At 39.1% G+C, this 72,089-nt stretch overlaps 1 protein-coding gene across 2 annotated transcripts; it reads left to right on the top strand.

Moving 5' to 3' along the window:
- The first annotated feature begins 28,836 nt into the window (after positions 1 to 28,836).
- On the top strand, positions 28,837 to 71,697 carry CAMSAP1 (calmodulin regulated spectrin associated protein 1). Of its 2 annotated transcripts, XM_065418790.1 has the most exons (18): positions 28,837 to 28,999; positions 42,859 to 43,121; positions 43,328 to 43,489; positions 45,366 to 45,446; positions 46,451 to 46,483; positions 51,511 to 51,652; positions 53,398 to 53,537; positions 53,624 to 53,720; positions 56,877 to 57,054; positions 59,419 to 59,510; positions 60,933 to 61,017; positions 61,422 to 63,858; positions 66,888 to 67,024; positions 67,135 to 67,343; positions 67,423 to 67,525; positions 67,862 to 67,977; positions 68,822 to 68,940; positions 71,395 to 71,697. In XM_065418790.1, exons 1-18 carry the CDS (start codon positions 28,837 to 28,839, stop codon positions 71,695 to 71,697), a joined length of 4,860 nt encoding a protein of 1,619 aa, XP_065274862.1. The 2 variants fall into 2 exon arrangements, with proteins under 2 accessions (XP_065274862.1, XP_065274863.1); XM_065418791.1 differs by lacking the exon at positions 46,451 to 46,483.
- The last annotated feature ends 392 nt before the right edge of the window (positions 71,698 to 72,089 follow it).

Below are 72,089 nucleotides of genomic sequence, written 5' to 3'. Positions count from 1 at the left end.
ATTTCAGTGCAACTACTCATGTGAGTAAGGGTTATAGATATGATATTAAGAATAATATTTAAACAAGTTTCCTGATGCTAAAGAATTTCAGTTGTTGATTCAATCAGTCTTTCTGTTTTGCAATGGTTTCCTTGAAATACTACCTGAGGATGTTATTACTTGAAGTTCTAAGCATTTGAGGCACTGAAATGTATGGTATTCCCTCTTCCATCCAAGTTCTTGTAAATAATCAGTGCTTGTTTCTACAGGACAATATTAGGTAGAACCACCATCATGTGATTATGCTGATTTCCTTACTAAACAAGAATTGTTCCAGACTGTGGTTCTGAATGTATTGGACACAAGTTCTTACAGGACATGCTGCTGTCACAACTTATGGTCTGATCATGTTCCCATTAAGTCGTGTCCAAGCTCCCATTAACTTCCCATGCTGTAAGATCAGACACTTTAAAGTAATTTATAAACAGAGATTCCACAAAGAACTCATGTACTGTTTTTATCTACATATCCTTCACACTTCAGCCTTCTCTTTCAAGGAGCTGAATGGTTCACTTTTAGACTGTGTAAGTTCTGCCGCTTGTGTACCTCTGCATTATCCCCACGGCAATGGACTTGAGTTAGATTGTATGGTTTCATCACTGTCTGTTACTGAACAGGGTGTATTTGTTTCTATGTCAGGCTTATCTAGGTGACACAAGTAAATCAAAACTGCACCCCTTGGCATGTCAGAACAGGTTCAACACATCTTTTAAAATAGTTTTCAATAGAATTGCAGTAGAGAAACTGAAATAAATGCAGACAGGAATGCCCTGTGTATCTGCTTTCCTAATAAAACTAATATGGCAACTAGAAACCTTATGATTAAAGGAATACTGCATCTTTAAAAAACCTAAAAAGTTTGAGGATATGCATTTTTAGAACCTATTATTTCAGAGCTTTACACCTGTACAGTATAAATGTAGAAGGAGAGAGGCTGGTTATCATTATAAAGTGTCCTCCAGCCTTGGTTTTTTCATATGGCTTTTTTATTTTTAAATGCTGCTTGTCTTTTGAGAACACAAGTTTCCAGTGGCCAATATCTGGGATTAGTGGAAGGTTATATGGATTTAATCTTTTTCAGCAAGATTTAGGAGTGAATAAAGCTGTACTTAACTGTCAATTCAACTGTAACATATAATGCCACTTATTGAATCAGTTGATTCAGCTCATTAATATGAATGTCTGACACTAATACATGCTGTGTGCTGCCAGTGACTCTGGAGCTAGAAGTCCAGTGGCACGTCCTGTGAGCTGGATGGGTTGCTACTCCAACCAGGTTACTATTGCTTTTTAAGTCCCTTGTGGTTGCAGTTGTGGTAATTCTCCTGTGCTTTCTAGAATTCTGAAAGCCTAAAGATCCCTACATTGACTGTTAGGCTGGGATTCAGCATTTGCAGGGGCTGGTCTCCAGGTAGTGTAACGATGAAAGGATTGTGGGTTCAAACCTGAAAAACCACAAGAGTCATGGGAGTAGACACTTTTTAAAAAATCAATGGGATTACTTGTGTGAATAAGGATTTGCAGGTTTGAGCTGTGTGCTTGCATGTCTAAAGTCCCGATTAAAGCTAGCAAAGAGATTAGCAGTGGTGCTGGCTTCATTGCAAAGTGTCTCATTGCACCATCAGAACTAGGTCAAGGGAAAAAGTGGAAGATAGACAAAACCAAGGAAAAATGAGGAAATGGGCCAGGTAGGTGGATTACCTGCTGCAGTATTGACTGCTTATAATTATTCTTCTGCTAGGTCTATACCTGCCCCATCAGTTGACAGAGACAATCTCTTACCTTTTGATATGTGTGACTCTTGAAAGCTAGCTAGCTATTTATTTAAATAAATATATATGTAACTTATAATTTTGTCATCACAAAGCTTTTTGATATTTTTAATAGAAATGTTCTATATAGAAGTTTGTTCTCAGGGCTTCATATTTATACTATCTTCACAGGGCGATGCATTTAAAGGGATGTATTTGGGATGGGGGGGGGGGAAGCCAGTTGCCACTTTGCAACTTAAACGTTGGTTAGTCTTGACCTGTGAGACCGATTAGCATGAGACTCCTCTGAGCCACCGTAATAGGCAAGTCCAAAGAATCCACCATTGTTTCTTCTTCAGTCTCTTGAGGGTGGTGGAAATGGTCACACAAGAATACACAGCCGCTTTGCACATCGTTGCCCTTTACACAGTTCCAAGGACACTTCTGCTTTGTGTGTATCGATGGAAGTGGAAAGCTGATTCACGCAGATGTCAATACACCTGCACTCTGCTAGGAGTGCAAGAACACATGGCTGCAAGAGTTCTGAAGTTTCCAGACAATCGCCCCACATTTGGCCACTTGCAGCCTGTCACAGTTGTTCCCCAGGACCTTTGACCCCATTTTGCCTGGAGCCAAACTTGACTTCTCGGGGTGGCTCTTGGTATCTGAGAAATGGATGTGTTTATTCAAATGCTTTTTAGTTGGAGCAAGTTGCAGTCTTCTAGCATCATGATCCATGAGCTGAGAATGATGATTGTATTCTATCACTGTGTCAGCATATCTTGCCTATTGAGCAGGCACATAAATTGTTCCCAGTAATCTGAGGTTCAAAAGTAGTATGTACAGGATAGTGAGAGTGTTATCCAAAAATACCTCATTTTTCTGCTAAACAGAGTGGCATTTTTTATCAGTTGTTAATATTTACTCCTAGGACTTTATAAAGAGCTGATGGAATAACTGCATCCACAGCTGGACATTCCAATCCACAGGTATATTGGATAAGATCATTTAAAAGGGATATAAATCCTCATGCTTCGGGGCGTAACCCAACCACTAACTGCATCTTCATTGATGGGCAGATTAGTCCTCTGAAGCATTTGGTGCTGGCCATTGTTAGACTAGCTAGCAGACTAGCTCAGCCACTAGTCTGAGCCAGGATGGCAGATCCTATGGAAGAAAAGCAAGCAGTGCATAAGTTTACATGTACATGGTTTAAAAAGTCATGTTCACTTGTATCCCAACCTTTTGTCATAACAGAAGGCATGTGTTTAACATGTGGTGTACCTTTTGCTCTAGGCTTAAAGAACTTACATGCAGATCCCTGTTTGAAGCATACAAACTTTAATAAATGTAAAAGCATTAAATTGTTATTGAATTTGGTTAGGTTTTATATATATATATATATATATATATATATATATCATGTTCTGGACAGGGGGAAAATTGTGCTAACATTTTAAACTAAAAACCTACCAAATGAAATGTGTGTTGTCTTGTTGCAGCAGGTAAGAAAGGCGTGTAGACCTTTTTTTAATTTGCAAGTTTATTTTTATTATAGTTTAATGAACTGTACAAGAATGTGATTTGCCATACAGCACTGACCACAAAGTAGCACTAGTGAAGTTATACTGTAAGGTACTATGACTTAACACTTTTCATTTCATCTGTGTATAGAATGGGTACAGTACATAGTTTTTATATGGAATTGACACTGATGTGTGGCATGCACAGTTGTTTTTAAGATGTAATGTTACTTTTATGAAGTTTAACTTGGGTCAATATCAACAAACCTATAGAATTCAGGGTTCATTCTAAAACTTAGTAGCATGGGTCAGTAATCTGCTACACATCTGCAGAAAGATTCAGCAACAACTAGTGCTAATACTAAACGTTTATCACCCATTTTTGCTTTAATACGATCGTCTGACCAAAAGAAAATCAATTCTGCATTGTTACTAATCTGATCCCTTTTAAACAGTCAGGCTGTTATCTGCGGAAATGTATTTTGAGAGGCTATCACGAGTGTTCATTTGATGTGGCTTTGCTGGTAACTATTACCCACGTTAGTATGGCTAAGTTGGACCCATGAACGTGATTAGAATGAACGCTGAGTCTTTAAACCTACACACGCGCACTCTGAGAATGATCTGGTAATGTGTGTTGTACATTTATAACATCTTCAAATAAAGTTTTTTGATTTATTACGAGCTGTTTCTAAACCTTTTGAAAAGTTTCATTGGGCTGACAAATCCAGGTTACTGACCAGTCTGTATCGGAAGGATTCTAGAACTGTGTGCCTACTGGTAAGCGGTTCATTAACACACGATCTTTTACTGACCAGTTCTGCTGGTAAGCAAACCTGGAACAAAGAGTGAGCAGCACAGTCTGATTCCAATAACCATTTCTGCATCTGAGAAATATTCCTCCTCCTCCTTCCTATCAACTTGGCTCCTTCAGGGTGAAATTCACCCTAAGGGCTTAAATGGAGCATAGACCTTGTGCTGGCCTTCTGCATAGTGGTGAATGTTTGCTTACCAGGGATTATCCTGAATCTTAGTTGATTTGTTGAGCTGAAAAAAAGTCTTATCCAGCATGCTCTGCACTCTCGCAACAGACTGACTGGAAAATTGTGGGCTAGAAAGAAATGGAGCTAAAGTAAATAGGGGTAGTGCAGAAGCAAAGTGGGATGCATCAGTACTACCACTTGCATATGAGTTACCTAAAATGCTTCTTACTCATGGGGTACCAGTGCTACTGCAGCTTATTTGGGAACATACTGGAAGACTTTCTCCCTAAGTTTGCCTGTGTGCGCGTCCCTGGGAGGCTGCTGAGCAAGAAACGTAGCTGTGTCAGATGGTTACTCTGGAGAGCATCTGGGATGTATTAAAACTTTTACGAAATGTACAGAGGAGAGGAGTGAAGAGCATCTGCAAAGAAGAATTGAACACTGTGCAGCATGTAATAAGGAGCCTGCCATTACCCTCAATACATCCTTTGCAGAAAGGAGATGACTTGGCTCCCAATTCCTATCAGGTATTCCTTCAAAATTCTTCCTCTCCCCTGCCTGTGCCATGTGGAACAGTACAGGTTAGAGAGTTTGAGGTGGCTCCAGTGAGCAACTGATTAGGATTTTGGAAAGATTTCCATTAGGAAGTTTACAAATATCCTAGATCAGCTGGACTCAAGAGAGTAACCATGAGTAACTGTCTTGAGTTTGCAGATGACAAAAAAAAAATGGGGTGGAGGTAAATAAGGAAGAGGACTGGTCTCTGGTTCAGAACAATCTGGATCACTTGGTAAACGGCACAGAGTAAATGTATACTTCTAGGAACAAAGAATGTAGCGCATACTTACAGAATGGGGAACTCTATCCTGGGAAGCAGTGACTCTGAAAAAGATTTGGTGCGGGGCATGGTGGATAATCAGCTGAACATGAGCTCTGTGTGATTCTGTGGCCAAAAGAGCTAATGCGATCTTGGGATGCATAAACAGGAGACTCTCGAGTAGGAGTTAGGGAGGTTCTTACCTCAGTCTTTGGCACTGGTGTGACAATGGCTGGAGTACTGTGTCTGGTTCTAGTGCCAACAATTCAAGAAGTATGTTGATTTAAATTGGAGAGAGTTCAGGGAAGAACCATGAGAATGATTAGTGGATTAGAAAAGATGCCTTCTAGTGATAAACTCACAGAGCTCTATCAATCTAACTAACAAAGAGAAGGTTAAGGGATGACTTGATTAGTCTGTAAGTACCTACATGGGGAACAAATATTTTATAATGGGCTCTTCAATCTAACAGAGAGAGGTAGAGCATGATCCAATGGCTGGAAGTTGAACCTAGACAAATTCAGACTGGAAATAAGGTGTACAGTACACTTCTAAAAGTGAGGGTAATTAACCATTGGAAAATTTACCAAGGGTCATGGTAGAGTCTGCATCGCTGACTATTTTAAAAACAAGATAGGATGTTTTTCTAAGTGATATGCTCTAGGAATTATTTTGGAGACGTTCTCTGGCCTCTGTTAGACAGGCGGTCAGACCAGGTGATCACAATGCTCCCTTTTGGCCTTGGAATCTATGAACCTCCAGTTCTTCAATAGTCAGTTATTTAAAAGTCTTCAGTAATGTTTTGACTGCTGTACATGATTAGGTAGTAGCACTTCAAACTGAATCTAAACAGGCACAGCAGGTTTTCTCTCACATAGCAGCTGGTATCTCAGTAACCAACGTTTAGACATATACTGAGTCAATGTTCATAAAGCACTTAAGTGCTGAAAATGGTTATGTGCGATTATTACTAATGTTGTTCTTCAGCAGTGCTGACCAGAAAAGTGATCCTCTGTTCTGGCCCCAAAGTCGCAGTGCACTTCCTTGACTGAGACCTTGTGGTCAGAACCTGTGTTCTGCCCTGAAAAAGGATGGAAAAGATAAGTGCATGCCATGCTTTGTTGAGCAATCTGAGCCTAGTCCTTATCTCAGGCCTTATCGACAGCAGCAAAATTCAGACGCTAACAAGCCTTCACCCTAGGTTGGCTCATCCTAGGGTTATTCCCTGCCCCCCCTCTCTCTAGCGGGAAGAGAACCCTCCCCCCACCTTCTTTACCCTGAATTGGAGCTAATGAGTAGAGATGCTCTAAAAATAAGGAATAGAATCCAGTGTAAAATTGTTTGACCAGCTCAACTAATGTACACCATCTGGACTGGGTTCAAGGATAGAGCAGAATGAGTCAGCAGATGCTGTCCCTGTGAGGTCCTAAAATCTGAAAGTCAATCATAGACAGGTCATGGATACAGTCCCCTCAAGAGAGCATGTATCCATCTAATATCTCATACTACGTTTGATCTTACAGTTAAATACAGCGAACTTGCGATAAAGAACATCCAGAGGACCAGAAAGAGTCAGCCAGTAGAAAACTGCTCTGAGATGAGGGTACTTCAGTAGTTGTTTAAGACGGGATTGCAATATCTGGGGTGGGGAAGGAGGATGGGTTGTCTTGGGGCGGAATAAATGGTATTAACTCCTCCTCCCCAACCCCACCCAGCCCACCCCCCGGCCAAAAATTCCTAACTCCAAATAAAACTTTGATATGTGATTGAACCTGGCCATAGCTCAAAGGTCTTTGGCCTGGAAGGTGACTTTCAGCTGGAAAATATTTCCAGAGTGAATGCGGGCGCACTGGCGGAAGACCTGCCACGTAAGTACAGTGAGACCTGAGAAGAGTCTCCAGTTGACCAAACCCTTGTGTATCTAGTATCCCTAACAATTCTGTGCCGTTTTCTATAAGCAGGCCAGAAGCAATGTGTCCTTTGAGATGTAAAGGACTAGACCGTACTCTACCAGAATACAAGTGGATGGTGTGGCTAATGTTTTCAAACCGGTGTCTAAACTTTGATGCCTAAACAGGGACATGGGTACCTAAATAAGTGGCCTAATTTTCAAAGATGCTGTGAACCCTTCGCTCCCCTGGAGATCACTGAGCGCTGTGGGTGCTCAGCTCTGGAAAATCTGGCTGCTTATTTTGATGCCTCATTATGGAACAGGGTCCTTAACTTCAGGCAGTTGAGTTTTGCAATCGTTGGCCTGTGATTCTGTGCAGTCTTGATTAGGCCCTGGTCATGTGCATTGTTACAAAGGTACAGAATTAACCAGATCAGTTATTCAATTGTCTTAATAGCATTGTTGTGATTAGACAGTTCTAACCTGTTTTATTAGACCTAGCTGAATATTCTGAAGATAACACCAGTGATTGCACAAAGAACTCTCTCATTTAGTCTGGAAAAGGCATGTACATCAAGCTGGGAGCTTGCTTAACTGGTTGAGCTTCTGATCACTTGCCAGCATGTGTGCACTGATGAAACCAACTTATGCCCAGACCATACTTAAGATTTATTCTTAGCAAATGCTATTTAAATTGCATTAAATGTATGTATGTAGCTGTAAATGTCTGCTGTAAATATCCAAGTGCGGCTGCTGGTGTACTCCTAAAGAAAGTGGTTTCATCAAAGATTTCCTTCTGTTATGCAAGAGCTGATTGACAAAATCCATGGAGCTACGGCTGAACTACTGATTTTAAAAATGCACAGTAAGAGTGAAGCACTTATCCCTTCCCTCTGAGAGTGTTTTGGGTTTAAGCCTTATATACTCTTCAACAACTTCCCTGCCCCCCCCCCCCACACACACACACAGCTTTTTATAGTGAATTATTTATTCTGGTGCTTTTTGACATCCATCCATACTGTTGCCAGAAGAATAGCACCATTTCTGAAAAGGCTATTTGAAGTAGTTGAATTACCTGAATAATACCAGTGTGGAACTTTCTAGATCTCCAATTTTTGCTCTGTCAAGGGCTGTGTGTATGGAGGGGATGGGGTGGAGATTAAGACAATTTTTGGATTCTTTGGTAACGGGATGTTTTCTGTACAGAAAGGGGCAGCAGTAACATTGCGGTAACCAGAAAATGCTCACTGACAATTCACAACCATGTGACTGAACTCCATGCAGCCAGTGTGTGGAAACATGGTATTTAGCTCAGCTGTCCGACGGAAGACAAGAGAAATACTTTTAGTTCAGCCCTTCTGAATTCTCCTAAAAGGACACTGCCATGGTACTTCATATTCTGCCGACTCTTAACAACAATACTGTTACAGCTGTGTTTCTCTACACACAAACTTGGTGCTTGTTGCAACTGCTGGGCTTTAACGAGGTTCTCTTCTCTCTTTAATAATCGACAAGCATATTTACCTCTGTAAATCACAAAACTGTATGGATTTTGAACTTGGTTGCTCATGTGTGTTTCCTTCCTCCCCAAAATAAGCCCCCAAGAAGCGCAAAATGCTCCATGAAGTCTATCGGTACAGTCCTGTACCTGTTCAGAGCTCTGAAACTTCAGTAGAAAACTGTAAGTGATGGAAAACATTGTAGCATCTTGGTCCTTGAGGTTGCTTCTCTTCCCAGCTGTGTCCTGGCTGACACGGGCTATCACTGCCAGAAGAGGGAGGAGGAGGTCTCACTAGTTGAAATCCCGGAACAAAAAAGTTGGGAATTATCTTAGATCATCTTCCAACTTAGATGGAAGTAAAGTGTGATTGATTGATTGATTTTTAATTACTGGCCACCCATATATTTGGGAACAGAGGAAGAGGTAGATAGAAAGGCCTGGTGAAGTACACAATGGAGGATCAATTTAGGCCCTGTTTTACAATGGTCTCCATACTGTTGGACCCATGTGCCCCTGCTCAGCTCACTGCAGGATCAAGTGTAAATTACACTCCCCAGGGCCCCCTTGCTTGGGTGAAATGGCCCAAGAGTGAGATCCTTTATAACTCTCTGGCATTCATCAATGTTAAATTTCCTGAGCAAATAAGTCTATCAGGTTTCCATCAGTTACTACTATGTCTATATATAGTTTCCCTTTCTAAAAATAAAAGCTCATGGTACTTGAGCAGTGTTCTATTCCATGACCCCTGGCTTCATATGAAAAGGTACATAGGAAAAACGGCCAGAGGCATGGGGAGCCATGCATGTAGGCCATGCAAACTTGAACAACCTGTGAACCCCTTTCACTAAAATGTCAAGTCTCGCAAACCCCCTCCTAAAAATGAATATTTCCAGGGATTTTCTTCTTTACCTGAGTATAAATTATAAAAGCAGTGATCTTGGAAATATAAAATTTGTTTTTAATGACATGCTTATTGCACACTATTTACTATTAATTCTTATTTATCATTATAGTATTTTTATTACATTATGAAAACAGCAACATTCTTCCAAGATCTCACTTTTGTAGCTTGTATCACTTTGAATAAGCCTGTTATAAGACAAGGCTCCTATGTTTCATCAAGGAGTATCAGATGTGAAACAGCATGAAGGTATTTAAGAAGCCAATTCAAAGAGTTCCTCCTACATAAGCATTCAGGTCTTGAGCAGTCCAGGCAAACAACTTGTTCTTCATAATAATTTTAAAAACAATACTAGCTGCCTATTTAATTTTAAAAACAGCAAAAAAAATCCACCTCCCTTTCCATTTCTTATAAGGAGTCTTGAAGTTTAAATCTCCTCAGTGTGACACACATGCTTGCTTTGATCTGCTTAGCTCTTGGAAGTCCAAGGGCTCCGGGCTTCTGGCCTCGTGCTGCCCAGGGTCCCTAGGAACAGCTCTGTCCGCCATTAGGGATTTTTTTCCTGAGAACCCCCTGTAACATTTCATGAACCCCCAGGGGTTCATGAACCCCAGTTTGGGAACCACTGACGTAGGCACTAGGGACAAGTCATTCTTGTGTGTAACTCCTCATGCAAATGGCTCTCTAAGAAATAAAAGCAGTTGAAATTACAATATTTCTTAATTTTTAGATTAGGTGGGAAGTCATTTTCACTGCAATTTCCTACCATCACTTTATGCTAAATGTGGAGCCTTGCACAGAATTTTTACTCACTAAAAATATTTCTTGCGGTCATCTCTGGCTAGGAGATCAAATAAACAAAGCCTGTGACTGAGAGATAATGAAGCTTCAGTATTTCTGGTTTTGTTTATCTGATCTTCTAGAAGAAAGGTACTCGCGGCATTGCTATGAGCAACAACTATATGAAATGCATCAAATAATTATGAAAATATTTGTTTCTGAATGTAAAGTTAGCACGACATTTGCTTTAGAGTAGCATCTATGTGTGTATGTTAATATTTCTCTAGCATCTTTAGCCAAGGATCTCAAAGTGTTTTCAGACGTAGGAACTGATCTTACCAGCTTGTCCACGCAGGCATGAGCAAAATTCCCGCCTGTGCAGAGCAGACCTCAGGACTGGGGCTCCAGCACCTTAGGCAGTCTCACAATGCCCCTGGGAGGCAGGTCAAGTAGCTCAGTGGTTAGAGAGAGGCACAGATTCGGTCGCTTGCCAAAGGTCAGACAAGGAGACAGTGGTGGAACTGAAGAAAGCGCTTGAGAGGCCTGCTCCCGATGCTGCGCTTTAATCAAACGGCTCTGGAGATATAGTCACCCTAAGGCTGTGGGAGGCTCTCAAGGGCTGGAACGTTCTCTAGCCACGTCTGCATTTCTAAGCTCTGACCAAAAGGTGCAACTATCTGATGACTAGTGCGTAATCCTGTATGTAACTAGTGAGTGGTCTGACTACAGGTCCTAACAGACAGGGCATCACAAATAGCCTCACCATCCTAATGGGCAGAGATGTCACTTTCCCCTCATCTCTCCAGCACACAGAGCAGACTGGGGCACGTGAGGAAGCTTGTTCTGCTGGTCTTGCTAGTGAATGTATTTCAGGGCTAAACAGAAGGCTTCAGGTTCCACTCCCCTGCATGTGGCACCTTTCCAAAGCAATCCGTAGATCTTATTTTTTAAAGATGGCGTGCCCAGGAGTTTTAAAAATAGAGCTTGGGCCTTTTTATTCTGCGGTGTCTGAAAAAGGCTTGATAGGGTTTTGTTTAGGGCCGGACTTTGTTTTGTTTTTACTTTCAGGCGCTGTCTGATCTATGCGCTGGGGGTACGATCCCCTGCTCATGTACGCATGTGCTAGCTCTCCTTGAACTAGCGTGAGTATAAATAATAGTGAAGCCGTGGCAGTGTGGGTAGCAGCAGGGGAACCATGGCACATACCCATACAGCTCAGCCTCCCACAGCTACGCTGCTTTTATCCTTGTGCTGGCTCCAGGAGAGCTGGCGTCAGTGTGAGTACATGAGCAGGGGCATCACACCCCTATCTCCTAATGTAGACGTAGCCTTAGAAATATCGGGACTCTCAAAGCTGCTCTTCCCTTGTTTTGCTGGAGGACCTCTTGGGGAGGGGTGTGGGTGTGAGAGTGAGTGAGTGCATCTGTACAGTGAGTTCTTGCACTCGAGAGGGGTGCGGCTGCTCAATCTGTGACAGATATTTCCTCCAGAATGTATGTTAGTCATTGAAGTAAAGCAGGCATGAACAAAAACTAGCAAACCAGAGTGTTAAGCAATCTGACTAACAATCCCTTGCCCTCTCAGCTGTTGTGATGTGCTCATTTCACTGTCATTCATGACATTCAGGACCGATGAAACCTGAATTTCTAACACAAAAAAACCCATTGGGCCTGAGGGGAGACAACTGCCTGTCTTTAGCCCCCAGAAGGAAGCATAAGTAATGGATGTAAGCCCAATTTCCCACCCTTCTTGCAGGTCCCCTTTAGAGCAGGCTGTCTTGATAGTAAATGTAAATGCTGGGTGTGTCTTGCTAGCATTTGCCCAGCAGGGGGAGATGTACTAGAAGAGAGCAAAGCACAGCAAGGGTGAAATAACACATGCTGCTGCTAAATGCTAGCAGAGAAAAGAGATCGCTGGGGCCAAAGAGGAGGCCAGGCAATGAATGGAACAAAGGTGAGCAGTGAGGTTAGGAAGTGATGTGTAGTTAGTCTGGGGAATAATCCAAAATGCACGAGGACAGAGCAGTTTCTCTTTCCCGTTGGACTAGAATAGAGGACAAATGGCCCTAGACTGTATAAATGTCTAATGAGCTGAATTAAATGTTAAATTTAACTTCTCTAGCCTAGCTCATAACAAATGCATCCCTTTATATGTGTGTTTCTCGCTGTACACAGGCTGAAAAACTAGCAGTGCTATGAAGAGGGTTCTATTAGATATTTTAAAACAAAGCCCTTAAAAATTCAGTCTTTAAACTAGCCCAGGTGAAACAAAGGATTGAATGACGTGTCTGGGGAAGTAGTCTTGTAACAATGTCACTTAATACAAGGTACTTAAACTAACAGGACAATATAAGGGATTGGATGCTGATTAAGCTGCATAGGGAAAATGGAAATATAGTAAATGATACTGGCATGATACTGGCCCACGAAAGCTTATGCTCAAATAAATGTGTTAGTCTCTAAGGTGCCACAAGTACTCCTGTTCTTTTTGCGGATACAGACTAACACGCCTGCTCCTGTGGATACTGGCATGGTTACAGAGCTAACTGCCCCCTCAGCCCGGCTCCCCACATGCACTTGTCACCCAGTATTTCTCATCAATTGGGGCAGCCATGAGAGGCTTGTCCCCCTGCAGAACAGGCCTTAGCCAAGCAATGCCTTTTGTAAATGAGGGGTCCCCAGGAGCGCCGCCAGCTTTTCTGCCGCCCTAGGCGGCGGAAGGTCCCGCCCCGAAATGCCGCCCCCCACAGAGTCGGCCGAAGGTCCTGCCGCCGAAATACCGCCACGGTCGCCGCCCCCCAAATTGTAGCACCCTAGGCGACCGCCTAGGTCGCCTAATGGGTTGCACCGGCCCGGGGGGTCCCCCGGCCCTGGGGGTCCCCAACTGTTGCTAAGTGTGAACCCTCAAACCTTCCCCTGAGCTGAGTTCCATTCTCTGCCCATCCCCTGAGTGGGGTCAGGGTCCCCTCTGGCAACACCCCAGCTCCCCCAGTGATGCCTGGCAGTGGACTAGCCCTTTGACCGCCTAGGTTTTCACCCCACGTGGAGGCTGTGGGGCCCCTTTGTTCCATATCTGCTGAGTAGAGGTGAGCTGTGCTTCCTCCCCATCTGACTCAGGGACATTTCTATTGGGGATCTGGCTGTATTTTACTCTCGGGGTGCAGCAGGATAGGTGCACAGATAGCTGGAGTGTGAATTCAGTCGCATGTACATTTTACGTCCCCTTTGGGGCTATAGCCTCCTGATTAGCCTGCTGCATTGGAGGGCCAGCATCCCAGCCCTCCTCTGGCCTGAATATCAATATGCTCACCTGCCATGGCTCCATGCCAGTGGCTGAGCCTATTGGTGTCCTGACCCCTGGCAGCTAGAACCTCAGATCTCTGGTCTATTTTCTCCCGCCTCAGTCCAGTGCTAGTCCTTGGTTCCTTTCCTGATGGTCAGAATACACTGGATTAACTGATGTGGTCACCTCTTGAGAGTTTAGCTGCCTGTCTGCATAACTCCACCTGCTGACTTTTCTTGAGGTGCTTGTAACTCATCCTCTTCTCTTCCTGGAAAAGAATATAGGGCTGGTTTTCTCTTTTTTTTTTCTTCTGCAGTATTTGCTTTCGCTGCTCTTGGCACTTCACCACTGTCCCCATCTCACTGCTGCCTCTGTATATGTCCCATTTACTGCCACTAACTACACCTCTGACTGCTCCTGGTCCCTTGAAACATCCGCCCACCCCCCAGGTCTTGGGCCTTTAGCCATCTGGAATCATGCAATTCTCTCACACTCAGAATGGCATGAGTTGGCATGGGTTGCAGTATATCAACAGTGATTATCTCAGCAGGTCTGACTTCAGTTCAGACCCTGCAGTTTTGTTCCCTCTAGAGCTATGATGATAGTATCCAGAAACCAAACAGCCCCCTTAGAGCAAAGTATTTATTTAGAACAAAAGCATTTAAGAGAAAAGACCTTAAAACAATAACAACAGGAGTACTTGTGGCACCTTAGAGACTAACGTGCCACAAGTACTCCTGTTATTTTTGCGGATACAGACTAACACGGCTGCTACTCTGAGACCTTAAAACAATGAACCAGGCTATATGCATGATTGCCTTTCCCTAAGGCTTCTCCTTTCCTGGATCTAGGACCCAATGCTTTCCAGCACCTCCAGAGTCTCTCTGTCAGCTGGTCTCTCCCTGGGCAGCTCCAGACAATTGACCTCGTTTGTCCTGGGGAAGTTTTTTTTAACTGTTTCCTGTTCTTTTGATCTCCAGTCTCCCAGCCTGGCAAAACAGCTGTGTCACTTTGGCCTGGAGTCTGGAATTAGGCCATTGTCGTTCAAGTGTGTGCTGGGGTGTTCTCATCTGGGGAGCCATTTCCTTGCCTTCCTGTTTGTTCTTCCCAGAGCATCTATTAAGCGAGATCAGTGCATTTATACAGGCAAGTCTTACTACCTGCTATACAATAACTTCACTGACCAGGTCGCGTGCAGTGTTCATCAAATTATTACATCTCAGTATGCTTAGGTGATTACGTGGCAGCTCCTCATCCATCTCATATACCCACCTTTGCTTATGGGATCAGAGTCAGTTAAAACTTCCTTGCCTCTCTAATTATAAACTGTTCAATTACAAAGTAAACAACAGTGCAGTGGTATTCATCATTGTACCTACTGGACAGCACATGCCTGCATAGTTACATACAATACACACAGTAAACAAGCTTAGTTCTGGCTTTGGTAAAAGGCTTACCGAAGAAGAGTACGTAAGATGCTATCAATAGCCATTTTAGAAATTTCATTATAAAGGGTTGGTGTATTATACATACTTGTATATTGGTGAACAAGCAGATATTACTCAAAGTAGGTTTGCATTATTACTACCATAATGACTCTTAAGACTGGATATGCATGATGCGCTAAATCTTCCAGTGCTTCATTGGGAGTTTTGACTGTAAATGAACTGCAGGATTTGGGGACATAAGTCATGCCTAGGGCATGGCCTAGGAAATAGCCAGGAACAAAATGGTAAAATGTGTCACATGATGTGGCACTTGCATCTGAGATCAAAAGGATTTCACAGCTTCCCATGTGCAAAATGATCCTCCAGGTAGTTTCTCACGAAAAAGGATGTTGTTTTAATCCTCCTTCATTTTAATGTCTGCTTAAGGAGTGATTTATCCATGGCAGGGTTTACCTAAAGCTTCCACTGTTAATGCTAAAGCTTTCCCTTCATTATAACAGCTAATAAATATTTGATGGTGAAATTCACAAATTAGGTGACTGGGGCACAATAGATTACTTAGTTATTTCTCACCCCTGGGGGCAGAAATGTCAGGTTGATGGAACCTGTCCTGAACAGATGGCTGCTTGTCTCAGCTCAATTTGTGAGGGAGGCAATATAACCCACCACCCAGTATTATCAGGCTTTCCAGCCATTCATCTGATGTTATTTGCATTTTATTTTTCTTTTCTCAAAGGAGCTGGAGGACCAGGATCTCATGATTTAACATGCAAGAACCTGCTGCCCTGAGCCCTGCACATGCAGTGGTTGGGCTGTTGGTGTTGCCAGTCAGGTCCTGAATCACAAAGAAGGAAGAAGGTAGCCTATGAAATCTCTCTCCTCTTTTGGCCCTTTCTCTCCCCTTGGGGTTAGAGCCTAAGCAAAGGGAGAGGAGTAACCTTCACCGATGAACCAGTGTGTCAGTTATTGAGTGGCTGTCACTGCAGAACTGTTGGGAAGCCGTCAATAGAGGTTGCTATGCTACCACCACTAATAAGAGTCAGAGGAGGAAGGGTGTGCAAATAAAAGGACAATAATAATAAGTGTTGATATCAACAAGGAGCTGGGATAAGCACCTGCCTCAGCCTGGTGCATAAAATCAAAAGCCCTTAAAGAGACCATCAGAAAACCTGGGACCAAACGTAAGTTTCAAGTTATAAAAAAAAAAAAAAAAAAAGTTATAAAACACGCTTTTAAATGTAAGAAGAGAATCTTATGATTGGACTTACGGTTCTGCTATTCCCCTGTAGCCAAGTATTGCAGCACTGTGCTAGTTCATGAAAACCAGAAAGCAAAACTGATGAGTCTATATACACCATCCAACGTGAAGGTTGATTAAAAAGTCAAGCAAGTATTTAAAATTGTTTTGGTTGTTAATAACTAAAACTAGTGCTGGGAACATAGACAAGGATTTTTTAAAAATCTTCTGAATACACCTAATGGGGATATATCATATTGGCAAGAGAGACCATTTGACTTGCTAATTGACAAAGTCATGTTCTTTTAGAGCAAACTTTAGCTTTTCTCATGAGTTCAGTGTGTAACTTGTCTGGTTTCAGAGTAGCAGCCGTGTTAGTCTCCTCTCAGAGTTGCTCAGACAACTCCCACCTGTTCATACTCTCTGTATATATATATATATGTGTGTGTGTGTGTGTGTGTGTGTGTGTGTGTGTGTGTATATATCTCCTCAATATATGTTCCATTCTATGCATCCGAAGAAGTGGGCTGTAACCCACGAAAGTTTATGCTCAAATAAATTTGTTAGTGTCTAAGGTGCCACAAGTACTCCTGTTCTTTTTGTAACTTGTCTGTTTTACTTGGCTGACTTATCAGGCAACTATCACTGCAGTAATAACTTTAAACTTTCTTCACATGTTTAAAGACATGATTGTCTTAACACATTAACACAGCTAGGGTGACCAGGTGTCCCGATTTTTATAGGGACAGTCCCGATTTTTGGGTCTTTTTCTTATATAGGCTCCTATTATCCCCCCTCCCCCGTCCCGATTTTTCACATTTGCTGTCTGGTCACCCTAACAACAGCAGGGTTTCCTCTTTCTAGATATACAGCTTCCTAGTTACTGTTCCATCTAGTTTAATCCTGTACATTCATTTCTCTAGGCTCCAGAAGCCATCTCTTGTTTGAAAGGCTAGAGAAATGATGGTGGCAACATGTTAATACAAAAATTCAAATTATGATCTGACATGCATTCCTTGAACACCTGGAGCCTGATTTTCTCATTGTCCTGCATCTTGGGTCGCGAAAGGTACCAAGTTAGCATGGTATTGTTTGTAAATGATGTAGGGCAATTGAGAACCAGGCCCTCAAACTCTAGTTGTTGTTTTTTCTTCCTTTTTTCCTTTATTCAAAGGAGATGTACTGTAACAACACATAATACAGTAGTTAACTTAAATGATCACATTAAAATGCTTATAAAGGACAAGAGGTTAGATGGATGGTCAAGGCATCACAAAGAACAACAGACCAAGCTATTCAACACAGGTGCTAAAATATTTTCTCTTCCAGCCCTTTACAGAGTAAATAAAGAGAAAACATCTCTACCCCATCCACACTGTATTGATGTTCAATGATACTGGCATATCACTGTACACTGTTTAAAGAATTAATTAACAGGAAACCTCCATGTAAAAAACAAATTTAACAGCTAGCCCAGATGAGTGCCCGGACAACACCCCTCGCACACACGGATGAGCTCCCCGTCCCGCACTATAAAAAGACTCTGCCAGCGACAGTCACGACTTGGGGCTCAGTTGGAGCAAATGACAATTTGGGCATGTCTGCCTGGGGAAATTTACCAGCATTACTACTGGTATAATTATACCTGTATACCTCCCTGTGTGGACAGCTCAGAATATCAGTGGCCTTTTCTTCTGTACAAGAAAATCTGATAAAAGACCACTGTTATTCTGGATAAGACTGTGCACGTGGGAAGTAATTGTATTGGTATAGTAATGCTGGTAAATTTCCCCACATAAACCAGCCCTTTTGTACAAGGAATGCAGAATTAGGCCCTAGATCTACAGAGAAAATAATCTGAGGCCATACTAGAAAGGTGCATTAGTTTAACTAGCTTGACTTAAAAATCGGTCCTGTTAGCATGTTCATTTGCAATATTTGGAGACACTGGCCTATCTGGAAATACGGATCAGCAAAATTCTAATTCATGTAAATGAAACCTGCTTAGCTGCTAGATTCCCCCCCCCCCCCCCCCCGTTTTCTCCCCTAGGAGGATTCAGAGTTGCCTCCCTGTAAGCCTTCTAGCTCTAGGGTTTACATAAGCTAAATCAAAGTAATGTAAGGGTTAAACTGATTTAAGTGCATCTACATTAGGGGTTAGCACCTGTTTAACAAGACTGATTTTTAAACTGATTTAGTTACTCCGGATGAGGCCTAAAACCACATATAAATGAGAGATTGTTTTGGCTGGTCTTTTATGGTGGTTTCCCCCCCAATTATAGTTAAATCAGACCAGTTTCAGTCAGGGGGGCTTGAACAGATCATCTGTTATGTTAGCAGGGCTTATATCCTGTCTGCTATGGAACCCCAGAGGCTGTACCATTTGGATCTCCCATCCTAAATTCTGCCCTGGAGGTGGCCTTTTTACAGCAGATTGAAAATATCATTCCGAGGTCAGCTTTTGTCAAGGAACAAAGCAGAAATTTAAATGGATTCAGTCGTTCTCAGCTCATCCTAATTATGCAGATGCACACAGAAAATAGAAATACCCTCCATGCTTCAGGAACTGGCTGGCAACCAAAATGTTACCCTGGGGGAAGAAAACAGAACTGAAATGTCTTCTTCAGACATAATGTTCTTTCTTTAATGAGCAAGGGGAAAAAATCCCACCTAGCCACTTGCTGTTTTCATCCTATCTCTACTGCAAGTGGAGGCAGAGGGCACTTCCCTGCACTTGAGCTCTTCACTGTCTCTATTGTGTGCATAACACACACAGATTGCTCTGCCTGGAAATACTTCACACACACCCTTCCTCCCCCCCCCCCCCAACTCCTCTTTTGCTTTTGTGTGATGTCACGTTATAAAATGATCATGATTCATTTAGTGGTTGCCATGGCGATGCATGCTATGCTCATATCAACTACATTTGCAGCAGTCATTCACTGGGAATGAGTCAGAGAATGTGGGTTGGAGGCCAAAGCCTGTGTCGGTGAGCAGCTGTGTGAAGCGTCACAGACAGTGGCTGTGTTTGCTTCTGCAGGGAGTCACTTGAGTACCAGGTGATTAAGGAAACTGCAAAGATTCAGGCAGAAAAGGCCAAAAGTGCAGTCACCTCCAGTAAGTTAATAGTGCAGGTAATTTACCCTGCTACAGTGCTTTCCACCCAAGGGTCTTAAAGCACTCAGACACTCAGCTGTACATCCCCATGTGAGATGGGGAGTATTACCCGCTTTTCGCAGATGGCAAAACAGGGCCGGGGAAGGTTGGGACGTGCCCCAGGACTCTCGGGTCTGTGGCATAGCTGGAAGTAGAATACTGGTCTTGTGACTCCCAGTGCTGTCCTTCAGGCACAAGGCTTCAGCTTGCAGTATCCCTGCTGCAAGAAAGAACAGGAAGGGGGAGAAGCATGGTGCAGGGAGAAATCTGTCAGTCAGGCCTTGGGAATGGCTGAGCCATTACAAACATTGAATCTATCTCCCCTTGTAAGTATTTTCACACTTGCTTCTTATCAAACTGTCTGTACTGAGCTATCTTGATTATCACTTCAAAAGTTTTTTTTCTCTTACTTAATTGGCCTCTCAGAGTTGGTAAGACAACTCCCACCTGTTCATGCTCTCTGTATGTGTGTGTATATATATCTCCTCAATATATGGTTCACTCTATATGCATCCGAAGAAGTGGGTTGTAGCCCACGAAAGCTTATGCTCTAATAAATTTGTTAGTCTCTAAGGTGCCACAAGTACTCCTGTTATTTTTGCGGATACAGACTAACACGGCTGCTACTCTGAAACCAGTCAGGCCTTGATCCTTCATGGAGAGCCAGGCAGGTGGGAGACCTGTGAAGTCAGTGAGCCTCTGCAGGGGTGCCAGCGTCTGACTGCCTGGTTCTTAATGCAGGATGAGGTTGTGACTTTGCAGCTGATTTGCCTTCAAATCTTGGCTTCTCTTCTCTAAGCTTTCCCTGCCCTGTAGTTAAAACAAATAAATCGGGGGGAGGGGGGAAGGGGCTATTCTGACTTGCTCAAAAAAAACAACTGTTCTTGTTTTTAAACTGTGGCTTAACCTGATACTCATGAAAGTGCAGGAGCTAACAACATGGGTTAGGGGAAGGCATATCAGGAGTAGATGCCATTCTGTCTTCCTTCATCTAGCTCTGCCAATGCCCGTTAGTTTGCTCAGATGCAACTTTCACCAGGGTAGACCAGAGGCCCATGAATAAGTTTCCTGAGAGGCGATTATTTCAACAGACCCAGTGGTGTCCATGGTGCTTCCCAGACCGACGTAAGACACAGTCCCTGCCCAAAGAGCATCACCTAGAAAGGGCAGATTTCCCCCATCCCTTTCAGAACATGCCGAAAAGTCAATCAGATGTGCCATGCTAAAATCTGGCTTAAAGGAGAAGTTTTAGCCATCAATGAATATATGAGCACCACCAATTTTGCTGTATAAAAGAGAGGGACTTGTCCCCCTCTGTCCATGAAAAAGGTACTCCTAAATTGGCATGAAGATGCTGCTGTGTATATCAGAACATGCCAATTGTTATAATATGCCACTCAGAGTGGAATGGATCTGAGCATGTGGGGATGTGGCACTTCAATTAGATATTTTGTCTTATTCATTTTTCTGCCCTTCCATTAATCGTTGCATTCAAATCATATTTAAATAGTATAAATGTTGGGAATAGTCATTTACAATATGGTGGAATTGTACTTTCCAAGGTATCTTTCAGGAAACATGCTCTACAAGAAAACTATTTTTGTTTTTAAATATATAGTAAATGTAAAACAAATGAATAATTCCCACCAGAAAGCAGTTGAAGTAGGTGGGTTTTGTTTTGCCCATCTGGGAATTATCTGACTGTTTGATGTTAATGTTTTTGATTAGATTGTGGCAACACCCAAAAAACTTTCCAAATGCATAGGGAAATATAGCCCCTGCCCTGTATCTCTGGGGCGGGACTGGAAAAACAAGAACAAAGGCAAAAATAGGATGCTAACAAATACCTTTTATGGAACTCATTATGGAAAACCAAACTGGTTTCTAAGTACTGTTGCACCATTATACTCCTGAAAAACAACGTGATGTAACTCTGCAACTATAAGAAAGACATGAACTGACTGTATGCAAGGTATTTTTATTTAATACTGTCCAATTTTAATAAAAAAATTAAACCCCACTGACTTCTTCACTAAAGCTCTAAGTACTATCACAATTCTGAGTGAGAGAAAAATCGCAAATTCTTCACATTTGGTAAATCAAACAGGAGAGGTGGAAGAACTGGGAGGCTTAAGGAAAGAATTAGAGAACAATAGGAAAAAGGACAGCCTCCCTGCCAATAACTGATTCATTCATGTTGGTTAAGCTCTTTGAAGATAAGTTCTTAGTAGTAATATGACTTTGAGTAAGATGACGATCATATTGGTGCAATGAACAATAAATGGGTAAGATGCCCCTTTCTGTAACATGTTGGTAGTCAGCACCTTCAGCACTACACTCCTTATTCACTTACAAGTGAAGTCAACTCCACCGATGTTCAATTAGTGTTAGCGTACAAGAGGAATGCTGAAGTGTGCCCATAGACTACAACCTACAAACTGTTGGTGGGGGGAAAAAATGTAAAAATAGTTTTTTAAATAATACAACACATTTCAAATGAGGGAAATTAGCATGTGTCTAGATAACTATATGGGTCCCATCAGTGTAGTTTCTGGGCTTTATTTACATTTTATATCTTAAATAATTATTAAAAGGATTAGGATACACTTTATTTTGTCTGCATTATTAATAGAACATCTTCACTCTATTTTTTTCTGTAAAATAATCTGTTTGTTGCATGTGGTCTATTCTTGTTTCCCCAATGCATAAAGAAAACACGCTATCACATATTTCTGATGCGTTATGTACCTGAAGCTAAGTAATCACTGATAACTGCATTACACTGTAGAAACTGTTCCTGTGTTATTGATAATTGCACTATGACAGTTCCTGTATTACTAAGACTATTATTCTGATCTCTCTTCCTAAAGGATGGATACATAATGAACTGTCATGAGATATGATTTTGTACATGGCGGAGAAAAAGACATTTAAAAACTGTCAAGGCAACAGCTGAATTAAGGCCCTGCCTAATTCCTTATTTCATATGGGATTATCAGGTCCCATTTGCCAATGTGCTGTCTTAAATACCATATTTTATTTATTTAAAATGTCCAGTAAGACAATATTACTATATAATATTTTAATAGCTATTTTTAACTTGATCGAGTAGGTTTTAGAGTTCTATTAAAACTTAATGGCATGATGATGGAAAAAAATGTTGTTTTACTGACGCTCTCCCATGCCATCCCCGACAGTGTATAGGCAGGAACAATTGTGCAGAGATGAAGGCAGGGATACAGTTAAAACAACTTCCAGATCAAGCTAACCACCCCGGCATGCTCCTGAAGGAGACAGGAGGATTGGCAGGTGCTCCCACAGAAATGCTAATGAGCCACACCAGCAGCAGACAGCTGATTCCCGGAAGGATGTGGGTTATAAACCAGCTGGAAGGAAGAGAGAGCTGGAGTATAAGAGACCAATGTGGTGGTTTCTTCTTTGCACTGTGGCCAAGCTGCCAGCAGCAAACCAACCTTTATACCATTTATACCTTGGGTATGGAAAACCTTGAACTATTATGGACCATTCTTGAGAGGGTTGGGAGAGGAAAAACTTCCCTACTCAGCCAGTGATTGGGTCTATTATTTTGGATTCCTTATCGTTCCTAATCCCTAAAATGGGGCTAACACTTGCCTTTGGGAAAGTGCTTTGAGAGCTTCATATAATAACCACCCCTAGCTCTGCTATAGCACTTTACAGCAGTAGCTCGTAAAGCCCTTTAAAAACGGAGGTCAGTATCATTAGCCCAGTTTTACAGATGGGGAAATGGGCACAGAGAGGCAATGACTTCCACAAGGTCACTGAATAGAGCTGGTGGTGGAGCCAGGAATAGAACCCAGGTGTCCCGAGTCCCAGGCCAATGTTCTGTCCTCCAGGCAACATGACCTCAATACAGCAATTAAAAAAACCCAACAACAACCTGAATGAGAGCAGAGTGTTCCTATGAGGTGGTAGGCTGTATGTGGTGTGGCTGCTACATTTACTAGCCAGAGTTATCCAGTGTGACAAAATGCCCAAGTCATAAATCCTCCCTGCCCATTTTTGTGAATTTAGTGTGAGTGAAAGATGCGTGAGTGACAGCCCCAGCCACTGGAATCTTCTACTTATCCATAGAGCAGATGCTGGACAGACAGTGGCAGTGTAAACTTTCTATGTCATCTCCCACCGCTATGCCTCATCTCTGATCTGAAGGGATCTGATGTGCTGAGAGCATTTTAATACCCCATTGCCTGTTCAGTTCTTGGCCTCTCTAATGAGACTGCCAACAAAGGTGCCAATTAGTGCCACTAGTGGGTGGGGTCAGTTCATTCTGTCTCTGCAGCTGAATGACCTATGACAGTGATATCGAAGATAGTTGCAGTTCCGCAGAAATACCAATATGTTGCATTGTGAATTTACCTCCATGTGTCATTGGGCTGGTACAAGTTGATTTTTTGCCCTTTGGGAGAGCCAAACTGGTTTGTGTTTAAAAAAAAGCTCCAGAAAGTAAAATTCCAAGCATTCTTCCAAAAAAGGCAAGGAAAGCAAGAGCATGGTTCTAGCTTTGCTAGCTACAATATCACTGGGAAAGGTGCCATGTTTTGATACAAAGGTAGCACATACTAGCTAATTGTCTCAGAGTACTCCTGGAAAAATGAGTTGCACAACAGTCCTCAGTGCATATTTACACCCACTCTGACAAATGATAAAGAAATCAAGGAGAGCATCATAATAGAAAAATGATTTCATATGAAAAAGCAATAAATTAACGCTTTTCAGCAACTAAGTCTTAAACCAAATATTATAGCGCAGGACGGGGCTAGGAGCAATTGGTATGTGAATAATAACAGTTTGCTACTACTTAATGCTGCAGAACATGGGATAGTCATTAACATTCTCATGGCAAAAGCAAACACGTTTAACAACTCTCTGATATCCCTCCCATTTTAAATACAGGCTTTTCATCACTTATGTGGTTTTGAGAATGCCAGCGTTACCAGAACATCAGGCAGTGTTGAGTGCCTGACAAGCCACTTGATCATCAGATCCAGAGCTTCTGCAAGCATCAATTTTTGTTTCCATGTTAGAACACAAGTCCCCTAAGTAAGGCAGTTACAAGATACTACCATGCAGGAAGAAGTCATAGTACATTTTGCATCAGGATTGGAAGACAGCAAGGGTAAAAATTGCAGTTGAGTACAAAGTAATGTTAGGGTTAAGTGGAGGTTCAAGTAAGTTATCTCCCATGATACAGCATAAAGTATTGGTCATGTCTGTACAACTGGACAAACTTCTTATTCTCATCATTAGAGTTTTCCATAGCTTCAGTTTTCTTCTAAGCTTCTGTAGTTTTGAGCCAAAAGTTTCCATTGGTTTGTCCACAGAGGTGCCTGGGTTTGGCTCAGATACACCTTGACAGATTATCTATAAGAAGCAAGTTTTAGAAATATGCTTTATAACTCTGGAGTAAATTTTGTTCCAGACTGACGGATCTGGGCACCCGAGCCCTCTGTTTATCAATGCAATAGATACAGCAAGTGCAGCAGCAGTTCAAGCTTCCCCTGCAAAACATGCCCCAATCCCACCCTAAAGATATCCTCTCTCTGGCCCAGGGGTTAATTCTGTTTCTACAGCACATTTGGGGCCCAATCTAATATTCACTGAAGTAAATGGAAACATTCTCATTGATTTTCTATACAAGTTAGGTCAGGCCCTTTATCCCTAACCTAGCAACAAAAGTATCAGTTATGATGATGGCAACATCACAAAACTATCCTGTATGAAATGGACTGAAAATACCAACTCATTTTACACAGACCCATCAAAAACTAAGTGCTTTGCAAATACATTTAATGTATCAGTTTTTGGTGCATGCTCTTGCATACAGAGTTATAGCTTGAGATAGTGACAGAAATAACCGCTGCAGTTCAGACCCACCCTTCTTGAAGACATGAAGTTGAATGCCCTCCATTCTCACCCTGAAGAGGGTTTTTTTTAAAAATGTGGAATCGTTTAAAGATGTCCAATTTATTTTTAGTTGTTCTGAAGCAATTCTATTCTCCAAACAGAGCACAGAAAGGAAATCAGGCAGACTAAAATAACTACTCCTAATCTGCTATAAATATTCAAGTATCAGAAGGGTAGCCGTGTTAGTCTGAATCTGTAAAAAGCAACAGAGGGTCCTGTGGCACCTTCTGTTAGTCTTAAAGGTGCCACAGGACCCTCTGTTGCTTTTTATAAATATTCAGTTCAACTTGTTGAATTTTAGCCAGATACATGCTAGATCTACAAAAGATCAACTTTGTCTCCCATTGCAATTGTACAAAGTATAGAAATTACCCTTAGCTTCTACCTCTAATATCCTGCATATACTTATTAAGGGCCTAAACCGGTAGATATTTAAATCATGCATGTAACTTTACTCATGTGAGTAGCCCAATTGACATCAATGAGACTCATCAATGAGTAGAATTACACACTTAAGTACTGCAGGATCAGTCCTTTAGGCCATGCTCTCATAAACTGCCTAGGCACTCAGAGCCCTACTGATTTCAACAGGGCTCCACGTGAATGCAGGGATCTGTCCCTCAGATTGCATGCTCTTCAGGACAAGCAATGGTATCTTTTTACCTGCCTATGCTGCCTAAAAACTTACTGTAAAATAATAATTAATAGCATGGTAGTTTTACAGCAAGAAGCTAAAACACTATTTACCACTCCAAATTTTTGTAAAGCAGTGAGAGAACATATTTTCTATCCCTGCTAGCAAAAGGCCCATCACATAACAGGGCCTAATCAATAAATCACATGTGGTTATTTTGCAGATCAAACCATGTGTTTCTATATCCATGTCCAAACTATAATAATGTTTGCATGATCTTGTTGCGGTTTGCAGTTCCTTGCTGCTAGTTTCATTTTTTTAATTCTCAACTCAGTGACTGTAGGAGAAACCAAACTGCAACTGCAATATAAGAATCAGCAGAAGACTCCACTTGCCAAACATCACTCCCCTCCATGGCTTTGCAATTGAAACTCATGCTCAGGTGAACAAACTGCCTTTCTGCTAAGAAATCTGCAGAACAGGTCACCTAGTCACCAGTTTGAAAAACCAAAGCCACCTTTGACATTGACAGATCATGAGCTCATTGGTACATGGCACATCCAAATCAGTACAATAAGAAAAATTATTCTAGGCAAATAACCTGATGGAGAAAAATATTATAAGGAATCTGATAATTCCAATAGTTCTCTGTGTTCCATAAGAGGCAAGAGACCTTGAACCTGCAATTAGGTACCTGATTTTACTTCAGTGGGACTAGTTGTGTAGTTATGTGTTTTCAGGTTCACTAGGTAAATGAAGAGTCAAAACTCTCAGAAATAGACACCTTGGAAACATATCCCGACATTAACAAAAGCAAAGTTATCATGACATTATAAGAATATGTGGAGATATTTGAGTATAGCAGACCTGTCAGATCAGTGGCCAAGCAAACAGTGGGCTCTCTGTGACTGGGTTAGGTTCCAGCACATGCGAGTAATCATTATAGCACTGATCCTGCAGTGGATCTACCAGAATGGATCCCTGAGCCCAGACAAAACCCCAAAGGGTGCTAACAGTACTGATTGAAGGACTGGGCCTTAGTTACAGATCACTTATTATGAAAATATAGACAGGAACAGTGGCACAAAATGATTAATTCAACACTACTTATGAACCTATTTTAGCTTCCTGCTGGGCTTTGACACAATTATTGGCTATAATAATGTTTTAAACAAAACAATATTGGCAACACTAAATTCAAAAATCATGAGTCTGTTTCCAAAAACCATAAGGCTGGCATAAGAATCATATTTGAAAAAAAAAATTTTTTTTTTTAATTTGCATTCAGGTTTTTGAGCAGGTAGGAATCCAGCTTTACTCAGCAGCCACAAGGGCTACAACCATTTTTGTCCCCCGATAAGGAGCTACGGCTTTAAGAAAAACACCAAATATTGATGGAGTGGGTGACAGGCCCTGGCTTCACCTGACCCACATACTAGGTTGGACACATTAAATTAAGTTTTGGGAACAAAAATTTCCCCAAACCAACTTCCTTCTGAATGCATCCATCACTGCAGTGCCCATACAGCCCCAATGCTACGAGCCACTGCTTGGGGTGAGGACACCAAGGTCACAGCAGAGACACCCACCCAAAGGCACCTGCTAGGGACCATGTATGTGCCTGGGAAGGACAGAGACCTGAGCCAGCTCCAGTGGCCTGGGGTAGCTGTGCTGGACAGTCCAGCCCCCATGCTCCACCCCGACCCCGACGCAGGATGGCACCATATATAGCTCAGACTGGGCCTGGGCAGGTCTTTATATACAACTCCCCCACCCCTCTCATCACTAGGGGATGGTTGCTGGGGAAGACGAGGTAGCCAATGACAGGCTCTAGCCCTTGCGCCTGCGCAGTGTCCGAAAGGCGGGGCCGCTGCCCACGCGAGAGCTAGAGCGCGAGCGCCGGTCCCGCTCCCTTTCCCCGAACGCGGGCGCGAGCCGGTCCCGCCCCCGCCCCCCTTCCTCACTAGCAGGCGGCCGGCAGCGCGCGCGCTGTCTGGGGGGCTCGAGGCTGAGAGCGAGCGCGGGCGCGCGCCAGCCAGCCAGCCAGCCCCGGGCCGACGGCGGCTCCATACGTCCGTGTGAGCGGCGCGCCGGGAGCCGGCCTTTTAGCCTCCCAGTCCCCTCAGCCCGCGCGCTCCGCCCGGGCTCGGCCGGGGCATGAAGCTGCCGTAGCCCTGCGAGGTGAGTGGGGGCGGCCGGGCCTACAGGCCGCGGGGGCCGGGCTGAGGGCTCCATGGGGAGCAGCCTCCTGGCAGCAAGGTGGGCCGAGGGGCCCCTGTCTCTCCGGCATCCTCGGGGCGCCTTCCCCATCCTCTGCCTGCGGGCGTGTGAGGCTGGTGGCGGCCTCTCCTCAGTGGGAGCGGGGGGTGCTGGTGAGACATCTCAGCCCTGAGTCCGTGCCTGGCCAGGGAAGGAGCCCGAGGTGCTGCCCCCGGCCTGCCCCCGTCCCGGGGGCAGCGAGCCAGGCGGTGGGACCAGCCTCCAGCAGCTGCTTGGTACCTGCTTGTCTTGTGAGGCTGTTCCCAGGCCGGGGAGGACAGGGTGTCTGCGGCAGGCAGGAGATGAAGGGTACCTTGTGAGAGGGCTAGAGATTGAGCCTCAGCTTTTCTTTATCTGAACGGCTGTGATGAATATGGGATTTGTGCCTGTGCCCTGCTGATACGGGCTGGTAACAACTGCAGAGGGTGGGGGTTGGTTTTTTAAGCAAAACTGAAATGCAGGGTTTAAAAGGAGAAGGTGGGCTTACATGTCTTTCAGTCGTGGGTGAATTTTCAATTGCCGAATAGATCGAGACAATAAACATCTTTTGAGGCTCTAAAGGCCTGTGTTGTTCAGTCGACAGTATTGTGCCTGGTGTGATGCATTTGAATGAGCTGTTCAGGCTGCTAGTCTTCTATGTGTGTGTGTTTAAAATGTAATGGAAACCATTGCATTGTTTTTATTTTAGATGGTGGATGTTGATGTTTGTGCCGTTGGAGATAGCACCAGAAGAAAAATGGATGCCCTGACAGATAGTGCAGTTGAGATTGTCCCTTTGGAGCTCTATGATTCAGCCAGAGCAAAAATAGCTGCTAATCTACAATGGATCTGTGCTAAAGCCTATGGAATAGGTAAAATCGCTTTCATCGGGCAATCGTTCTTGTCTCTATTCTTGCCCTTTTCATCTCCCCTGCCATCACACAAGTAATTAAATCAGGCTTAAATCACCTTTGTTTTCATTATCACTAATGTGTCAAACCTGTTCCTGTGTAATAATCCAGTATTTCATGATGCATCTAATAAGAATAAAGCAAAGAATCAGAATAAACTGGTGTATCAGGAAACCTGATAGTGAACGCTATCTATTGTCACTATGAATGATTTGTACTTCCAAAATCTTATTGTTTTTACTAAATAGGATTTTCCTAAACCGAGCTGTTTGTTACTACCTGCAAACCTTTAGCTCATGTAGGCCTCAAAGGCTTTATCCTGATTCCTTGTCTAGTCATCTTTGCAGATTGGTGCTAAGACCTTGATGCTGTTTTTTTAGCAGATTGTCGTGTTAACTTAAAATTAAAATAAAAGAAGCTATGTCATTTATGAATCTGCTTGTAATGAGTAGCAGACTATTCCCTTTTTCCAGAAATGTGAACAAATCTAATTTATGAGTTACAAATGCATTTATTTACATTCTAGAGTACAGGAGAGGAGGTAGCGTGATAAAGTAAGGGAAGATACTTCTATAAACTGTTTTGTCAGGAACCATTGAAATCCAGAGTTTTCCTATGGCAATAATAAAGATTATGTTGGAACCTTGCAATACTTTCATAGGCATCTGTATCTACTGATTTTTTCCTATTGCAGTAGACCTGCTTGTATATTGTGAATTTTTGCTTGCTACCATTTGAACATAAATAGCCATGCTGTATATAAACTTGATAGAATACTTGTCTTTATACAAAACATAACAAAAAACATGCAAAATCTTGTTTTGGAAAATTAGATAGCCCTGTTAATCTAACTCTAATTTGCCAAACTCTAATATGCTTACTGGATTAACACTAGCTTATTTTGTGACAGGGCTGAGCAAAACAATACATTCCTGCAATTAAATATTTTAAACTGTTTTCAACAAGAATATTGCTTTCTTCTAGTGTTTTCAGAACCGTCAATATTTTCTGTCACTTTTGCATTTTTCTACAATTAAGAGTAGAAAAGGGATAGTGATCTTGTTACTTTAAAATGTATTTTCCTTTCTACAGCGTGTGAAGTTATTGCATTTTGTGAGAGGAGTAAAGGGTAAAATAACAGTAGTATGATTATCTAAACAAAAAAATTCTGATGCAGCCTTTGGGGGTGTAGATGTAACATAAATGTTGACTACTGCTACCACTATTAATAATTGGATACTCATGAAAACTAAACAGGCATTGTCCTGCATAAATATATTTCAAGTGCTTCAGTTGTTCGTAATGCCTCATTAAAGAGATTTTTAGTGAGTAGAAATAAAACATGCTTTGCAAGTTATAGAGGTTCATTGTTTATATCTTGGCTTTGTTTCAAAAGAAGGACCTAATCCTGCATTAGGATCCACTAGCATGGATCCTGTGGTGCAGAGGAAGGATGACTGACTGCCTCATGTTTATATTGGCATTAACCTCTGTGGGACTCTGTAGGCTCAGAGATCTGTGCTTATGCCTTAATCCTGCATCAATTTGCTAAATTTGTAGCGTGTACTGTTTAGAGAACTAGCAGTTGTTAAATCAATTGGCCTTTTCTACGCTAAAAATTTTGCCAAAAATTCTTATTTTTATTAAAAACAATACAGCATTGCCAGTGATAGACGTGGCGGGAACACTTGTGTAGAGAAGACCCCTGTGGCTACTGGCATTTTTTTTCCACTGTCATGTAGACCTGCTTGGATCAAATGTAAATAAGAGTTAATTATCAGCAACAGCAGGAGCATTATTTTCACTAGGACTTTCATGTTGCTACCACTGGTTGGCTTCAATGGGACTAGTTGCAGTGTGTAAAGTTAAGCATGTGCAGAAATATTTGTAGGATCTGGACCTGAGTGAATTTTAGTTAGGTTTTGCTGTGGTCTCTCCACACTGTGATGAATATTAAGATCATTTTTCACAGAATTATAACTTGCATTTAAAAGAAAAACTTGGTGGTCTGAAATGTAGCATGCAGAATCTTTGATCCAGGGACAAATGTGTTTTTTACAACACTTCTGTGGAAGGATTATTAAAAGTAGTAGTTTCAGGTGTCTCTCTTAACTTAATATCCTTTAAAACTGAATATTTGCAGACTACCCATCTATAATAGATCTGTGTCTTTTGGTTACTGCTATTACTCAGTGGGTTTTTGAGGGGAGGTATAGAGAGGTCAAGATAATTTCATTAGGATTTTTGTTACGCTGACCTGATTTGTAGATGCAGTATATTTGACATCATTCAGAGCAGTTTTGATCAATTTGGTGGAAGAAATAAACAGTTTCCATTTGTAGATTATAAACAGCTTTTGTATGGTCCTGAAATCACTCAATAGACTTCCTTCATTATTATTTTTTTTTTAAATGAGTACTTAAGGAGAAGTTTTTTTCTGACTTTTTCTGATCTTGCACATGCTTATGCAGGTACTGAATTTTATTCACATGAGTAAAGTTTAAATACATGCTTACATTTTTGCAGGATTGAAAATTTAAATTGGATTCCAATACTGATCATGTCATTTGTCAGCAGTATGCTCACACTTACTAATTTTAGTTTTTATTTTCCAATATATATTGCACAGTGTGTGTTTGAAGTGATTCTTGTCATCTAAGTTTGTGGTGCTTATCAAAAATGGTACTTATAAAAGAAGAAAATAACTTTGGGGGCATGACAGATAATTTGGAGTTCAACTGCACCGTTGTGCCTCAGCATTGAAGTACACATGGATCCTAGATTACACCCTCTCATGAAAAGGGGGCCTGGAGTTTGCTTTTCACTGGTCCCCTTCAATGGAGGGGTTTGGGTGGCCATAGATCATAGCAGCCTAGGCACTATAGTAATACTACTACTACTACTAATAGGAGCCTCATTCTCCGCAACTCCATGCACCTGGAGCATTAGTGGGGAAAGGACTCTCCTTTGTGCAGAGGAAGGAGTTGACCTGTGTGGATTGTCTCTGCATTGCTGGCCCTCCTGTTTCTGACAGCACATCTCCTAGCTGCATCCCACAGTGAAATTTGGAAACAGCAGGGGATGGGGCTGTGGACAGTAACATTTCTCTTGTTCTCTCTGCCCTCCTCACAATTTGGGGAGCACTGTCTGAAAGAAGCCTGGATGTGGGTACAATAGTTCAGTAGTTCTCTGCAGAAATTCAGAGGTCTGTGTATGAATGTCTAGATGCTTTCTGACAACAATCCTAAAGGATGCCTTATCTAGGTGTAATTCAGTGGATCAAGGATGAAGGTTGACCTGAACTGAGCATCCTTTTCATCAGCTGAAACCAAACATTAAAATTAAATTGTATTTTGTGCATCATGCCAATGATTTTATTGACATAGGTACTTTAACATTTCAGGATTAGAATATAAAATCTGTTCATGGGCCTGCCTATCTGAAGATACTTAGAAATATCCTAGACAGTACAATTTGGAAAAAGGTTTTCTTTTTTAACCTGTTGTATTTCCCCATGCTTCTAACCAGATATTGTGCACAAAACTGACTAAGTGGTTAAGCCTTTCAATGGAACTTTGTCTCCATATGGTGATACAAAAAAAGTTGCTTTGAGATATATTTGCATTACTTTGCTTTTTCTTTCCTAATCATGATGCATCTTTTTCTACGTTGTCTTCAGTGACTTTCTTCCATGACTTTCTCTTTCCTTACATGATGCTTGTTCTTTCTGTTTTCTTCTTATAAAATCTATCTGTATCATACTCTATTTCTAGTTTTACTCCATTCTCTTCTACTTCTAACTCCCACATGCTTAGTATTTATTTGTATTATGATGGTATCCAACAGCCTCAATGAAAATTGACTCTACTCTGCTGGTGGGTTAGAGATACACAGGAAAACATCATCCCTACCCCAAAGAGCTTAATTTTAGGGCTTGACTACACGATGGGGTAATGCGCACAACAGGGCTGTGATTTCTAAAGCACACTGATGTGCTGTGCATTAATTGGACTGTGTAGACCTTGCTGGTGCATTCTAAAGTTTACTTAGTGCACTTTAACATAATGCTGTTTGAAAAAGTACTATGTTAAAGCACACTAGGAACCTTTAGTGCACACCAGAATGGTCTACTCGGTTCAGTTAATGCACAGCATATCAGACTAGTTACTGCGCTTTAGAAAACACAAGCCTGCACTGTGCATTATCCTACCACATCGACAGTCCCTGATAAATAAATGTAACAAGAAGTGGAGAGAGGGAAAATAACAGTGATAGTTAACCTAGGTAACAGTGTAATCCTATGTGCTTATGGTTCCAGATCACTTAAACTTTTCACATATGTGGAGCTTAAAAATTTTCAAGACACCTACTTAAACAAACAAACATTATATAAAATAAAGGGAGGCCCCACTAGCCACAGGGCAATGCCCTGTGGTGAAAGCCAAGCCCCAGTGCCTGCAAGATGCTGAGACTTCTACCACTGTGCTCTTGCAGTGGCTCCTACTTTGAGATTCTAAGTTTAGTGTTAGGCTGGCTAGTAGGTATCTGAGAAATAAGAAGTGCACCAACAGCCTCCTCTGGCTGCTGAAAGGAAGGACCTCTCTGGCTGTGGGCACGGATTTGTGAAAAAACAAGAGTTTTCCAGGGGGAGGAGGGGAATCCTGTTCTTTTTCCTTTTGAACTGCTATTTCACTGAAGTATTTACATGAATATAATATTTGAGAGCTGTGGGTACTAAAAAAAGTGTTCAGTTTTGTCTGAATATCAGCTGTAACTGTTCAAAAATGTTAAAAGGGAGATGTTGAGAACATTAAGGTTCTTGTTATGCCTGTTCGTCTTGTTAGGAAACAATGAAAAAGTTGTCCAACTGTCTAGAAGCACAGAAGGAAAGGGGAATGAATGGGTGGAGTTGTTGGTCATTATAGGGGTGTGGTTAGTGGTTAGAATAAACTCCCTCTGGATGTTGAAGAGGGGAGTAGATGGAGCTGTGAATTTTTATGGGGGCTTGGCTTATTCAAATCTAGATAGGTCTAGAAGGTGGGCAGGACATCTGACCACTTTTGTTTTATGTATAAAGTTGGCAAGGTTATCTTATTGTTTCATGCTTCTGTGTTGAATTTACAAGGTGATGATTTCAGTCTAACTATTGTAAATGTGAAAGCCAATGATCAGTACTGCAAATGGATTATTAATGTTTAGTGATTACCAAATGTTGGTGTATGAATTTCTGAATTAGCATGGCTAAAGTTGAAATAAATGTTAGGAAAAAAATTGAATGGATTAAAGTAATGAAAACCTAATTTGCAAGTAAAATGTACACACCATCAAGAGTTAGATGGATAACAAAGAGTTTTGCTCATCTGAAAGTTCAGGAAATCTTTTTTCATATACTTCAAGATCAGTTGGACTGTTGAATGAAACTTTTCTATTGACAGTGGAAGAGCAGAAAGTTGATGAGATTGTTCTGCAAGTGAGATCTCTTTATGCCATTGTCTTTAAAAACATAGCCGTGGTAATTTTAAGCCTCTAGCTTGGGCTTATCATCATCATCATTCAGGAAAAGTCTGTGATGGTCTTTGGTACCTAAAATATAGCAAAGATCAATTTGTGATTATGCCTTAAACTGACAGGCAAAACTCGAACTTGATAAGAAATTTTCAGCCTTTGTTCATGCTAGCACAAAATGAGCAATTAAAAAAAAATTAGTGGAGCACTTTGCCCTTGATATACTCTTCCAGACTAAGTTAAACTTTCTGGACCACTACTAGAATAGGAAATAGGAAAAACAAAAGAAAGACCTAACAGAATCTACATTGACATTCATTGGTGGAATGAGGAATAACCCAAGAATTGCTATATGCATCTATATAAAAATAATACTTTGCTATTTAATGCTATCGGTTCTTTATCTGACAAGAAACTTGTAGAATACGGTGTTTCAGTTCCTGAAGATGTCATCACGAATGTAGAGCAGTATAATAAGGAGATCTTTGCTGTTTAACTAGAAGGATGTAAAGTTTGCAGTTGTCATAAACTTTGATGTTTGGGTGATCAACCAAAGTCACTCAGGTGCTTTTGAAGATCCCACCTTAACTTTCAAAAGCAATTGACAGAAGTTTTAAAGGAACTTGGCAGTATAAGGGTGGTATTTTTGCAGACTCATTGCTTGATTTAAACAATAGGCCACATGCTGAAAAACATTTGCCAAACAGCAGAGTGAAATGGACCTGATCTTTGTCAGTTTTACTTTACTCTCAGGGTTCTGAATAGCAGCAGTCAAAACTGACAAAACTGGTCAGTTTTCATTTTGCTGAGTCTTGGAAAAACAATGAGCAGTAATAAAGGTATTGGAGCTCTGCAGGTTTAGTAAGACAATACTACATCACTTTACATTTGGAAAGTTATCTTCGTAACCCTCAAGATGAGAAGCTTTAAATTCTTAAATGAAAACTCAGAATCTACAAAATAAATGGAAACTTTCACACTTCTTATCAACCTGTCTGTACTGGGCTATCTTGATTATCACTTCAAAAGTTTTTTTTTTTTCTCTTACTTAATTGGCCTCTCAGAGTTGGTAAGTTCATGCTCTCTGTATGTGTGTGTGTATATATATCTCCTCAATATATGTTCCATTCTATGCATCCGAAGAAGTGGGCTGTAGTCCACGAAAGCTTATGCTCAAATAAATTTGTTAGTCTCTAAGGTGCCACAAGTACTCCTGTTCTTTTTGCGGATACAGACTAACACGGCTGCTACTCTGAAACCTTTCCTTCCTGAGTGTCTACTTGCTAAGGCGAAGTGCTTTTTTTTTTCCCCCCTCAAACTCTGGCCTATAAAAATGTCATTGCCTCTGTTTAACAGATGGAGAAACAGCCAAAAAACCCTTGGTTGGGAGCACTGTAGTCTGGTGGCTTACTCAGAGGACTTGTAGGGGAAGGGTCAGATGTGGTTCCTAATTTTGGTTCTGGTACTAGTTGCTGTGACCTCAGCAAGTCAGATAACTTCTGAGCCTTTGTTTTCCTGTCTATGAAGCGGCAGTAGTATTTACATACTAAATAATGTTTTAGGGTGCTATATAGGGGCAAGTATTACTGGCAAACATGAAATGGAGCTTCTGGTTCCCAGCTCTATGCTAAATCCACTAGAGCGTTCGGCTTCAGAGGTGGCATCTTCAAGAATACAAATTTTTCAAAGTAGCTCTTTCCTGTTTTGCAAAGATTCTAAATTACAAAACATTTTTCTGAATATTTGTGAAATGACTACACATTGAAGTTTTAAAATTTTAAAACATGAAAATTTCATGGAGGAAGGAAGTCCACAATTAATATTTTACCCATGTTACTTCTATCTACATTTTTAGTTTGAGCACCAAATGCCATAAAAATAACTTTTTTATTACATTTTGACAGTAAAATTGGATCTAGGTCCAGTCCACATCACTCTTGCGACTGTGATAGCAACATCTGTGTACAAGGTTTCTAGCCTGGTTTCCCTGACTGATGTGGGTAGGGTTTTTTCCCTCCCAAATAACATTATTATAGATGACTTAGAGAAGTCTATAATACGGTTCTATAATACAATTATAAGGACAAAAATCTCTTCTAATTGGTCAGGGAAACGTTCAGGAATGACTTCAGACCATAATGTGGACAAGGCCTTAATTGCAGAGCAGGAGTGATTAATGCTTTATTGCATTTTAGTGTAGCTTTAAGTATACACATGCAGGGCTTACTTAAATGATTGAGTAGACTTACTAATCAGTTAAAATTTGATATAAAATTAGTTTTGCTTGGATTTTGGTTCTCTATCATGCCAGTTTTTCATGGGTATCACACCTCAAACAGCATTATACTACGACCTGCTTTTGTAGTTTAGATGACAAGTCAGATGTTTCAAACTGCTGCATTATTCCTTAACCATGGTGTGTGTGTACATGTGTGTGAGTGAGAGAGGGGGTAAGGAAATTGTATCTTGGGAGTGGAGCGGGGTGTGGGGCGGGGGGGGGGGGAGAGAATCTGGAAAATGTATAGCTGGCTGCTGTTAAATTTGAAGTTATTTTAAAAGTTACTTAAGTAACTTTTTTAAGTGATCTGTTGTATACCAAGTGATTGATTTACACTTAAGACTGCTCACTTTTGGAAAAAACAGAATTCATTAGCGTGTTAGAATAAAAACTTTCTCATCAGGAATAATACAAATTTACTTTTGAGTATTTCTTCTCTGAAAATAGCTCACCTATCTTTCTGTTATACTCACTGGAACAAGAGCACCTAAGATTCTATGCTGCTGAGACTTGAATGCTAAAATAGATTATTACCTCATTATAACTCCTACTGGCATATCAGATTAATTGAGAGATATCAATAATCTTCTCTCCATAGTGGGTTGTCTAGCAGCTTGTCCATGTAGTTATGCAGACAGGTATCCCCTTATGAGATTTGCCTAAAATCAACGTATGAGGGAGATCCATCCACCTCTTACTTTTTAATGTAGCACATTGGATTTTTAGACAAAATAGTATTCACAGAACATGATGAATAAGTGACTCACCCCCTCCCCCATCTGATTTTTCAGATTGCACGCTATAGTTCTGCATATTTCTGTAAACAAACATTGTTTTTTGAGCACCTAAATTTGACTAAAACTAGCAATTGGGAGACTATGAAATCCTCTGCCATTGTATTATTAGGAACAACTGATCAAAAAGTTTGATATAAAAAACAAGTTATTTGTGAAAAAATTTATATGTAGCATTGCTTGTTACTTGAAAACTGGCAACTTTGGGGATTAATATGGTAGTATAGATTTTTTTTTTTTTTTTTTAAACATACTAAGTGTTTGGGACTTTTTTGATTTACAAGGGTATACATTAGTTATTAAACTAATGAGTTCAAATTAGGATTTTTATACTGTATCTTAGATATAATTAACATTTTTAGAGTTAACTCTTTTGTATTTATTTTCAGAGAAGTCTAAGGCTTTGTCTACACTACCATTTATGCCGGCAAAATTTGTTTCTTGGGTGTGGGGGAAAAAACACACCTCTGAGTAACATAAATTTGCCAGCATAAGTGCTAGTGTGCACAGTGCTGTGTTCTCCCACCGACATAGCTGACACAGCTTGTTGGGGTGGTTTTATTACGTTGATGGGAAAGCAGCTTTTAGTGGCGCAGCTGCATTGGTACAGCTGTGCTGCTGTAAGCTCGCTTGTATAGATATAGCCTAAATGCATTCACAGTTTAAAAAATGCTAATATGTGTAAAAGGACACTTAGAAAAGGTGAACTGGACTGTTTGGTTACCTAACTTGTACTTGATTATTGTGTGTTGTTAAAAAGCTGCTTATGAGCACTGGAACACACTTTTTATTAAAAACAAAAAAAAAGCATTGAATTTTTTAATGGGGAGGCAGAGTAAATATATATATGGTATTTCAAAGTTTGTCACTATATGAGGGGTTGTGATGGGAAAAGGTATCTTAAAATTTTAGAATGTTTTGTCATTTAAGACTGTACCAGTGGGCTAATTCAATTGATCTAATTCTGTTAGCGTATTCCCCACATTAGGGAGGTGTAAGAATTTTTGAATCCATAAATATTGTGTGTGGGCGGGGAGAAGGGGACAGGAGGTGTGTGTGTTGTATTTGGATGGCTGTGTGCTACATATAGAGATAATTGGCAGTTAGAGATGTGAGACTTTGACTTGTTAGGTGATCTAGCCTTCCCCTTTAAAATGGGTTTTGAACCTTAGAAGTGATGTTTGCTGAGGAAGACAGCCTCTTAGACCAAGGAATAACCCAAATGTGTAATAGTGTGATGTTGCTAGGAAAGCTTTTATTGCCACATGTTTGAGATTAATACTTTACATGTTGCAAAGCCACAAGGGTATTATTAGAGTCTTCTGAAACTCGTGATAGTAAACGTTATACCATTCATTCTGCATCACATTTTGTCCCACTTAGGTTTTTTTAGTTTCCAAATTTTCTGCTTCATTAATCAAGCTAGTAACTAAGGTTCCAGTATTCTTCCTGTGGGTTTATTTTAATGATATCCACAAGAACAGTATAAAGTAAATCTGTATTATAAATACAAAAGCTTACATTGTTACAATTTTCAGAGTAGCAGCCGTGTTAGTCTGTATCCGCAAAAAGAACAGGAGTACTTGTGGCACCTTAGAGACTAACAAATTTATTAGAGCATAAGCTTTCATGGGCTACAACCCACTTCTTCGGATGCATATAGAGTGAAACATATATTGAGGAGATATATATATACACACACATACAGAGAGCATGAACAGGTGGGAGTTGTCTTACCAACTCTGAGAGGCCAATTAAGTAAGAGAAAAAAAACTTTTGAAGTGATAATCAAGATGGCTCAGTACAGACAGTTTGATAAGAAGCAAGTGTGAAAATACTTACAAGGGGAGATAGATTCAAGTATTTTCACACTTGCTTCTTATCAAACTGTACTGAGCCATCTTGATTATCACTTCAAAAGTTTTTTTTCTCTTACTTAATTGGCCTCTCAGAGTTGGTAAGACAACTCCCACCTGTTCATGCTCTCTGTATGTGTGTGTATATATATATCTCCTCAATATATGTTTCACTCTATATGCATCCGAAGAAGTGGGTTGTAGCCCACGAAAGCTTATGCTCTAATAAATTTGTTAGTCTCTAAGGTGCCACAAGTACTCCTGTTCTTATTATTACAATTCTTAGTCATTGACTCTAGCTATGAGAGTTGCCAAACAAATCCTGTAAAATTGGTTTAAATTTATAAAGTATCTTGAGAGATTTGGTTCCAAATTTGTTATTACTAGAATCAGTGGTTAAAAATCCTGTTGAGTTGAATGGGTGTAATATCAAGTCCATCAGGAGTTAATGTTGCCTATCATGTTTATATGTTTCTATTTGTAATTTGTTAAAACTGTGATAGGCCTTAGCATTTAGGCATTAAATTGATTAAACTTCCTTGCATTATTTTCTGAAGGAATATTCTTACTTCTAACTCTGATATATATGGTACAAAAAATCCTAGAAAACTAGACTGGACAAACATTGCTATGGAATTAATCTGTAACATTAAAGAACAGCAGTAAACATCAAATGATTTTTGGTACTGATGTGCAGATTGAAATTATTTCTAGCTTTTACCTTCATGTTAATTGTTCAGAACAGCAGACGGTGATGTTTTTGGATGGGTTGTGGACTGCGTACTATACTGCCCATCATAAACTGGGGCAAATTAATTCTTCTAATTACCTTTAAAATATTTTTCTTAAAACTCAAACCAAAAATCTTAGGATGGCATTATAGAAAGCTAGGTAAACAGTGCTGCTGTACCTTACATTGCTAAATATGTAGTCGCTTTATTCAGATGGGGACCTGAAGGGATATCATCAAATTGAAAAATACTCAGTTTCAAAAGTGAAGTGAAAAGTAGTTTCACTTATTCTGGGCCCTTCTGCCAATTTTTGTGGTTGTATAGTCACATTTTCATGTCTTTGAAATGTTTTTCTCTTCTATTGCCCTGTCAAAACCCACCAAAATTGTGAACTATATAGGGAAATCAGTGAAAAGAACTATACATAAAGTGCTTTCAAATGCACAAAGAAAAAACAAGCAGAATTTTCTGTAATCTTTTATAGTAATCTTAGATGTTACTTGTAATGATAGCAGGTACAGGGCCCAGTACAGTTGGCACCCCAATCTGGGTGAGGCCTCTAGGTGTTGTTGAAATATAAATATTAAATAACGTTAAAACGTTTTTTAGACAGAAGGGTTTTTTTAAGAAAATTACATTTTAAAAAGAAACACACCCATTGTTTCCATCCACAAATCATTGCAGTAAACAGTTCTTCTATCTATTAGAATGCTAGAGAAAGCATTTGTGTTTAAGCACAAACATCTGAATTAATTAGACTACCGCAGTTTCTGATCTTTTGTCCTTCCCCTGGAACTGCAGCTCTGGGTTTTTCCTGAAGCTAGTAATCATTTTTAATTTGAGTTATGGCTCAACCATATTATAACACTAGCCTGATAAGTGTAGACAGAGCTGAAATAATTTTAACTAGATTTTAAGTCTTGAATCTGGCAGAGTTTAAAACCTCTTCCTACTATAAATCTGTAAATTAAAGGATGGATGCTAAAAGGAAGCTGTCAAGAAGATTGAAACAAAAACTTAATGTTAGTACTGGTACGTTAGTTGTCCTAGGTGAGCAAATGCATTCTGAGCTATTGGAAAAAACAAACAAACTTGACTTGCAGTTACAGAGTTTTAGGAATGTAACTGAATAAGAAGTTGTTAAATCTGATCACTTTTAATATAAGAATTATCTAGCTTTTGACTTCATTTTTCAGAGGGTCTTTAAGAACTATGTGATATGAAAAGCTAATAGAAATTTAATATTTTCCACTTTTTTAATGGGGCAGTTATTAAACCACTTTAAAAAAAAAAAAAAAAGGCGGAGTCAGTCCCGCCGTCGGAGCAAAAAAAAAAAAAAAAATCCGCTGCCGGCGGATATCGGGACAAATTGTGTCCCGACCAAAGATTGGTCGGGACGCGGGACAAACCCTGAAATATCGGGACGGTCCCGATATTATCGGGACATCTGGTCACCCTAGTCTATACTAGCACTGCTACTGTGGAGCTGCACTGATAGTAGCAAATGTAGGAATTTTAAGGGAAAAAATCCTACTGTAGACAAGGCTGAAGTCTCCTGCATTCATAATTTAAAATGTATGTAAATTACTGTGCTCGGGGTCCGGTGTTCAAGTTTATAAAAACATTAAGATGTCAGATGTGAAAACTGTGTTGCTTCATGCTGAAGGCAATGAGGTGATTATTGGAAATCCCAGTTAAATAGCTTTTCCTTCATATATTTGCACTTAAATAAAAAGGGCTTCAAGAGTAGTATTCATTATGTTGAAAAAAAGTTGTTGTTGTTTTTTTTTAAAGTACCAAAACTAAGATTAATCAATTTTGTAAACAATATATAAAGCAGCTGAGATTTTTTTTTTTTATCAGATTCTGGGCTTTCTTGGTAACTGGTGCTATTTAAGCTTTATGTATGTTTCCCGTCACATAAGCCTTAATCCTGGGGTAAACATTTTTTCAGCCTCCTTTTTCATGTGGTTGTGTTCATCCAACCCCTCTTAATAATTGAGCACTAAATAATTTAAAATACAGTGGAAACATCTTTACTACGAGCAGATGCTTGTGGATGCTGTTTGAATTAACCTACAGTTTTGTTTTGAAACAGTGTATTTTGTACATCTGCGATAAACTGCATCTATAGCCTGGATGCTCTGAATAAATGGTTAACAATATTACTCTTAATTTTAATTGTAAATCTCTCATGCACTACCCACCACGTACATAGCCCTTGATTCAGAAGAACCTTCCTGTTCAGGGAAGCACTTAAACGTGTTTAAGTCTAAATTAAATCAGTGGGACTTAAATATGTGCTTAGGTGCTTTCCTGAATTGAGGCCCTTGTGATTTAAGAGAGAGAAGTAGAAGTGCATTGGTTTTTAATGTAACAGTATTGTGTATAGAAGGAGGGAATGATGTATGTTGCTACTTTAATCAAGCGCATGCTGTTAAATATAATTGAAAACAATTCGGTATATAAAACTACAGACTTCATTTTATTTCTCATTCAGTATTTTTCTTTTTGGTTGCAAATTGAACCACCCAGTTTGTTTTTAATGTAGATCTGTTTTCTCTCTTTCTCATGTTAGTTTTGAATTCAGGTGCAAAGTTTTCACTTTTGCTTACAACTGAATCCACTTGTTTGAGACGCTTCCTCTTTGTTTCAGATAATATCCCAGAAGAGCTGAAGGACCCATTTTACATAGACCAGTATGAGCAAGAACATATTAAACCACCTGTCATCAAGCTGTTGCTGTCCAGCGAGCTGTACTGTCGTGTCTGTAGCCTCATTCTCAAAGGGGATCAGGTGGCTGCTCTGCAGAGACACCAGTCAGTGATTCAGGCTCTGTCTCGGAAAGGGATTTACGTCATGGAGAGCGATGATGCCCCTGTTTCTGAATCTGATCTCGCCTGTGCACCAATCAAAATGGTTAGCTTAAAGTTCAGAGATGGATTTAATCATTAAATCTCACCCTTGACTTTGGGGATAGATAATGGAGTAAAGAGCTTTCCACCTCTAGGTCGCTAGTCTCAGCACTTTTTCATGCAAATATATTGTAAATACAGTTAGAATATGTAAAGGTGTTTATTTCTTGATGGATGTTTGACTGCAAATACTTTTGGTTTGCTCCTTAGAGTTCTCATATGGCAATGATTGATGCTCTAATGATGGCATACACTGTAGAAATGATCAGCATTGAAAAGGTGGTTGCTAGTGTCAAACGTTTTTCTACGTTCAGTGCCTCAAAAGAACTACCCTATGATCTGGAAGATGCAATGGTTTTCTGGATTAATAAGGTAAAACTGATATTTAGAAAAGATTGCTTACTTCTAGAAAATTGTAACTTCTAAAACTGATTGTTAAAAAGGGCTTGATCAGTGCTTTCTTCATGTTTTGTTGGGCTTCCATTGCCTCATGCCCTCTTCTGATATGGAAGAAAACTATTTATTTTGAATTACTTTAGAATGTCTTGGCTCTGCACAGTGGCAGTGAGCCAACCACCTGTATTCCTGGAGTTATACCAATAGTAGTTATTGCTTCCTTTTTGTGCACCTGCAGCTTTTTTAGATTTCTTCCTTCTTGGCTTCCTCATCCCCCTCCAAATGCAAATCAATGTTTGCCAAGAGGAAAAGGAGAAGACTAGTAGGGGAAATACATTTCCTTTTTTTCTTAATGGCACAATGGTAGATTTTGTTATCTTTTCAATATAAATCAAATTAGAAGATACTGCAGTTGGTCTGTTTCCACCTAAGCTACTTGACAACTGTCTTTCAGGCACACTGTAGGAAAAAATATTTTTTTTAAAACATTTGTGTTTTAAAATTGTAAATGGAGGTTGAACCAATATTTATTATCAGGTTAGAATCTGCCAAATAGGAGTTGGAAATAAAATTGATTGTAGATACTAACATGCCAGATGATTTTTAGTAGTGGAAACTGTTGCTATTAAAAATACTGCTAATTAAAGATGCAATTTTTAAAAGTGTTAGGAGAGAGGGGTTTGGAAGAGATGGCCTATGTTGGTTTAATTTTTAAACCTGGAAGTAGTATATGCAATGTAAAAATAAAAATTACTTTTCTAAAGGGAATCAAGTAACTTTGTGATATCATTTGTTTGGTACATGAGGAAAGCATATTGTTTCATGTTCACTAGCCAGATAGATTTGATTTTGAATATATTCTACTTTAACCACATATGAAACTTTTCAGAGGCTATCAGTTTAGAGTTTATACATGAAACCCTTGAGCAGTAGTATTACTGTTTCCTTTACATTCCACACTTCTTCCTCCCACAGATTTTAGTGCAGTACTATAAATCTTGTATTGGATAGAAAGTTAATAGTAAATCTGTCTAGGATTTTTTTTTAAATAAAAACAAATTTTCAAGAAATCAGGAAGCTGGTCTACATAATAACTTCTCAAATTTTTTTATTTGCACAAAACTTTTATTGAAAAGTAACTTCTCGGGTTATTAATCCACAGATTGTTCTAATAACTTTTGCATTCTGTCAGAATTGTGCTCTGTTGCCAATGGGTAAGAAGTTCAGCTATACAGAGGAGTGGGAAGAGACCATTATTTAAGAGATTTGGGAACTATTCATTGAACTAACTGGTCCCTGCTTTTGTTCTTCAACAGCTTGTCTGTCTGTGGCTGCACTGAAACTATTTAAAGAAAGTCAGTTTCTACAGTGTCAATTTTATAGTACAGGCAACCCCAACACAACTAGAGGAGAATAGACTCCTTTATTGTGTAACAGTGGTATACACAATGAAAGCTGAAAGTTAATTGAATTATTGTAGTTTATATTGTAGAAACATGCCTGTCTCTTGCAGGAGAACTAAGAATGTAAATTTACGCTTGCAGCACTTTCACTTCTAAGTATTTATTTTAAATACATTTTGAACATTTTTTGGAAGAAATTACTGTGTTATGGCTATATTACTAATTAAGCAATTGTATTTGCAAAGCGGTACCTTATGTTGCTTCAGGTTTACCAGTATCAGTGGAATGTCAGTTGAATGTAGAAGCAGAGTTAAAAAAACCAAAATCATGAGTATTATGAGTCATATTTCTACAATGGTGGGAAATAAAGATTGATCATTATGTTAAGTGATGACTTCTGGAAATTGGTATGCCATTGCATTTTTATTATCTTTTCCCTACTATTTTAGGTGAACCTTAAAATGAGAGAGATAACAGAGAAAGAGGTCAAATTAAAACAGCAATTACTAGAAAGCCCAGGTCACCAAAAGGTAAAATATATTTAATTTTCTTAGTAGCTGAATTATGAACATTGTCAGTTAAAACTGAAATCATGCTGTGGAATCAGATATAAATGAGTTTCAGTACTTTTTTAAATAAAATTGATATGAGGCATCCTCCCCAGTGAAATTCATTTGAGATTTTGTGTATACAATTTGTTTTCTGTTTATCTGCAATGCCCTTACTTCCCTTTAATCCCGTTAATGCCTTTTGACTTACCTTTTTAAGTTTTGGTTAGTATTGAAATAGCTTCTTCAACCTTTGAATGCTATGTTTTTGGTAAATACAGTTCAATTTCAATACCACAAAACATACAGCATATGTTTTGAAGTCCTTTCAGGCACAGATTCTTTGTGTATAAAAAGACTATAGCAAGGAGGTTAAATTCAGGAGGTTAATCTAACTCTAATAAGTATGTTCTAAGCATTTGAATGGTATATCTGTGTGTGTGCAGTTTTTACCCTATTCCTCCTTAACTTATGTTACAATGCACTATTGTTGCAAAGATATAGTACACTTTCATTACTGGAGAATGTAAAATGGATTTTCCTCAGATATAAATAAATATAATACTGATATATTGAGATTATGTCTTAATGAAGCCTAAAAAATAGCTTTCTTATGCTTATCCCTCAAATTGGCACTGTTGAGTGATTGTAATACGCATAAATGAGGCAAAGATGTTTTACTTTCCATATTGAGGAAGAGTTACTATTTTTTCAGATCCTTTGACACAGAATAATATGCTTCAATTTTAAAGGTTTATGTGCTGTTTTTACTTTACAAGTGGTCTTGAGGATCCTGCTAACAATTTGGCTATCAGTTGAACATCTTGGATTTCACTGTAATACTTTAAAACTGATCTTTTGGACTAAAATCCCTCTAAAATATGAAAGTGTTTGTTGCTTAAGTGCATTTAAGTATTACTGTGTATAACTTGCTCTGCTGATGTTCCTCTCCTATTCCTACATTCCTTTCCTTGCTTCCTGAGCAGTCTCCTTCCAAATGGTATTGGAAATTAGTACCTGTAAGTGAACTACTTTTACACCAGTTGTCTTCCACAAAACCATTGCTTTTAAACTTTTTCAAAGTACTTGCTTCCATTAAAATGCTCATTAGACAAAAAAGTTAAACCTTTCTAGTTAAGGTTTTTGGAAATAAAGTTTAGTTTCCATAACATGATTTTACATATTGTACATACAGCATAATCATCACTATGCAGTATTTTAGAACTTCAGACTTGTGTTAGAAATACAATAGTGAGGGATGGGGTGAAATAAGATTACAGTAAGAGAAAATTAGAAGTGGCAGGAATTGTGCTTTTTGCTCAAGGTAGACAATTATTTATTACAGCACTAAGGTGATATAAAAACTGGTCAGTTTAAATTTAATAGGTACTTAAGTTTTGTAGTAATTCATTAGATGCATTTCTTGCACTCCCTTTTATATAACACTTTGCAGCTACAACTTTGCTAAAAAAAATTCAAACTATTTATTAACTTTCTGTTTATTTTAACAATAACACCCTTAGACTCCTAACCCAGTTAATAGAAGGCTTGAGCCTTCCCTTGCCGGTGTCTACTCCGTTGGTAACCCAGCAAATGTCAGACACCATTGTCCAGTGAGGTGAGTTAGAAGACATGATGGTAAAACACTTGAACACTAAGTTACTGCAGCTGGTGGAAGTGCATCCTTGGTGATTTAATGAAAGTAGAGGCAACATACTAGGGAGAAACATAATTAACATATTTTTAGGCCTGATCCAGGGAAACTTTCCTTCCACCTGTTGGCAGAAGTGCCTACATGAAAAATGAGGTTTTTTTAATGGAATTGAACTTATATTGTACAAACCTACTTGCTTTTGGCTGGGGTAGCAAGCTATATGAATAGGCCCCTACCAAATTCACGGCCATGAAAAACGCATCACAGACTGTGAAATCTGGTCTTTCTCCATAAAATCTGGTGTTTTTGTGTGCTCTTACCCTATACTACACAGATTTTACAGGGGAGACCAGCGTTTCTCAAATTGGGGGTCCTGACCCAAAAGAGAGTTGCAGGGGGTCACAAGGTTATTTTACGGGGGTCATAGTATTACCACCCTGACTTCTGCACTGCCTTCAGATCTGGGTGGTCAGAGAGCAGTGGCTGTTGGCTGGGCACCCAGCTCTGAAGGCAGTACCCTGCCAGCAGCAGCATAGAAGTAAGGGTGGCAATACCATACCATGTCATCCTTCCTTCTGCGCTGCTGCCTTCAGAGCTGGGTGGCTGGAGAGTAGCAGCTGCTGACTGAGGGCCCAGCTCTGCAGGCAGCAGACAGGTGGCAATATAATATCATATGCCATCCTTACTTCTGCATTGCTGACTTCAGAGTTGGGCTCTCCAGCTGTACAACTCTGAAGACTGTGCCACCGCCAGCAGCAGCACAGAAGTAAGGGTAGCCATACCGCAACCTCTCCACAATAACCTTGCAAACAAGCCCTCCCCCCCCAACTGCTTTTTGGGTCAGGACCCCTACAATTACGACACTGTGACATTTCAGATTTAAATAGCTGAAATCATGAAATTTATGATTTTTAAAATCCTGTGACCATAAATTGACAAAAATGGACCGTTAATTTGGTAGGGCCCTATATATAAACTTTCTGTGTTCTCCTGTTCCTCAGTTCCTCCTTGGCTGTGATATCCCTTCCCTGTCTCTTACAGTATTTGCTTTGTTGTTCATCATTTTCATCATCTTGGGAGGATGGGAACCATCATCTTGGTTGTAAACTGGAAAGAGCACCAAATTTGGGAGGGGAGGGCACAGTAAATGCAGTTGCTCATCCCTCAGCTATTCCTGTGTTTCTGCAAAGAACTGCTGGTTTGCTCAGTCCCACACACACCGTTCCCACCTTTTATTTATTTGAGCCAAATATGAGGTCCAAATTAAATTATTTAAATATCTGAAATAAAGGAGTATGTCATAGGGTGGTCAAATCTGTACTTTTACCCCATACCCATGACTTGTCTGTCTGTACCACAAGTGACACTGTAGTCAGGTGTTTACCTAGTGCTTCATACCCAGACTAAAACAAAGGTACTTCACACTAATTGCTCTCTTTGTTTTGAAGTGGCCTGAAAAGTAAATTAATTTGAAAAATCCTAAAACAGGAAAAAGTATGAAACTTTTAAAACCTAGTGCTGATCATGTCTATAGACGATCCTTAGCTTGCCCTGAACCTAAATAATGTGTCCAGAAGACTTTTTGAGCTGTATTCTCTGGTCTTGACCAGAAGTGTTTGATGCAGGTCCAAAGGGATGCACTAAGGTGGCTGTAGGTTGTCTTTGCCCCTTCCCAATCCGCAGTCTGCCAGGCTAGTTGCTGACAAATTAGAATGGCCTTTAGGATCAGCTGGATGCAGGGATAGGTGACATAGGAGCAGCAGTGGCAACCCTGAATTCCCATACACTGTGGGAATTCTCCAATGGCTGGATATGCTGCTTTTAGTGTTGCTTTATGCTACCAGACTTCATAAAACAGGCGGATTTCATAGGAGAGTTAGGGGCTCCCATTTTTTCTGCCATAATGATGTTGCAGTCACCAAAAAATAGATCGAAAAACCCATTTCAATGAATTATTTTATATATATTTTCATTTTAGGGTATAATATTTCATGCTTAATATCAATCCAAATGCGTGTTTAAATTTGATTGTGCTTATCTGAGATCCATGCTCTGTTCTGCTTCAAGAGAGCAGTCAAAATAACTATTTATATTCTATTAATACCTAAAGGCACCAGCTGAGGTTGGGGCCCTATTGTGCAAGGCATTGTACAAACACATAGGAAGGAACAATTCCTGCCCAAAGAACTTGCAGTTTAAATAGTCACGACACGCAGAAGGTGTGAGAGGAAATAGGCACAGAGAATGGAAGTGACTCGCCCAAAGTTTCAAAGCAAGTCATTGGCAGAGTGAGGAATAGAATCTCCTTGACTCCCAGTCCAGTGCTCTGTAGACCTCCCTGGACTGTGTGTCCTCCATTATGTCACTTTCAATGCTTTAATTTTATAACAGGGATACTCCACTTTATGCTGAAATTAAACAGTCATTTCAGCACAGAAGACGCAGGTTTAAGAGAATAATGGATTGAAAATAATGATTTAGAATGGAATGGATCGTTCAGACCCTTTTCTTGTTGTGGATGTAATGTCTTTCTCTCCAGTAAAGGAGATGAGGGAGCCTATAGTTTGGAGTGCTAAGGATTGCTAATGACTGGCTCAAATTTAATTTAAAAAAAAAATTGGCACTATATTTAAAATGGTTATAAAAGTTTTTCATTTTAGTAATCTTAGGTTTAAAGAGAAATCTTTGAAGTTCATCTTTAAACTACTTCACTCTACTGAACAACATGTAAATAATACACTTTTTAAACTAACCAGATCACCTTAGTATAGGTACTCATTTTATTTGATTTAGCAACCACATTTCCAGTGCATAATGGATTTGATTGTTTCATGACTGATTAATCACCATCATATATCTTACTATTTCTTTTTGTGTAAGCCTGATCTGATGCATGCCCTATCGCACTGCATGCTGGAACCAGTGGAGTATGCGCGTGTGGTACAGTATGATTAACATTACATTACATATGTATGGAAAGCTCCAGGCTGGGGAAAAAAATAAATCTGCACCTGGTAAAGAAAACAAATGTTCTACCAAAAAAATTAAGATGGCTTTGCCTACAGTGTAGCAAATATTGTTTACCTGTCTTCATACCATATAGATATTATTTAACAGACTGAAAGAGCTACATATCTTTTGCAATGGAAACTTAAAGCTAAACTTTATGTATTATATAACATAACTTGAAATATGCTGTCACCTAGTTAATTTACTTTTTAATTTATTGAGTGACCTTTGTTCCATTGAACAGACTTTTTCTCAGCCGGTGCCATCCACAAATATATATACATATATATTTATGTAGAACGACACACCTTTCCTGAGCTGTCTTGCAGAATGTATAGTATCATTCAGAAAAAAATGGTTTTTAAAAATAAATGCATTTTATGTGTATATTTAGAGTAGAATATAGTTGCATAGTAGACCAGATTATAGTAGTCAAAATAGTTTCTCAAATGTAGATTTTTTAGGCCCTTCATGTATAAATGAATATTTTCACTCTAAAAAGGATTCCTACTAGGATTCATAGTGTGTACTCATCGTGATGTCATTCCATCAATTAGCTAGAACTTAAACAGCACACTCTTAAACGCTGAGGTATCTTACTAACCAGCATGTGACTTCTTAAGAATATTAACATTAAATAATTTTTAGTTTGGAAAATTGCCTAGCAGCAGTTCCAAATGATTTTACTTTCTGTAGTTAGATGACTTTGAGTAGTCAGCTCCTACTTCCCAAAATCTTTAGGGTGGGGTTTTCAGAAGTGCTCAGTATTGACTTGACTTGCTCATGCTGAAATCTTTGGGAGTTTTGCCATTGACTTCTGTGGCCTCTAACTTTGCTGTCATTCATGAGCACTTTTGAAAATCCCACCCCAATTTGTTTTTCTGCTGCACAAAACTGTATGTTGATGAAATTGCCTATGGTATTCAGTATCCATTCAAGAGAAGTTTGACTCCAATAACTCATTGCCTGTGAAGTCTGGGTTGATATTAGTAGGGGGCACCCTGGCCATGATTAAGTTTTGTATTGGCTTTTCAAGTTTTAAGTGGGTTTGGCCTAGTCATCTTTGTCTTTTGGATTTGATCTGTTGCACTCACACCTCTAAGTGGGTGGAGCTTGATTTAATCTGTTTTTAGTTTCTAAAAATACATAGGTTAGATTTGGTGTTGGGGAGTGCTTCCAAATGTTATGGAAAAATATTAAAAAGTAAGTAAAATAGTAATACTTGACTTCCATTGAGGGAAGAGGCTAACATTCTAAATGATTCACAGTAGATATAACAAATTAAAACTAAAGATGCACCATAAGGTATTTCAGTAATTATGCAGTAAAACATTGCACCTCTTATTAGCATAATACGACTGTCTTGTTGTTGTTTTTTTTTAGGTGCGTTATCGACGAGACCATCTTTCAAGCAGGCAATTACCTTATTTCCCATTACTTGAAGACCTGATGAAGGATGGCAGTGATGGTGCTGCTCTTCTAGCTGTGATACACTATTATTGCCCAGAACAAATGAAGCTAGATGGTATGTGAGCAAACTTTTAAAAATTACTTTAATTAAAAAAATTCCACTAGAAACATAAAAATATATAATTGATATATACAGTTGGTCATTTTTTGTGCTGCGTTGTAGTATTTGTTAAACAAAATATAGCATAACCCAATAATTAATCTGTTGTCCAAAATTAACTTCAAGTCAGGCAAATAGAAATTTTTCATAAAATCAGTATTTGGTGTTTCTAAAACAACATCCTTTTGGTTCATTACTTTGCATCCAAAGGCATTCTGAAGAATATAACTACTGTAGTTCCATATCGAATAAATTCAGATGTACATCTTTCTTTTGTTTTACAGATCTAGGAACATCTGAGAATGTTTGTTTTTGTTAAAAGGAATTATTTTAGTAATTTGGCTTCAAACTTAGTCTCAGGAAAAGGAATAAGTATACAACTGTCCATTTATCTTAAATATTTTTGCCATTCATACATAATTTGATAACATTTAATTTGTATATGTGGAGAAAATTTAATCAGACTTAAAAATATAATTCTTTTGGAAATGTTTCAAAATATACAAATCATAAACTTGCATATCTACCCTGAGATTTATTTTCCAGGTATTGTTTTCCTGTATGATTCATTTTCTTCATTGAATTATACTTATTTCTAAGGTTAACTCCTTTATTAAATTTTCTGCTCTCCTTTATTAAATTTTCACTCAGAATGAGTCTCCATTACCTTGCACTTTGTGGAGTTATTTACATATGTGCAGAATGGCTTAAAATGCCATATGTTCAATTGATTCTTCCATTTGAATACTCCAATTCCTGGAGTTATCTCAATTTTATTCCTTTTTGATCAGTTTGTTCAAAGTAAAGAGTAATATCTTAATAGGTAGTGGCATATAAATACCAAATATTTAAAAACAAGATTTAAAAGCCAGACAGTAGAACATATTCCATTTCTTTAAACTCTAAATAAGTTCTGGAAAGAAAAATAAGGTAAAGATGATGTGATGTAGCTATTTTGTTTAATAATTGTCAAAGTATACACAGTTACTTAACTAACCATTTGTAAAATCTGACTTGATGGCGATGCACTAATCTGACACTCAAATATATAGTTTTTAAATGTTCTTCTGCTTTAGTACAATATCCGGAGTTATGTAGCTTTATAATGGAAGCAATATTTTTTTCTTTGCAATAAAATAGTTTGCTGCTTCAGAACAGCTTTTTATTCAGTTTGGCATGGTTGTGTGTGTTCTGCTTATGTTATGTTATTTTACCATGCCTGTCACTGAGGTTTACAAGCCCTTGTTTGGATGGGTGTTCCAAATTGAATACAAAACCATTTGTTATGCCTATGTATGTTCCTTTCTCCTTTCATGTATATGTGACTTCCTTCATTATGATGGTTGATTTCAATTTAGGGCCAGTTTAGATGCATTACCAAGGATTCCTCAACTTTTCATTCTGGAAACTGTTTTCTTCTTCCAGTTAAATTGGTCTCCAAAGATGATCCATAACCCTGCTATAAGGGTGCTTCAAGTCCATCTGCCTGGTAGATAAATGTCACTACTGGTCCATAGGTATCTTGTCAAGGGGTTCAAGCAGTTTTCTGAATTGGAGTCTCCTATATCCCTGCTCTGAAGCTGAGGGTTCATTTTTTTCCTGCATGTATTGTTTACAGTAGCTATGAAATAGACTGGGAACCCAATATTCAGTTCACCAGGATAGTTTCAATAATCCTTGACTTTTTCTTTCCCCACCAGATATCTGTTTGAAGGAGGTAACCTCAATTGCAGACAGCCTCTATAATATTCAGCTTCTGAGAGAATTCTCAAATGAATATCTAAACAAATGTTTTTACCTTACATTGGAGGACATGCTATATGCTCCTTTAGTTCTGAAGGTAAGACGTAATGGGAAACACATTTTGCTTAAAAATGTAGGTAAGCCACTAGCCTAAACTTTTTTTTATTTTTATTTTTTTTAAAGCCTAATGTTATGGTTTTCATTGCGGAACTATTCTGGTGGTTTGAGAATGTCAAGCCAGACTTTGTACAGCCCAGGGACATTCAAGAAATAAAAGATGGTGAGATATTTTGACTTTTCGGTAAATATTAAGTCTGTATTTTATTTGTTTAAACAAATATAAATTAATTAAAATGCTTTTTACTGTATTGTTCTCTCCATTGATTGATTGCCACCAAAATATTTTGTTCTTTGAAGTTCCTTGAAAACGTTTGTTTAAAAAAAAAAAAAAAATTGCCTTGAGATCCAGCTGTGGATTGAAAGATATGTAATTGTATCATCTGCTGTCATGTTTCACATTCTTTTAAATTGTTCTCTAGCAACTTCCAGTCTATGAAAGGAGAAGGATGTTAATTATTAACAATGAGGAAAAATGTTAAAACTTCATAGGAGCACCATCAAATCAGATACAATGAAGATAAATTGATCACTAAATCACTTATTATGAGTTTACATATAACTTTCTCCAGCTTTTGGGGTTTTTTTGCTTGCTTTTGTTGTAGAAGTGCTAATGGCTCACTTAACTCCTTTTGAAACTTTGGAGGGAGTTAAACTGTAGTAAAAACTTCAAATTTTAAACGGTGCAACAAAATCCTAATGCAGTTTGGCAAACTGCAGTTGAGGATTTATTTCTGTCCTCTTGAGATTTTTTTTTTCAGATGGCAAAGGTGAATTTCTTTCATTCATCATGTCATGGATCCTCTGTAACTGAAGACCTAAAGCCTCACTTCTTTACCAAACTAATCTGAACTTCTGAATTCATCTGTTAGGTCTCTGTCATGTAATCTTCACTTCAGTGGAGTAAGTTGTGACTACTTACACCATCTGCTTATGCCTGCAGAAATGAAGCCAGAGTGCTTGCTTTAGGTCATTTCTTCTGCAGCATTGGAATCTTTTCCATTAAACACCTGTTAAAATCTTGTTCAGATGATTCAGCCCTTTAAAAACAAGTGTAGTAATTCAAAATACTTACAATTATTAAACTATTTTAAAGTGCTGCAATAACAATTGTCTTTTTATATTGGGTTCTAACAGAAGACCTTGATGTAACACATCTTTGCCTTCCATGCTCGATGTATTATTTAATCCACTGCTATGTGGTATAGCTCACAGTGATAGGGACTGTGCTTTCATTCCCCCTGCAGTTTGTTGGGTACAGTATTCACATCTGTTTCTTAATCTGTTGTGCAATGTTCATGTGTACTCTTGAATAAGTGCTACTCTTCATCTTGGAAATGGCTACATTTCAGAAAGAGGTGGAATTATTACTGTATATGAGGAGTGTCAAAAACATGACCCCTTGGGCAAGATCCAGCCCACAAGACATATTGAGATTGTGCAGAATCTCAGCTTTCATTTTAAAACAAAAATAAGTTCTTAGTACTTGGCTGCAGAGAGTATTCCAGATGTGAACAGAATGTAACTGATGTAGTCATGGCGAACTGAATCTGAAAACAGCCTGAAACAGTGTCTCAGAATTGAACTCCCCATCCTCTAGTAATCGGATTGAAGTGTCACCAGTGGTGACATTTAATTGCCAACATAACCATGTCATTCTTGGTAACTTCTTCAGAAGGAATGCGGAAGGAGGTGGTGGGATTGCAGTTTATGGGGATTGGGAACTGGGAGTTGCTTCAGGGAAGGATATGCAGAGAAGAGAACAGAGGAGACTCAAAGACAGGGCAGGGGGTAAGAAACACAAAAGAGAGTAGGGAAACAAAGGTAGGAATAACAGTGGGCCTAAAAAAAAAAAAAAAGCATAGTTTCTGAATGAGTCAGTGCAGCAGTAGGGCACTGAACAAATAATTTAACTTCTTTTACTACATAAAAGCCATATTCTCCCTTTGAGAGAGAGAGAGCATTCTGCTGGGCATAGCATGGCGTATACCAGCCCATGGATTGTAATTAAAACATGGAATTCGATCCTCTCCTCCGAATGAGTTTGACACCCTGGTATACGTGTGTGAGTTTTAAAGCATTTTGGGATGAAATATACTATGTAAATGAAAGGTATTTAATTTAAAATTCTCATTCATCTTCCTATCAGTGGCAGACTTAGATACAGTGCTGACTTGAGTCCCATCTTTATTGAATGTCCCTACAATTCTTCTTTTGTAAGACAGCTTTTTAGCACAAAACCTTGTTCTCAAAAGTGCTGTTTTAAAATAAATTTATAAAGTTTGTCATTAGTAACGTCCACATACAGTAATTAAGGTCGGGTGCAAGTAGTGGAGCGCTACCTTGGTTTTTTATTTTGTTGTACCGTTACCTGAAGTGCTTTAGAATCACGTCACATTATAAAATGCTGCTTCTGAATCTCATAACTTGTTTAAATTAATACTCATGTGGGCTTGTCTTCACTGAAGTATTAACTTCAGGTATAATCAAGTGTTGCTCACAACCCGACTCATGTCCACACAAAAATCTATAGCTTGAGTTAAGTGGTGCTTTAAACTTGAACTAGCTGGCGCATCAGGTGGTATTGGTTGAAGATAGAGTGCTGGTGATGGTCAAGCTAGTAATGCAGTGGGGATGCAGCTTTGGGCTGTTTGAGTTAGCACAGTTCATCAACTGCTAATCAGATCACTCTGTAGCTTGAATGTTTCACAGTGTGGCAGGCCTCACTTGAGCTAACTTGCAGTGAAAATGAGATGAAAAATGTGTAAGGAAATAAAAATTATGGTGAAGTTTTTTATTTATATGCTTAAAACTTAATAGAATAATCTTTTTGCTGAAACTATTGAAATTGATACCAATATTCTCATTCTCAAACTTTATTGCATTAGTCTAAAATTTAGATTTTGTAACCTTCTTTGAGACTCAGAGCATAAAGGAAAATTAAAGTAGGTAACGGTGTATAGTACTATTGCCTCTGAAGACCTGGGTTCAACTTTGCATGCGTCTCATGTACAGTGAGTTAGGTAATTCATCCACAGACAGATATTTTTAATTAAAAATCCACTATTCCAGTTTGCTCTAACTAATCTGAGTTTCATGATTCCTCATCACAGTGTCAGTTTTCATATCTGTTATATATTTGATTATTCTGTATTTTAACTATTCTGAATCATAAATGTTGCAAAAGCTAAAGTGAAATTTAAAGTTTCTCGATGTTTTAATTCTGAGCTTCTGCAGTGAGGCTACGTGATTTTTTTGTACTACTTTCTAGTCTTGTTGTAATTTGAAGTAGTGCTAACACTTATACAAATATGTGCAGCTAAAACAGTGTTGCAGCAGAAGAGCAGTCGTCCACCTGTTCCTATTTCCAATGCAACTAAACGAAGTTTCATGGCTAGTCCGGCTAGTACAAGTCCAGCAGACCTGCAGCCTTCAATTCAGCTACCCCCAGAAGCTTGCAACAGGTATTACCTGCACCCTGAAGAATCTGACTATCTGTAAGTCTGTCTTTCTGTCTCTAGATTCATCGTCTTGCTTCTATTTCCAGTTGGGTAATCTAGGAATTTCTATTACTGCTAAATTATCTGGTTTTGTTATATATGTGAGTTTAAGGTCTTTGCACCCTGTCTCTAAAACGTGCACAATTCTCAAGATTAAGGAAATATTTGACAGTGGTATATGTGATCTTCATAGCATGAGTGAAAAACTCTAATCATGATCACAGTATCACTGTATTAAAAGCTGGACTAATTCTCTGTTAGGCAATTTTTAAAAATGAAAGCTATTCTGGAATGGCAGTATTACTGATAATTTCTTATGAATGACCGTACAGGAAACAAGCAAAACAAAAACCCAAACTGAAATTAGTCCACTGTATGGACAGAAGACGAAAAAGAGAACAGTAAGCAAGAGAAATGTTTGAGGGGAAAAACAGACTAGTTTGGATCTCAGTTCTTATGTTGCTTCTAATGGTTACTGGCAATTCTGGGGTAGAGAAGCCTTTTCCCCTCAAAAATGGTAGCATACCTAGCTGTTCTTCTTCGAGTGTTGGTCCATCCTCATGATTCCTATTCTTTGTAGAGGATGGAAATATGCCTTCTGGTGGACTGCTCTTATGAGAGGTAGTAACATTATTCAGTATGGAGGAGAGTGGACTGAGAGAAGGAACTTACCTATGCTAAAGCCTATGAAGCTATTAGCTAGACCAAGTCAAGGACTACCATCTCGTCACATGATGTTGATCAGGACACAAATAGGGGTGTAAAAATTGCCTTACTGGATCAGACCATTGATTCATTTAGCACACTATCATGCTTCTCAATGACCATACAAGCTGCCAGAAAAAAAGGTGCAAGAACCCTGAACTGGGCAGTTTGCAATAACCTGCCCACAGGGGACATTCCTTCCTAATCTTCTCAGAAGTTGGCTTGTGCCCTGAAGCAAGGGTGTTTATATGCCTTCAAACCTTTGTTTTTAATAATCCTCTCTAATACAGCCATGGATGTTCTGAGTATTCATATAAATGTCCAATCCTTTTATGAATTCTATTAAGGTTTTGGCCTCAATAATATCTTGTGGCAATGAATCCCACAGATTAATTGTTGCGTAAGTTTTTCCTTTTCAGTTTTAAAGTTGCAGCCTTTCAAATTCATCAACATCTTCTCTTTTCATATATTGTGAAAGGGGGTAAATAGGATCACCCAGTTTATCTTCTCTTTATTTTATACATTGACCCCCCCTTTGTTTGTTTCCCCTAAACTAAATGGTCCCAATCTTTTCAGTTTATCTTCGTATGGACACTTTATTTTCTTCTAATAAATTTTATTACTGTCTCTGAACCTTGTTTATTACTACTATATCTCTTTCCAGGGAATATGAAAGGTGGGGGCATACCAATGGCATATTATTTTCAGTATTACTTTCCATTGTAATCCTTATGCAGCCTAATATTTTAACTTTTTTCACAACAGCTGCATGTAAAGCAAAGGGATTCGTTGAACTGTCCACAATGACAAGCAGGTCTTTCCCCTGAGTTGTTAGTTAACTTAGAACCCACTAAGTTGTATGAAAAGTTCAAATTATTATTATTATTTATTATTTTAGAGAGAACTATCCATTAAGAAGTTGAGGTAGCAGAGCTGTGGATGGTAGCACTTTAGGAGCCAGTCTGTTAGTTGATTTTGTCTTTTGATGTAACAACCACAAAAATCTGCTACAGCATGGCATTTTGGTTTTGCCTTGTAACCCTGTAGCTTTCGTGACTACATATATATTATTTTCACATATTCATGACAATATATTTAACTTTGGCACAGATCATATTGCAGATGGTTGCTCCAGTTTAATAGCCTATTCTGGATATGTAAAATCTCTCTAACTGATTTGGGTTAAAACTCTCTAGGTTTCTTTTCTAATATTCTATTCTCTTTCAGATTTAATCATAAGATTAAACTAAAATCTTAACTCTAGGTTACTTTTGATGAGGTGTGTTAAGAATATAAAATTTCTCAATCTTCCCTCGGTCCTCTTTTTCTATTAGTTATACATGGTTTTTGTCTCCAGTGTACTGTTAAATAAGTTACATATTAAGATCACTGCATGTGAATAAGTAAAACATGTCAATTTGATTTCCAGTAGTAGACTGAAATGTATAATACTGTAACTGAAATATTGATTTTAATTTTCCATATTCGCTTAGAATAACTTTCACCAGTTCTTTTATTTAGCGATACGTTTTTGCTTGGCAAGAATGGTAGGGTATCGGCTATCAGGTAACTTTCCTAGTATGTCACTTTTCTTCTACCTCTCTAGAAAAGTATTTCTCATGATAGTGATTAAGTTGTTTTTGTTTTTTTCCTTAGTGGCAAAGGAAGCCCTGCCTTTAGCCCATCCCATCCATTACTGCCTTTGAGACAGAAGCAACAGAAATCACTGCAAGGGGAGGATAGCTCCGGTAAGCCTTCCATCTCAAATCTGTATGACAATGTAAGTGAGCCAAGTAGCCAAGGGCAGTGTTTACCTGGAGGAACTAATATAGCATATTTACAAATATGATGTCAATGTAAGCATTATTACATTCTGAATGAGTTCTCAAACATGATGATATTGATTATTTAGGTAATGTAGAAATCTCCATTTTGGCTGTGGATTTAACTTTAAACATTCTAAATCAGAGGAACTTTAAAGATTTAAACTACTCACCTATAAGCAGATTCGGGGGAAAGGTGAGGAGATGAGTTGCATTTGTTACTATATGTGGTTCATAAGTGAACAATCTAAAATTGAATTAAGCAACAGTCAGTCAATATGCAGTCACTTATGTATCTATTGTGGTCAGGACCGGCTCTACTGTTTTTGCTGCCCCAAGCAGCGCGCCGAATTGCCGCCACGGATGGCGGGGGCAGTCCGTGTGCTGTTAGGGCAACACGCGCGTTTCCGCAGTGGCGGCAATTCTGCGGCAGCTTCTGTCTTCAGCCGGAAGACAGAAGCCGCCAAATTGCCGCCGCCGGCAACTGAACATAGAAGCTGCCGCCGAATTGCCACCGCCGCGGAAACGCGCATGCCGCCCTAATGGCACACGGACTGCCCCTGCGGCGGCAATTCGGCGCACTGCTTGGGGGCAGAAACACATGGACTGCCGCCCCTTGCAGATTGCCGCCCCAAGCACCTGCTTGGAACGCTGGTGCCTGGAGCCGGCCCTGATTGTGGTTAAAGATTGCTTCAGAATTTAATACTGACAATATAAATTTCTTGATATTAAAGGGATTTTTAAGATGTCTTCAGGAAAGATATTGTAAGAGTGCAAAGTATTATCAGTATCATTTGTTTCAAAAGTGAGTGTGCTCCTGAATTAAATGTACAAGAAATGAACACACACAATTTGAGTTTCTGGGCACAAAAAGAAAGCAGCAGCTTATCAGAGGTGTGGAGAACTTTGACAAAAGGGTTAGGAAATAAGATAGGCAATAAAAACAAATTTACTCAAAGTTCCAATGTGTTTTGCATGTCTGTGTATTGAGAATTATTTTAAAAATTGGCTTTATGAAAGGATCATATTCAAGTTTAGCATTTAGAATTAAAGCAAATGCTAAATTACTTGTTTTATAATCTTTGACATTAAAGATTTCTTTATACCTATATTGTCTACAGTCATCCTAAAACACATACATTTGTTGGAGGTTAGCTTTTACTTTTCATATCTATTTTAAATATTGAATTTGCCTTTATTTCTTTTTTCCTTCTTTAGTATACTAAGGTTTCCCTGTTTTATGCTGCCATCTCTTGGTGATGCAGTTTATTGTATTTAATGTTTTAAAATGATAATATAAAAACACCATTTCCAAAGTTTTCAGTAAACATTTAAAAAATATTATAGGTCATCGACATCGTTCTAATTCTTTGACACGAGTTGATGGGCAGCCACGAGGTTCAGTTCTTGCATGGCCAGAGAAAAAACCCAGGTAATTGCTCTGTTTGATGTAAGAATTTTCTTTGTTCAGAAGGGAGGGTTAGATTATATGGCAAGTTGACTGCAGTAGTCTGAATTGTTTGAAGCCAGGCATATTTAGGATATTTAACTTTATTTAAACACACTGGCCTACATGTTCAGAGGTGATTTGGGTGCCTCGATCTTTGAGTGACAATTTGAGATGCCTTAAAGGGATGTGATTTTTTTTCAGAAAGTGGCAAACACTGCCCAGCCTCTCAAGGTCAAGGCATCTCAAATTGCCACCTGGTATCACTAGTCACTCTTGATATAGGCCACTCTTCTCAAAATAGAGCACAAATTTGTATATGTTGTTGTCACTGCAGATTTTTTACTTTCGCATCAATAGATTCTTTTTAATGGCTCTGTCTCTTCTAGGCCTCTGTCTCAGCCAACACCATTTGCTCTTCATCATGCCACAAGTAGCGATGTGGACCCTGGATCTGGTGACAGCATTAGCCTGGCTAGATCAATCAGTAAAGACAGCCTAGCTTCAAATATTGTCAATCTAACTCCAAAACACCAGTCTCATCCTTCATCAATTAAAACGAATGGAAAAAGCTTACTGAACAATGTTGAAATTGAGGATGAAGATGAAGAACTTATTGCAATAATCAGATCTGATGAAATACCAGACCGGGGTGACCTCGAACTGAAGAGTGTATCGTCCAGGGCACCTAGCCTGGTTGCAACCGCATGGTCTTCAAAAACACAAAGTGAGGCCATAGAAAGCAAACCAGATAGTTTTTACTTAGAACCTTTAATGCCTGCAGTCCTAAAGCCAGCAAAGGAAAAACAAATGATCAATAAAGAGGATGAGTGTGGCGAGGGGAAACAAAGGGGCTTCATAACAAAAAGGCTAAATGAGGGGCACCTCCCTATGGTCCGTAAAAAAGCAAATAGCAGTCATGGTGATCATGATATCAATAGGACTTTTACTCCAATTTCTAGTTCTGATTTCATGGCAGTTGCAGATCCCTGTACTGCAGATTCAATGACACTCTCCGAGGCAGGATTAGAAGCTCCTAGTCCATTAGCTAGTAGCAGTTTAGATCCTTCATCTCAGGAGCAATCCACTGGAGGATTCTTCCTTCATACTGCCAAAGTTGATGAAGATGTAACAAGCAAAGTCAATGTCAGCTATGTGAAAAGTTCTAACCCACATGTTCCCAGTACCACATGGACTATGATGAGACAAGATTCTGATTCAGATCTCGATGCAGAGGTGGCTGAACAAGATTTGGTGGTAGTAGATGACCATCCAGTAGTCACTAAATACATAGGTGAAGAGGAATCAGCAAAGTTACAAGAGGATATGAAGGTAAAGGAACACGAAGATAAGGATGATGCCAGTGGACGTTCAAGTCCATGTCTGAGTACAATTTCTCAAGTTAGCAGTGTGTCCATGACTAGTGGGAGTGTCAGAATGACTAACTTTGCAGAACGGAAGCTCCAAAGACTTAATAGCTATGAAACAAAGTCCAGTACAAGTAGTTCCCAAAAGACCACACCAGATGGGTCAGAGAGCTGCCCAGCACCATTAACGACTTGGAAACAAAAGCGAGAGCAAAGCCCCACCAGACAAAATAAAGATAATGTCAATCTTTTGGCTTCTGAACTGGTACAGCTCCACATGCAGTTGGAGGAGAAGCGAAGAGCAATAGAAGCTCAAAAGAAAAAAATGGAGGCTCTGTCTGCTAGGCAGCGACTAAAGCTGGGCAAGGCAGCTTTTTTGCATGTTGTTAAAAAAGGGAAAGCTGTCGATGTTCCACAACCACTTAAACCAGAACACTTAGCAAAAGAATACTCTCGGAACAGTGGTGAAGATTTAGATGAAGTTTCTTTGAGTTCAAAGTCTGAGGAATTTCTGGTAAGAGAGGAAGAGAGAGAAGAAATGCTTTATGATTCACAAGAAGTAACAAAAGTGAAAATGCAAGAAAACATAGCTTTTGTTGAGCTACACAAACCAAAAGAATCTGCTGCTATGCATGAAATAGAAAAAAGCAAGATTATTTCTGCTGCTCTTCTAGAAGATAATGGTGCTGAAGTGGTGGATATCAATGAATGTGATCTTTCCATTGAAAAACTAAATGAAACAATCAGTACACTTCAGCAGGCAATATTAAAGATTTCTCACCAGCAAGAACTTCTTATGAAATCTCCAACGGTACCATCACCAAGTACAAGAAATAACTCACAGGACCAAAAGGTAAAACCATCAATTCATTTTGTTGAACCCCTCTCTCCAACTGGAATGAGCAATCTTCGTAAACCACCTCGACTTGGTCAAGGGCGGAGTCCTCGCTCTGGAAAACCAGTTGAACTGAAAGTTGCTAAAGACAGACATCAAAACTCCACACGTATTAAAACCCCAACACAAAGTGTAGAAACCTTACCACATTTAAGACCATTTCCATCTAATAATCCATTCAGGACACCAACAGAAACTGGTTTTGAAAATAGTCCAGATCATGGAAGTGGCTCTCAAGATAAGTTTTTCTTTGATAGCTATAGACGCCATGATGAGAGTAATCAACGGGCATGTGTTCTTTCCACTTCCAAAGATGCAAATATTATCTCTGAAATGAGCAAAGATGTGAATAGCAGCTTAAAAGAAGGATTAAATTCTTCCGATGGCTCAGGAAAAGAAAACGTCCCAGTGGATGAACCACTGAGAAGCAAGGTTAATCTCATAGAAGTAGACCTGTCTGACTTAAAAGCCCCGGATGAAGAAGGAGAAATTGAAAGCCAGGATAGCTCTACGGACATAATTAATGAAGGTGATCAGAAGTCTGGGCTAGGGTTTTTCTTCAAGGTAAGCACAGGAAGTTTTCCGTTTCATATATACGAAGCATCATTAGACATTTGTTTAATATTAGAATCTAGTGTGTATGTTTATTCCTCAAACTCCTTTGGCCCAACTCACCACAGTGTGGATGCACTTTAATGATAAAACTTGAATCTGAAAAGAATTCTTTGTAGAGGAGCGTTCTTTAAACTCATGGGTGAAATCCTGGCCTAATTGAAGTCAATGGCAAAGCTCCTATTGATTTCAATGGCGCCAGGAATTCACCCCATATGTTTTTACTAATATGTTCAAAGGGATTTATTCTCTGTATTCAGAAGATAAATGCAATGGGAAGAATACTTTCATAAAATGTATATGTAATACAAGCAATGTAACTTACTGTTGCTCATTTACCATCCTGCTCCCAAAAGTTGGGATAGGAAAAAAAAAGATTGGCTGGAATACACATTTCACTTTCACTTTGTAGTCATTAGATGGTTTTTCATCATGTGATATATGAAGCTGGATATAATTTCAACAATCTGTTAACTTCATGACTAGATTCCATGCCACTGAAGGCATATTAAACCACCGTTTACTTCTGGTGATTCAGTTTCCAGACATCATCTGATACTCTTCAATTTATATAACTTGAGCCATGGTGGTAGAAATAATGGAAACAATAATTAAATATTTTAAAAGCCTGTTAAAGGGTCTATACCTTCCATATGCATAAACTACATTCTGTTATTTTAAGGTTTGTTGTGGGATACATGAAACTGTCTGAGATGAATAATTAAAAATAACTGTTTTTTGTTAATTTAAACATCCTGTCAAACAAATAATTGGGTTCCCCATGAGATGATTTAAGACTAATCTGTCACCACCATTTTGTCTTGCATCCTGTGAACTCTAAGAAGCATCTTCAAGGTTGCAAAAATACTTCATCTGCAATTTTTGAATTGTTTGACTCTCTATTTGGTGTTCTGAGATAACTGTAGCTTGAAATGTTTACCCGACACCAGGAAGTTGCAAGCATACAAAAGATGGATGTGGTGGTTGGTAGTTCCCGGCAGATATAAACGCATGCATTGGTGAAAAATTTGTGTGACATATGTCCAGCTGCTGGAAAATGAGAATTTTAATATCATCTGACAAACTTCTTGTATCTACCTCCTATTTCCAGCGAGTTGAGGAGGAGAGGGAGCTCTACATCTTTTTCTTGCTTTCTTCCTTGCCCAGGCTGCTGGAAGGAGATGGAAGGTTTCTTTCCTCCATCCACTGGCCGATATTAAGAAAAAAACTTTTTTCTTTATTGGTCTCCTCCATCCTACATTTTCTGGAGGCTTTTTTTTTTTTTTCAAATGTGTGCCTTTTTGAAAACATAAATTCTGTCTTTTGTGTATTGAAATAGTTTCTCTGCTGCTCATCTGTTGAGCTGGACAGGGTATAGAATTATTTGCATAACTGGTTGTAAAAATTTCAGCAAAGCATTTTGGATCAGAATTAGCCTATTCATCAAAATTAAAGCATTTGGCAGGACCATGTCAGTTTTGACAAAATTTTGACAGACCCGTATCTCCAAGGCAGGTTTCAAAACCTGCCTGGTTTCCTGTTAGCTTACCTGCCCAACACGTCAGCAGCCAGGCTGGATTTTCAGGCTCCCAACTCCCTGGCAGCCTAAACTTCTATTCTCCTGGTTCAACAGCTGCCAAAGCTCCCAGGGCTTCCATGACCTTAGGGCATCCCACCACATGGGCCGCCTCAGAGTTGGGGCTGCCAGGGTCCCCAACACTCAGTAGAGGTGTGCAGAGAATGGTAATTTTGTTACATGGAGAATTTAGAAATTTCCAGGTTTTTCTCCAGATCGTTGCAAAACCATATCTTGAAATCCTATGCTAAAGGGAATTACTGTTTTCCAGCCAGCTCTAATTATCTGTATTGTGGTACTGCATAGGAGCCTAGGTCCTGGACCAGGAGCCCGTTGTGTAAGGCACTGTACAAACATATAACAAAAAGATGGTTTTTGCTCCAAGGATATTAAATCTAAGTAATGTACACCTCTACCTCGATATAACGCTGTCCTCAGGAGCCAAAAAATCTTACCGAGTTATAGGTGAAACCGCGTTACATCGAACTTGCTTTGATCCTCTGGAGTGCGCAGCCCCGCCCCCCTGGAGCACTGCTTTACCGCGTTTATATCTGAATTCGTGTTATATCAGGTCGCATTATATCGGGGTAGAGGTGTACTAACAGGCCGCCTTTGTTTCATCACTGGCTCTAGAATGTGTAAGGGGAAGTTGTTAGAGCTGAAGTATATTAATGCTATGATATTTATAGAAGCACTACATATTTTTCAAATGTAATATTCTTTGCAGCTGTTAAAATTTAAAGACGCTACTAGGATATTGTGTGTGCTTGCATTTCTGTATAGTATTATAGTGAGTATCACAAGCATGGCAACTTCACAATGTCTTTTAAATTCTAGTTAAATTAGTTTGAAAGAGAAGCTGTTTAAACTTCAGTGAATTTGACCTTTGCCTTGGTATAGTATAGTTTGGTAGTAATTCACTCCAGTAAATACATTTGTAGAATAGAATTACTGATACAGGATATGCTGGCCAGTGTGAGAATTACACTGCACAGTGTAGTTTGCAGTTTGATCTGTTCCTGCATTATGTTTGTTTGATAATGAAATTATAGAGGACTATGATTGAGGCTGATTCTTCCCCTTGGATCTGCATGAACACTAGATGTGTATTTTCACGAGTTTTTCTTATTGAGCAAAAATGTTGAAAACTACTTATGTAGTGCACAACTTCTTAACTGCTTATATTGTGAAGTCTGGAAAAGTGTAGACTTCACAGGATATTTGGAAACTATTTTACACCAGTAGATTATTGGAATGTAGTTTATACATTCCTCGAGGTACTCGCAGAATAGAAATGAGCTTTTTGAAGTTTTCACTTTGACCTCAAGTATTTGTTGATGTCCAGTTTAATCTCCCTTCTCCTACCTCCAAGCTCTGTATCTTATGTGGAATTTCAATTCTGCAGGATGAACAGAAAGCAGAAGATGAACTAGCAAAAAAGCGCGCAGCATTCCTTTTAAAACAGCAGCGGAAAGCTGAAGAGGCTCGGATCCGAAAACAGCAGCTTGAGGCAGAAGTTGAACAAAAAAGAGACGAAGCCCGGTAAATGTAACATTTACACTGTACTATGGAAAAGAATAATTTTACAACCTATCCCTTTCCTTGAAAAAATGGGAAGTTACTAGATTCTGAAAACCATGTTTGCTTTTCAGTCGCAAAGCTGAAGAGGACCGAATACGTAAAGAGGAAGAGAAGGCCCGAAGAGAACTCATCAAACAAGAATACTTGAGGAAAAAACAGCAGCAAATTTTGGAAGAGCAAGGACTTGGAAAACCCAAATCAAAACCCAAGAAACCTAGGCCAAAATCTGTCCATCGAGAAGAATCATACAGTGATTCAGGAACAAAGTGTTCTTCCACACGTAAGTATTTTTCATTCCCACTTGAGTCTGCAATCTGTTTTAGCAAAATCATATTTCATGCCGTCTTTCTTTCCTATAGCTGATAATCTAAGTAGTGCTCAGTCTGGTTCCAGCCTGTCTTTGGCCTCAGCAGCAACTACTGAACCTGAAAGCATACACTCTGGTGGCACTCCTTCCCAACGGTAAAGACAATTAAAAATAAATCTTATATTATGAAATAGGACTGTGATTAAATGTTGATGATATAATGAATAATTCTTAATTTATTTTATAAAGTTATTAATAGGCATAAAATGGCATATGGATGGGGTTCTTCATCTGTTCTATTTGGATCTATAATACACATTACCTTGTATTCATCTTTTAAAAATAGGGATTATAGAAACTGGCTGTCTTTTGGGAGGGACAGTTATGCTGGAGAAGAATTGCTTTTCTCATTAAGAGAAAATGTCTGGTGAATGTGAAATAATTTATTTAACAAAAAACTCAAACTGGTGATCCCTGCTTTGCTCCAACAGAGTAGAGTCAATGGAATCCTTACCAATATTGAGTAGGAATCCAAGCAGAAACACAGAGAGAGATTGGGAAAATGCGTCAACAGCATCTTCAATTGCTTCAGTGGCCGAGTACACAGGTAAATGCTTCCATTTTAGGGTAATCATTTCTAACTAACAAGTATTAAATAATGCCAAACAAATAAATGTTATGGTGTGATGAGTTCCTGTTTTTGGAAGCTCAGGTGTGTCAGAATGCTTGAAAGTTTCAACAGTGCCAGTGATCTAATTTAAATAGTGAATATTAGATATAGAAAATGCTTCAGATGTGTTTAATTTTAAATGTATTACTTTTTGCTATAATCAGTGCAAAATCCTTCAATATTTGGGGTTGCTGCAATAGGTAGGTAAAGTCAACATCGTTGTGATAAGTTTGGGAGAAATTTTTTGCTAATTTGTTCCATAAACACAATGCTTATAGTCTTGATGGCTACTTGTGAGCTTCCTAGTTGTTAGCTGCTGAGCCAGAATGTTAGTTGCCTGATGTAGTTGCTGAGGGAATGGGGAAAGGATTTAAAGTAGAAAATGGTTGCTTAGAAAGAGGGGGTTCCCCATGAGCCTAAAATTCCCACTAGAACTTTGCCAGCTTCTAGTACAGATTCAGGTACATATGTAGGAATGAGGAACCCCTCTGGGTTTATGCACTGGAAAGAGAATCCATGCATGACTGCGTTGAGCCCTTCAGTACGTACAGAACAAACTTTTATTTAAAGTCACTTTTCACTTAGATTTTTTTAAAATCCCTGATGCTTCCTTAATGAAGTGATATTTTGCATCATAAAAATGTAAGCCATTGTTCCCATCAATTTGAAACTGCGGCTCTTAGCTTTACATATTTATTTAATAGAATTAAAATTTAAGAACTGTTATTAAATTTACCTAGTTATAATATTTAGTTAATAACTTGTTTCGTATCTTTCTTAGGTCCCAAATTATTTAAAGAACCCAGCAGCAAGTCAAACAAACCAATTATTCACAACGCTATATCCCATTGCTGTCTTGCTGGAAAAGTGAATGAACCACATAAGAATTCAATATTAGAGGCAAGTAGTTATTTATTAAAACTGTAGTGTTATGAATGCACCTGCAGTAAACTATCACCTGTAATGCTTATTTCATAATTTTGTTAATAGCATGTTATCTTGAATGCTCTTCCCATAACATGCCTATGAAGTCAAGCATGTTGTTGTTTTAATTACACAGCAGACTGTTTTTCCTTCCTTCCTCCTTATTTCCTCCCTTCCCCAAATCTGCATTTGGAAGAATTTTCTGCATGCTCCTATTTAAACTATTAGAAAAGTTGAAAATTAAGTTCAGTTTTATTTGTTAAAATGTGGATGCTTCCATTGGCAACACGTGTGTTGTGAGTAAAACATATTCATTTCCTTGGAGATGGTCAGAGATGCAAAGTTAGGCAGAAGAAGATTTTAAAGAAAGAAAAATGAACTTTAGTGTTTAAATACTACAATGATAATATTAAAGAAAAACTAAAGCTAGGTAGATTTGAAGGACGAGGCAAAAGGATAACCATTAAAAATCTTGAGGCAATTTCTTTTTATCACTAAGAAAAAAGACTTTGCCTCAGTTTGTGGAAATGATGTGTCCGAAAATACTGTTATGAGCTGGGTTCGCTTGCATCAGAAAGGGATCTCCTTTGTGATTTGAGATTTCGCAACTAAACTCACTTTTGTTTCAGAAATATGTACAGTGTCTTACACCATCACAAACAATGTTTTGTAAAAATTAAAAACAATTTTTTCTGTGAAGCAAGTCAATATAAATGCCCAAAGATTGCATTTCCAGAAGTCCTGATGTGATGTACATATGAGAATTATATTGTGTCTGGCTGATGGGTCTTGCCCACATGCTCAGGGTCTAACTGGTCGACATTTTAGCGTTCGGGAATGAATTTTCCCCCAAGTCAGATTGGCAGAGACCCTGCGGGTTTTTGTTTGTTTGTTTGTTTGTTTTTCACCATCCTCTGCAGCATGCGGCACAAGTCATTTGCAGGTTTAAACTACTGTAATTGGCAGATTCTCTGTAACTTGAAATCTTTAAATCATGATCTGAGGATTTCAGTAACTCAGCCAGGGGGTATGGGTCTATTGCAGGAGTGGGCGGGTGAGGTTCTGTCATCTGCATAGATAGTCATGATGGTCCCTTGTGACCTTGAATTCTGTGAGTTCAATAATCCTTCCCCCCCCCCCCCCCCCCAATTTAGAGCCAGACTAATTTAAAGGGGTTAAAGAAAAACCCACATATTCATTCAAAAGAAAAATGTATGCACCCTTATACTGTGAAATTCTTCCTGTGATATTGAATTGCAAAGCAAGATATTATAATGGAGACAGTGCAAGAACAGGAAACAAACCAGTGTTTTCTGAATTATTACTCTTCCTCCAAGTCTCTTTACAGTAAAATAATTCAGACAATATTCTGAGATCTTTAATTTCTTCAGTGTTCCTGTTTTGGTTTGCATCATCACTTTCTTTGGCTGACACGGCTTTCACAGGAGTTGCTTGTCCATCTCCCTGAAGTATCCAATACAACTAAAAATAATCCTAAACTAGCTTCTGTAGGGTATGCTCAGGTATTTAAACACCTGTGTTCACAAAGATAACCTGTAATTGCTCTGTTTGTGTGGGGCTTGTGGCTCTTGTGATGGAAAATGATTGGTCTAGATGTGCTCCTAAGGAGCCTTCTTTTTTTATTATTATTATTAAAAAAAATCACTTTTTATGTTCTCTTTCCATATTAAACTGGCAACCGCATTCTCCAAGGTAAAAGCTTCATGCTCCTCTATGGGTTAGTCACCAGGAGGTGCTCATATCGCAAGAGAATGTCAAGTTTTTATCCCTGTAGCCTAATGTAATTATTGTATCCAATCACTGTATCTTAAGCAATATACTATCATTGCAGTGTATGGTTTCTATGCTGTTAATGTCAAATACAGAAGCAATTCAGTTAATTAGATCACTGTTTGTATATTGAATGGGACTGGTTTTTCCCTTTTGTCCTCCCCTTCTGAAAAAAATTCTTATTACACAGAAGTTTATTCTAAACTTAATGTTGTCAAATTTAAAAATAAAATAAGCAGAAGCATAGCGAAAATTGTTGACAAGAAAGAGTGTTGTCCTGTCCCCAATCTGATGAGGTTTTTGCATCCCATTGTTTTTAGCTTGGAGATTCCTCTTTTAATAGTTGAGTTCTTTCTGTGTCATGAGTTCTCCTGGTCTCCAATATTACATTATATTGTTACGTGGCAGATCAGCATCTCCTGTGCTCTGTATTAGTGTTATATCTGGAAAACCCAACTTCCTGTGTCAGAGGTCATGGGGGGGAAAATAGCACAAAACACTATTTTAAATGTTTAACTTTTCAAGAATTCCAAATTAAGCAACTTTTAGTCTTCATACCTTTAATTTACTGAGTACTCAGTATTGTTTGATAGTCGTCTATATGAACAGTCCTAAGCATTTTTCTTTTTTAAAATATAGGAACTAGAGAAGTGTGATGCCAACCACTACATTATTTTGTTCCGTGATGCTGGCTGCCAGTTTAGAGCACTTTACTGCTACTACCCTGACACTGAGGAAATCTACAAGCTGACTGGAACAGGGCCAAAGAGCATCAACAAGAAAATGATTGACAAGCTTTATAAATATAGCTCAGACAGAAAACAGTTTAACGTAATTCCAGCCAAAACCATGTCTGTCAGCGTGGATGCTCTTACTATTCATAACTATTTGTGGCAAGCCAAGCGACCTGCAGTGCCAAAGAAGACTCAGACTCGTAAATGACACTGAATTTTTGGGGAGAAGATTGCTGAATGGGATTACATTGAAAGAAGAAACGGTTATCATTTTCCTCCAGTTGGGTATGAAATGTGCAGAACCGTAAATATTTTTAAGAGGCTTCTAAACAAAAAACATGGATGCAAGTAAATAAGAATGAAGGAACAATGCCAGTGTTTTTTATGAATGATAAATCTGCTGTTACGCCCAATGCTAACTACTGAGGCTTTCAAATGAGAGACTGCATGTAGCAAGATCTTTAATCAGTGGATTTCCTTTTACTTGAAGCTCTTTATCGGTACAAATTGGAAATAATTTAGTTTGTTTTTCTCTCCACCTCATTTCCTCTTTTTCCCCCATCACTCTTAAAGTTGGCAAGCTCTGAACTTCAGTAGAAG

This window comes from Emys orbicularis, chromosome 18, assembly GCF_028017835.1.
Source record: "Emys orbicularis isolate rEmyOrb1 chromosome 18, rEmyOrb1.hap1, whole genome shotgun sequence".
Lineage (NCBI taxonomy): Eukaryota > Metazoa > Chordata > Testudines > Emydidae > Emys > Emys orbicularis.
Note: the sequence above shows the minus strand (reverse complement) of the source record. Positions and strands in the feature narration are given on the sequence as shown.

Coding starts and splice junctions, on each gene's coding strand:
- CAMSAP1 (XM_065418790.1), top strand. CDS start 28,837: ATGGTGGATGTTGATGTTTGTGCCGTTGGAGATAGCACCAGAAGAAAA. Junction 61,018..61,421: donor TGGCCAGAGAAAAAACCCAG/GTAATTGCTCTG, acceptor TGTCTCTTCTAG/GCCTCTGTCTCAGCCAACAC. Junction 67,978..68,821: donor TTCAGTGGCCGAGTACACAG/GTAAATGCTTCC, acceptor TATCTTTCTTAG/GTCCCAAATTATTTAAAGAA.